We start from the raw sequence: 72,089 nt of genomic DNA, 5'->3' as shown, positions 1-72,089 counted from the left end.
CTGCCTCTCCAAAGCTCAAATGCTCAATGATGTCATGAAGCGGTCGTTTTTAAATTTAACACTTCTTTTTACCTTTTGTTCAATAGAGATTGGAAATTCCTGAGCTGAAATCATCCAAATGATTCTAGGGATGGTGTATGGAGTTTGTAAACACAGTGGAGCATTTCCTGTATTGCCACATGACATCACAAGGTGAACAAAGTGTTTTCTGTTTGAGAGAAGAATATGCAGGGTTTGTGTGTTAAACATGTGTGGGTACATTTGTGATGATTTAATGCACTATACTATGGAATATTCCAGACTAAAATGTTCCATAAGAAGCCTATAAATATATATAAACAGCCTCACTATATTTCATTTATAGCTCTGAATCATGCGGATTAGACATTAGATATTAGAATATGGGCACCGCTCAATTTATGAACCAAACATCACCACAACAGTAAACACAAATCAGTTTATCACAACAGCCGAGCATAAAAAAGCATTTGATTAGGTCTGAATACCTTCCTACGTCTGCTGAATATGAATGCAACGTTTGAGCGACACTGGCCCCAGAGTGACAGTTTCATCAAGGTCCATCATCCCATACAAGCTAATGTTACATTATTTATCTCACATTAATATTTAGATTTACCACAAAACTACGACGGGGCGAGCGACTCTGCATAATAATGAGATGTAAATGAACTACAGATATATGCAACAAAGAGGTTGGATTAGTCATGTGGATGTGGTCTTTCAGGTCTGAGGTCAGGCCGGGCAAACAGAATCCCGCTGTGTGCTATTATGGGGTTCAGAGCCACATCACGTCTGTGGCCCGGCTGCCTGTGTTTGATAAGAGCCAGAACCAGAGGAGGGCAAATATCAAAACCACAGAGAGAAAATACATAGGAAAGAGAGAGGTCAGAGTTTGATTTATGAACCATGGAGAACTATTTGTTTAGAAGACGACATTTTGACTGGGTTAGAATGAGCAGACGTACAAGAACATTATCAACAAGAATGTGCTCATGTGAGGACTGTAAGTCGTGCAGTCAAATGAACAGGGCACTTAACACACACCTGTTGTCTCCAGGGTGATCTCAATGGTTTGCCTGAAATGTTCTATTTTATGCTACTAAACATATCAGTCTTCATAGAGACAGGCCAAGTTACAGGTTAAATCTGTGGAGAGGAGAACTTGCTCATAGTAAACGTGCATGTTTTGAAGGTATTGGCAAGGTACAGCGCCGCCATTTCAGATCCCACAACAACAGTGACACCACTCACTCTGGATCTGGTATCTTCACGTGACTGCCCCACAAAGAGCATCACAGAAACTCAGGTGACTAGTCAGTTTAGAAAAATCTGTACCAGTAAAGTAGCAGAGCCAGATGGAATATCTCCAAGACTCCTGAAGGTTTGTGCTGCTGAGCTGGGGGAGGCTGTGCAGTAAATGTTTAATATGAGACTGTGTTTGGGGAGGTCCCTACTCAATGGAGGACATGCTGTATTATCCCTGTTTAAATAAAGCCTCATCCCAAGAACTGAATGACAACAGGCCTGTCGCCCTGACAACACACGTGATGAAGACAATGGAGTGACCGGTGCTCCACCACCAGCTCAGACCCTCCACCCCTGTGCAGTTTGCAGGAGAAAGCCACTACACTGTCCCTCCATCTTGACAAAGGCAGTTGTGCAGGATGACCATTTTTGATTTCTCCAGCGCATTTAACACCATCCAGCGCTCCTCTCCAGGTGGGTGGAGAGTCCCTGCCTCAAGTGGAGGAGTTCAAGTATCTCAGGGTCTTCTTCATGAGTGAGGGGAGGATGGAGCATGAGATTGACAGGTGCATCGGTGCAGTGACTGCAGTGATGCAGTCGCTGTATGGGACCGTTGTGGTGAAGAGGGTCTTGATTTATTGGTCAGTCTTCATTCCTCCCCTCACCTATGGTCATGAGCTCTGGGTAATGACCAAAAAGATGAGATACAATTGGTCGAAATGAGTTTCCTCTGCAGAGTTACTGGATGCTCCCTTAGAGATAGGGTGAGGAGCTCAGTCACACGGGAGGAGCTCAGAGTAGAGCCGCTGCTACTCCACATCGAGAGGAGCCAGTTGAGGTGGCTCGGGCATCTGTTCTGATGCCTCCTGGGCGCCTCCCTCATGAGATGTTCCGGGCATGTCTCACTGGAAAGAGGCCCCAGCTGTCCTGGGAATGTCTCAGGGTCCCCCCTGAGGAGCTGGAGGTGAATGAAGTCTGGGAGTCCCTGCTTAGACTGCTGCCCCCGCGACCTGGCCCCGGATAAGAGGAAAAACATGGATGAATGGATTTAACACCATCCAACCTCTGCTACTCAAAAACAAACAACAACACACAAAACTGTGTCATGTACAGAAGTACTCTGAGGACACAGCCACTGTGAGGTGTATCAGGAACAGTGACGAAGCAGAGTACAGACACAGCACTGAAGAGTTTGTGGTTTGTTGCAGGACTCACCACTTTCAGCTGAACACTGCAAAGACCAAAAAGATATTGGTGGACTTTAGGAGGAGCAGGCCACAGGTGCAGCCTGTGACCACTGAGGGGACACTGTGGAGACTGTGGACAGTTATAAGTATTTCTGCTTACATCTCTGGACTGGTCAGACCCCAGCACCAGCTGCACACTACTGTCACTGCTCCTCCAATATACTCTGGAAGTCTTTGTACCACACACCGTATGGCTATTCAACATAATTACAATCATTTGATAAACTGATATAAAGTGATGTTATGTAGTATATTATGTATTGTATGATATACACATTTCCTTCTGGATAATAAAGTATTTGTCTGTCTGTTTGTCTCTTCTTCTATTTTTGACCCATTTTTAATGCCATATCTGGAACATATATATATATATATATATATACATATATATAAATAATGCATAATAAATATGGAGAAAATAGTGGACCCCCACCAGAAAAAAATTACATAAAAGTGAAAAGTTTGCATGAAAAAATAAAAATAACAAATGTATTTATAACATGTGTTGTTTTGGTGTTTTCATCGCGACACTAAGTTTGAGGGCAGAAAAACAGAGAAACTGGCAAAAAATAATATTGAATCTGAATCTTGGACAAAAGTTTGAAAAACATTAAACAATTTTTGCCTGTGATTTAATCGATTTTCTCAGAGGTGCAGAAAAATCCTGAATTGCTGCGTTCTTACTCATTCATGGTCAGACCTGAAGAGGCCTCAATAGCAGAGACTCTCTTTGGCTCAAACTAATTCCAGCTGTCTGCCTTTTGTGTCCGGCTGTGGTTCCTCCAAAGAGGATAAACTGGAGAGTTGTAACAGGACTGACACTTCAGAAACGACCATTCAATCTAACACCTAATTGGAGACTCACTCCCACCAAATACTTAGATTTTTAAAGACCATTTTGTGATTCCACTAGTTTAAAATGGAGCCAGAGGACAGGTCATATTAAGCAAAAGATGTTCATTTTGTCTTCTTATATACTTTAACTTCTTGGGTTCTTTTTAAAGACAATGCAGTAAAGTGTGTTTACACCAAACACCAAACACCAAAAGGAATGCGAGAAGGAAACGTCAGGGAGACTCACCAGAACACAAAAAGACAAAGCAGAACAGGAAAACCTAAAATCCGAAATATCAGACACTGTAAAAGGAACAACCACATTATGGATTGGGACGGGGCTCGGTTCATTGGATCAGAAAACAACAAGTTCAAACGCTGGATCAAGGAGGTCACTGAAATCAGGAAACGAGGCACGGACAGCATTACCCGTGACGACGGCGCGTTCCTCCTTTCACACACCTGGGACACCCTCCTCCAGAGAACACCGGGCGACGGGAGGCGTGGTCAGTCTGAGCGACCTGCCAGGTCCATCAGGCTGACCACGCCTACAGGAAGTAACAACAGCTGATATACGACACGTCACCACCAACACCGGTGACAGTTCTGAAGATGGCTTGCAGCTAGCAGCCGAAACATGTCAACAAGGTAAACACACTTTACTGCATTGTCTTTAAAAAGAACCTAAGAAGTTAAAGACAGGTCATATTTCTGTGGTAGAATTTTCTGTTTAACTCAGACTGCAGATTTGGGGAAAGTAGTGTCATTATTTAAACTGCAAAGACTGAATGTTGTAAGTGAAGAGGATGATTTATTATCTCCCACATGCCTTAGCCTCTACCTAAAATCTCCAAATATTAAAGTGGCCTACTCTTACACTGCGGTCATATCATGTAGGGGGTTCTACATATATGTCTATGGAGGAATGTCCATAGAATGAAAACTCACAAAACCTAACTTTTGGACAGCTGTGGTCTCTGGGGCAGTTCATGGTCCTGATTTGCAATAAAAAAGGTGCTGTAGTTCCAACTCAGTCAGCTCTTTCTGGTCAGACTGTGTTAAATAAAGGTCAAGTCTAGAGAGAATCAGAAAGAGCAGAGCCTACAGTCAGCAAACAATAGTTTGTTACAGTAAGAAGGTCACGATATTATCCACGTCTTCCTATAGTGTGATGAGCTGTGAACTCAATAAACCTGGACCCAAACTTGGACTAGATCAGAGGTGCTCACACTTTTTCAGCATGTGAGCTACTTACACAATGAGCTGTGCCCCTTTTTTGGACCCTCACCCACAGTTTGGGAACCTCTTCTTTAAGAGAACTTCCTCTGGCACTTTACACAAAACTATGAAAAAAGTGAAGGAAGTAGGTAAGATTTTTAAACCTGTTTTTTAAAGTTCCAAACTGGAGTTACATTCTTTTCTGGTTTTGCAGTGATATTTACCAGCCTCTGCACATTTATCAAACCAAACGCACATCATGACAAACACAGATGCATTTGTGCACTTTTGTTAGGCAAACTTCAGCCAAATGTGGCAGTAGGTCTGTTCTGTAGATCTGCTCTATGCTGTAGACCTGCTTTGTGCCAACACTGGAACACAAATTTAGACTGGTTTTTACTTCACGTTTGGTCTTGCTCTTCTAATCAGCCGCACTGTGGGAGGGGCTTGTGTTCGCTGTACGCAGGAAGGAGCGAGAGCATGAAAAGGCGAGGGGCGGCGTGCTGACGTGAGGCAGATGGACAGGTAGGATGTTTAGGAAGTTGCTGCCCTGTGATGCACACTGGTACACGAGGGCACATGCTGTCGCAAAAGAGCCGTGCATAGGGAGCGTGTGTGTTTGTGATGTGCCCTAGAGTCTCCGCGGGTTTCAAATGAGCGCACAGGCTGCACTGAGACGCCCCACACGCTGCTGCACCCCGCTCCAAGTTTATTACCAATAGCAGCGGCCGTAATGAAATATGATCACACTTGTTGAGTGTCACACCTTGAGTGAGAGACGAGACACTGCGATCTACCCACACGACCTTAGCGATCGACTGGTAGATCGGGGATCGAAGTATTGGGCACCCCTGCACTAGACCATAGACCTTAAATAGAAATGGACAGAGCTAATGCATTAGCTGCTGCATTCCAAATAGGAAGTTCACATGTGGCTCTTCTGGCTCCTTCTCACTCTGGCTCCCATTGACTTCCATTGGAATATTGTGGCTCCTCTCTCTGTAACTGCTGCTGTGAGCCTCGTCATTTTGGTCTAAAACAGTTCATATTAGTCTGCTCTACATGATCCTGTTTTTTTTATTTTTTTTTTTTTCCCACTATTTTGTCCATAAAAAAAAAAAAAAAAGAAAATCATATTCCTAATTAGTGCTGTCATGCGATTAAAAAAATTGAGAGATTAATTAATTATGATCTGTAATTAATTAATCTAATTAATCTCTTTTTAATCTCATCTAAAAATTGCTGAGAAAAGTCTTCAATTTGAGGTATTTTCATTTAAATTCATTATTACATTATTGTGGCAGATCAAAAACTGATATAGAACAAAAAAAAGTGACTTTATAAAGTCATTTATTGTTTAACAAATCTCTCCAATTTGGCTGTTGAGCCTAAGTCTCCATGAATAAGAAACTGTTTGCTGTAAAGTAGCAAAGACGAGGAAATCTGAACATAATAACTTTTGTCTACTTAAAGACAATAAAAAGTCCAGTCTTTCCTTAACCACATTAAAAATATTATTGATAGAGAAATGCTTTATATATGAGATCACTGGTTTTAGTCCTTGTTTTAGTCCTGGTTTAGACCTGCTTTAGTCCTACTTTAGTCCTAGTTTAGTCCTGGTTTTAGTTCTGGTTTTAGTTCTGGTTTAGACCTGGTTTAGTCCTGGTTTAGTCCTGGACTGGGTTAGTCCTGGTTTTAGTCTTGGTGTTAGTTCTGGTTTAGAGGCGCACAGGAGGAAGTGCGGTTTACACAGCGTATGCGAGAAAACGTACGCGGTGCACGGGAGCACGTCGGTGTCCGCGCAGTAACTACGGAAAGAAACGTGGTCCACGTGTTCTCAGGTTAATGACGATGATGAATGTTGTGTGTTTGTGTTTGTGTGTGTGTGTTTGTGTATGTGTTTGTGTGTTTGTATGTGTTTGTGTGTGTTTGTGTGTGTGTTTGTGTGTGTGTTTGTGTGTGTGTGTGTGTGTTTGTGTGTGTTTGTATGTGTTTGTGTGTGTTTATGTCTGTGTGTGTTTGTGTGTGTTTGTGTGTCTTTGTGTGTGTTTGTTTGTGTTTGTGTGTTTGTGTGTTGTGTGTTTGTGTGTGTTTGTGTGTGTGTTTGTGTGTGTGTGTGTGTGTGTGTGTGTGTGTGTGTGTTTGTGTGTGTTTGTATGTGTTTGTGTGTGTTTGTGTGTGTGCGTGTGTGTGTGTTTGTGTGTGTTTGTATGTGTTTGTGTGTGTTTGTGTGTGTTTGTGTCTGTGTGTGTTTGTGTGTCTTTGTGTGTGTTTGTGTGTTTGTGTGTGTTTGTGTGTGTTTGTGTTTGTGTGTGTTTGTGTGTGTTGTGTTTGTGTGTGTTTGTGTGTGTGTGTGTGTGTTTGTGTATAGGACAGTAGTGCAGACATCCTGAGTCTATGCAGGTTGTTTTCACCAGTGACATTTAAGTTGGAGGTGATTTTATATTTGTTATTTTCTTTTATATTTCACGTCGGGAGAAGAATTTCCAAGACACAGATGTGTTTTTCCCTGTGCACTGCTGCTCTGTTCTACTGGCTCTTCCACCTCGTCCATTGTGTGACTGACGCCGCCAACGTTAACATGACGTTTACATCGCTCTTACTGCGCGCGTTTTGTGTGGGTTTCTGGCAATGAGTGGAATTACTGAAATAAAAAAAATGTATAAATGTATATGTTTTTTTGTGTGTTGTTGTTGTCCCAACAACACATAAGAACAGATTTTATAATAAAGCAACTCGCATACAGAAACAGTAAAGTTAGAGATTAAAAATGAGATTAACGCAATTAAAAAACGTAACGTGCTAAATATGACTGTAATTAATTAATAGCAATTAACGCGATAATGTGACACCCCTATTCCTAATATAGAACCTGGCTCCACATTCACCCCTGTATCCATATTGTGAGCTTCATTTTGAGTGGCGCTGAACACTGCTGGTGACGTCACACTCACTTAAAAAAAAAAAAAGTAAAGTGAGTTCAAAGGGCTAAAGGATTAGACAGGCGGGCCTCACCTAGTGCCTCCGCTTAATTTCATTTCTGTCCAGTGACTAGATCAGAAATCTAAATACACTAGATGCTTTGCACAAACCCTGGAAATGTGAGTTCGGGCATCAGCCAATCAGCGAAGAGCCAGACATTCTGTGTTGGAAATGATTCCAGAGATTGAGGATTTAAAGCCGGAACAAAGAGAATGTTTGATGAATTTTATCAAGGGGAAAGACGTTATTGTACTTCTTCGTACGGGATTTGGGAAAACGTTAATATACCAGTTGACCCTGTTAGTGGTGCTTTACATACGTCACAACCAAACAGCAGCGATTGGTTAAATTAAAAAAGTACCTGCCTACTGTCGAGTGAATGAATTCTAACACAGATAGTTTCTATGAAGTGAAAGCGGCTACTAAAGGTTAGGATAAAGGTTAAACACAAATCAAGATCCTGGTGAGGAGATAATTCACACAAATAAATAAAGCATATTAATACTTTGCAGTTAATGTCATCAACATTTAACACACTGTGCATTGTGTCACCATGGTAACTGCTGAACATTCCTCCATAGACACACATGCCACCCACCCCAGCCTGAAGTCACTGCAAAGTATCAGTGGTAACGGAGGGAAACGGGCAGATTTTTGACATTCAAATGTCTCTTATTCAGAAACTAGAGGGACTATTGAAATAAGTAAAGTATCAGAATGTAGGAAAGAGTTACACTCCAACAGGGTCAAGTTAAACCTGTGATATTCTTTCAAGTTGTTGACAAAAAATTTAAAAACTCATGTTGGTGATGGAGGAAATGAAATATGCAGCACTTTTTGGTCAATAAATCCAAACAGTGATAACTAGTGGTTCTCACTTCCATATCCTTAACAAACTGGTTTGAATATTTGCTTCATATAGTTTTCTACCATATGGTACAAGATTAGGTTGAAAAACCTCTTACTTTTTGAGTAATAAGATTTTTTATTAAGAAAGGTCATGGTAACGGAGGGAAAAGTAACGGAGGGAAAATTGTACAAACAAGTAGAAGGTGCAGGATTTTGCATCATTTGTCGCTTTTTTCTTTCGAATACTTTAATATTACTTCAAAATGAAAGGAAACTATTTCTATAAAATATGTCAGTCCTTCCAAGAACATTTTTATCATTTTAAATACTTTTTTATTTTTTTTTTTATCATGTCCCTTCATCAACAGTTCAAAGATGGAATAACACAAGATATGATGAAATACATCCATTTATTTACATGATTTGCAGGTCTTTGAAATTTGGGAAATAATTTTTGTTCCATGTTTCATACATGGTCTGTTTAAAACATATGGAACTTTAGAACCAAAAATGGTACAGAAAAAAGGTCAACAATTCATAAACTAGAGGACATATGTATCTGTTCAATACATTTTTATATCAGATGTATTAACTTGAATTTATGGCCTTGATGTTTACTTCTGCTTGACTGGGCCCAGTTGTCAAGTGAACAGCCTTGTACCTTTTGTTTAGTAGAGATTGGCTGAACTCATCCAGACCATTCTAGTGAACGAGTTTGGAGTTTAGTGTTACATAATGGAGCACAACAAAACACTGTGGAGCACTTCCTGTATTACCACATGACATCACAAGGTGTAACAGAGTGTTTTGTGTCTGAGAGAAGAATTCAGAGTTTGTCTGAAAAAAAACCAAAAAAACACACAACTCCAGGTTTGTTTGTGATGAGGAAAAAAGACGTGACACTACTAATTACAGCTAAAAATGCTTTTGTGCTGCCGGCTGCAGTGAAAGACCTGTAGGAGACCTTGGAAAAGTGCACTGTGTGTTGGGCCCGTTTCTTGTTTATTTGGTTTATGTGAGAGTCTAATTACGGCCTTATTCCATCAGCGTGGCTATTACTCCCATTATCTCTGCTGCAAACACATCCAGAGCACATTAAGCGCGGCGCTGTGTACAGGATGGAGGAGCCGCTGTGACTGGATGAGGAACAGCTGAAAACACACTGCACTGACCTTTCACAGAGGCAACAGTGGCTCTCCAGAGAATCCAAAGACACATCAGCTGTAAGAATATCCCCGTTTAGTTGTACTGGGCCCGGTCAAGCAGAAGTAAACAGCAAGGCCAAATATTCAAGTGAATGCATCTGATATAAAAATGTATTGAACAGATACATATGTACTCTAGTTTATGAAACTGTTGACCTTTTTTCTGGACCATTTTTGGTTCTAAAGTTCCATATGTTTTAAACAGACCATGTATGAAACATGGAACAAAAATTATTTCCCAAATTTCAAAGACCTGCAAATCATGTCAATAAATGGATGTATTTCATCATATCTTGTATTATTCCATCTTTGAATTGTTGATGAAGGGACATGATTGAAAAAAAAAATTAAAAAAAAAAAATTTAAATGATAAAAATGTTCTTGGAAGGACTGACATATTTTATAGAAATAGTTTCCTTTCATTTTGAAGTAATATTAAAGTATTCAGAAGAAAAAAGCGACAAATGATGCAAAATCTTGCACCTTCTACTTGTTTGTACAATTTTTCCCTCCGTTACTTTTCCCTCCGTTACCATGACCTTTCTTAATAAAAAATCTCATGACTCAAAAAGTAAGAGGTTTTTCAACCTAATCTTGTACCATATGGTAGAAAACTATATGAAGCAAATATTCAAACCAGTTTGTTAAGGATATGGAAGTGAGAACCACTAGTTATCACTGTTTGGATTTATTGACCAAAAAGTGCTGCATATTTCATTCCCTCCGTTACCGACATGAGTTTTTAATTTTTTTGTCAACAACTTGAAAGAATATCACAGGTTTAACTTGACCCTGTTGGAGTGTAACTCTTTCCTACATTCTGATACTTTACTTATTTCAATAGTCCCTCTAGTTTCTGAATAAGAGACATTTGAATGTCAAAAATCTGCCCCTGTTTCCCTCCGTTACATCTTGACCGGACCCAACTACCACTACATGACATCACAAGGTGGAGCATTTGGAGCTTTGGAAATTCCTCAAACATATGTGAATGAAACAAAACAACAGGTGTGTTTTTAAAGTGAGCACATTCTAACATGACTTAAAGCTCACAAGAGTCTACAGTCCCTGACAAAAGTCTTGTCACTTATCCATTTTGTAGAAACAAAAGCTTATAACCTGACTTTAAATTAATCGATTGGTTTTAGAAATGTCTCATATGAAAGATAAAACCCTCCCAAATTATGCTCAATATACTAAAATAAATTTGCTTCACTGAAAAAAGATTGATCATTTAATGAACACAGAAAGGTCAGATTTTGGCAAGACAAAAGTCTTGTCGTCTTGTCATATGATGCACCAATCCTAGATTACAGCCTCACCTGTGATCAGTTACTGATCAATCAATTAGTGGGTGTGTATAAAAAGACCCCCAGCACACCAGACCTTCACATCAACTGCAACTTGACCTCTGACAACATGCCTAAGATCCACCCTGAGACCAAAGCCTTAATTATCAAGAGGCTGAAGACCAGATCCACTGCTGAGGTGGTGACACCTTCAATGTGTCTCAGCGTCAAGTACAAAGAATAAGAAAAAGATCTGAAATGACTGGAGATGTTTTTGACAAGCCCAGGTCCGGCAGACCCCGCAAGACAACTGCTCAGGAGGACCGTTTTGTTGATTCGAAAATCCAAGGCCAGCCCCTTTTCCACTGCAGCAGACTCCACCAGGCCTGGTCACCTCAAGTCCCTGTGTCAACCACAACAGTTTGTAGAATTCTGTCTGGAAATGGCCTCCATGGTCGAATCAGTGCACAGAAACCAGCACTAAACAAAAGGCAATTAAAAAAAAGTGTGGCATTTGCCAAGGCCCACAGCCTGCTAAAAGGATGGACACTGGAAAAGTGGCAGAAGGTGGATTTCTCAGATGAATCCTCGGTTGAATTACATCACAGCCGCCGCAAATATTGCAGGAGACCTACTGGAGCCACATGAATCCAAGATTCACCCAGAAAACAGTTAAGTTTGGTGGCGGAAAAATCATGGTCTGGGGTTCCATCCAGTCTGGGGCTGTGCGAGACATTTGCAGGGTGGAAGGCAAATATCAATAGCCTAAAATATCAAGAAGTATTAGCTCCTCTTACATTCCCAACCATAAAAGGGGTCAAATTTTGCAGCAGGATGGTGCTCCATCACATACTTCTATCTCTACATCAAAGTTTCTCAAGGCGAAGAAGATCAAGGTGCCCAGGACTGGCCAGCCCAGTCACCAGACATGAACATCATTGAGCATGTCTGGGGTAGAATGAAAGAGGAAGCATGGAAGGCAAAACCAAAGAATCTTGATGAACTCTGGGAGGCATGTAAGACGCTTTCTTTGCTATTCCTGATGACTTCTTCAACAAACTGTATGAATCATTGTTGAACCCCGTGGATGCGTCCTTCAAGCTCATGGAGTCATACAAGATATTAAATATGGATCTCACAGCACCACTACTTCATTCACTCATGTTATGCAACATATTTTTGTATTTGAAGTAAATTATTTCTTCAATTTTCTGTAGGCGACAAAACTTTTGTCTTGCCAAAATCTGACCTTTCTGTGTTCATTAAATGATCAATCTTTCTTCAGTGAAGCAAATTTATTTTAGTATATTGAGCATCATTTGGGAGGGTTTTAGCTTCATATGAGACATTTCTAAAACCAATGGATTAATTTAAAGTCAGGTTATAAGCTTTTGTTTCTACAAAATGGATAAGTGACAAGACTTTTGTCAGGGACTGTATTTTGGATAATATAGGATTTTTAAAGAACACAAATAGAGAAACAAATGTACTTTTATAAAGCTTTAAATCATATTAAAATATCCCCCCATTAAAAACCTGCTCACTTTATTCACTCTGGCTTCAGTAATCTTCTGTAAAAACTCCTTTATCTCTGATGGTCCCCAAACACACGAGCTTTCTGAGATCTTGATATTGATCTTGATATTTTCATTTCTGAATATCTGAATGTCACATCAGGGGTAGACTCAGAGGTGGGAGGAGCCAAAAACTCTACTCAAGTAACAGTAAAGTTATTTCTAAATAATATTACTCAAGTGCAATGTAGAGGTCGAAGAAATAAGTAAGAGTGAAAGCAAACAGGAGTAAAATGATGCTGCTAGGAAAGGATTCTGAAAAATCCAAAATTCTTTAAAAGTTACTGAAGTACATGTTAGGGATGGGCATGATTAATCGATTAATCGATAATTGATCATTAAGAATTTCATCGATTACGTTCATTTTAATCGACAAACCGAATGTAGGTTGCTGTGCGTAACGTGACCAAACAGGGGTCTGTACATGTAGCTCTTTGCACTCAGAAGGAGCGAGACACAAACAGTCGGTCAGTCTGCAACGCAAATGCGTATTTAACGATGACTTGTACAAGAAATTCCACGCTTTCCGTTGCGTTCGGGACAAGTGTGAGTCCATGTGCACAGTGTATAAAGCAGCACATATGTTTCGGAGTCCAGTGGGAAAAAGCTTTGCCAGGTGAGAGTCGCGCAATGTTGATGACGTGTCCCCACCTCCCATCCCCCGTACGGTGTCCTGGTTTTGACAAACGCAAATCTGGTCACACTAACCTGTATTCCACTGAATCATGTCTTTTAATCCAACAGAAGTTGACCGCATCAGCGACACAAGAGCTGTAGTTTTATCTTCGCTTAGTTTCTGCAAATTAGCGATGCAGTTTTAAGTTTCGTTTTTGTGAGAGTTGCGCAAAACTGCGTTAAACACATTATAATGTCAAACGGATTGATGTGGCTCTAGAGTCGTTACGGTTTATATGTCGTAAAGTTGAATTTATGTATGCAGGTTAGTAGTGCAGATAGTAATAATAATGATGATCATTTTAATATAAACACGTTAATGATTAATCGATAATCGATTGTTAATTCTTCCGACGATCGATTAAGAAAATTTAATCGAATGCCCATCCCTAGTACATGTAAGTGAGAAGCCACCTCTGATTAGGCTGCATTTCACGATTTAAAGCAGTGGAATTTTACCTTTTTCTTCTTCACACCCCCTCATCTTCCTCCTCTCCTCCTCCTCCAGAGTCCTCGCTGAGATCTGAAACACTATGAGAGTATGAAATTGTAAGTGGGAGTGACGGAGCTGTGCTCACATCAAAAGGCTCTCTTCATGTCACTGATCACGTCCACTCGCCGTGATTCCTCTGCAGAACCTCAAGTCAAAGTGCACATGCCGAGTCCAAAACTCATTTCTCCAAGACAAAGTTAGAGTCATCAGATTTAAGACTTTACTGAAAAAGAGTTCCCTGTCTTTCAGAATGTAGGAAAGAGTTACACTCCAACAGGGTAAAGTTAAACTTGTGATATTCTTTCAAGTTGTTGACAAAAAAAAAAAAAACTCATGTCGGTAACGGAGGGAATGAAATATGCAGCACTTTTTGGGCAAAAAATATAAACAGTGATAACTCTTGGTTCTCACTTCCATATCCTTAACAAACTGGTTTGAATATTTGCTTCATATAGTTTTCTACCATATGGTACAAGATTAGGTTGAAAAACCTCTTACTTTTTGACTCATGAGATTTTTTATGAAGAAAGGTCATGGTAACGGAGGGAAAAGTAACAGAGGGAAAATTGTACAAACATGTAGAAGGTGCAGGATTTTACATTATTTGTCGCTTTTTTCTTCTGAATACTTTAATATTACTTCAAAATGAAAGGAAACTATTTCTATAAAATATGTCAGTCCTTCCAAGAACATTATTATGATTTTAAGTACTTTTTATTTTTATTTTTGAAAAATCATGTCCCTTCATCAACAGTTCAAAGATGGAATAACACAAGATATGATGAAATACATCCATTTATTGACATGATTAACTTGTCCTTAAGAACCAATATTTATATATATGAACTGCTTCTCAGCAGGGGTAAGAGCCATAATCAATATTAAAAATTTGGCTGAAAATTTCTCAACAAAATGTGGCTAACCACACCACCACAGACTGCTAAATGAAACTCACAGAATATCACAAGGCTTTATAGAGCTTGGCAGAGATGACAGGGACGCCCCTGTCTCGGATGCCACAAGAAGGAAAGAGGGAGACGCTTCAACACCTCACACCTGCACATGGGTAGCATGGTTACGAGATGACTAGTGAAGTCCCAATGCTAGTCATGTCCATTCAAACACTGTCAAGGTCATATAATGAATCAAAACAACAAACTGCAAACTTGTAACATAAATTTATTCATGATATTAAACTATACTTTTCATTCATTTCAAAGACTTCACTCATATGTTTTTAATATCTGAGTTTATTCTCAAAATATTGTACATTTTTACAGATAATGCTAAAAAAGAGACCACCTTAACCTAATACAATACCATAATTATGAAAACAATACACTATGTATGGAATCATTCAGGGACAATGCAGTAGAAAGTGCTTACTATATGAACTGTTTTCCCTCTGTTACCGACAAAGGTAACGGAGGGAAAAAATAGGATAATTAATAAAAAAAAAAAATGTAGCAACAGAATTCATTAGATTGCTGCAGGAAATGCTTAGTAGTATCAATATCCTGGCTTTTAGAAAGTTTCATGATGAAATATAAAGTTTAACAGATGTAAAACTTAAAAAAAAAACATAATTTTTTGGTAACGGAGGGAAAATTACCATTTTCAAGGTCTAAGAATTGTACCTGTGACATGGTCTGTTTAAAACATATGTAACTTTAGAACTAAAAATGGTACAGAAAAAAGGTCAACAGTTTCATAAACTAGAGTACATATGTATCTGTTCAATACATTGTTATATCAGTTGCATTAACTTGAATTTTTGGCCTTGCTGTTTACTTCTGCTTGACTGGGCCCATTTCTAACTTGAGATTCGTCTTTGCTTAAATCTCCGACAGCATGATCCTGACGGGGGAAGTGTTTTCAGAGGCAAATTCTTTCTCCCTCTAGAACAGAGCCAATTCCACTCAATTAAAAGTTCCTAAAAGGCAGCCTCCCTCCTCTTCTTATGAGAGAATAATGGACCCGGCACATCCTCTTATTATGAACTAAGAAGGAAAAGCTCAGGAGAAATATTCTAATGAAAGCCTTGATCATTTCAGCGGAGTCCAGCGGTGTGCGGGGCTGATGTGCTTCCAGTGTAGCTCACTTCTGACATGACAAGGCCCCAGAGTAATGAGCAGAGCATTCAGATGACAGAGGTGTCACATGTGCACCCCGATCTGAAGTGACGCGACCGTGTTAAATAAATAAAAGATAAAAGAAGTCAGAGAAGATAAAATGGAGTTTCAATAGATTTTAAAGGTGCACTGTGCAGTATTTATGATGAAGATCCACCACGACTGAGAGATGTTAGAGTGCCTGGAACATTCCACAGTATGGCCTTAAAAAGATGTCAGAAAGTGAGCGTGGTCGCACTTGGACGTTGGAAACCCTGTATTTGGTAAGTGGACCTTTTGTGTTTGTAATTGAATACTCTAGTCTGTTTTATTGCTGTGGTTATAATAAAGTTCATGACACAGCGACTGTCCTTGTTTTGCCACTGTGCATTTTCTCATTTCCTTGCTGCTGGTGCCTCCACATTTAAATCCAATTCAACAAAGTAAAAACAATTACATTACATATAAGCATTGGAGCTCAAAGCCCCGTGTGAACCATTATATTTCTCAATTACCTTCAACTTCCATAAGGGGTGTACAGCAGCAGAACAGCTTTTCCAAATTATAGTTCGAATATTGAAAACAGCATGTGGGGCAAAGTCTATTCTCCAAAATCTCTTTCACTCTCATTTTGTGGAAACAGGGAAACAGTGAACAGTGGGAGAGGAAACAACAGCTTCAGTCGTGATCAGTACGAGCGGAAATCGTCCCATTTCTGTGTTTTATTTTCAACAATCAAGGTGCGAGTGACTAACTGGAAAAATTGTTGGATAATAATAGCAGTAGAATAATTTGAGATGGATTTGTTTAACAGCACCTCTGCTGTAGTTCCAACTAAGTCACTTTTTTCTGGTCAGACTATGTTAAAACAAAGATCAGATTCAAGTCGAAATTAAGTAAAAGAGCTTCTACACAGGGGTAACTCATGAAAATCGTGCACTTCTATATAAGTTTTGGATTTTTGGCAGGATGTTAGGTATGGGCCTAAGGTTTGCAAAAATTCATGGATATAAGTTGGGATGCTCCCTTAGTGGCCGGTGTACATAAAACCCAAAATGACCCCGAAACAAGAAAACGGTATATCTCCACTTTAGTCCGGTTCCTTATAGACTTTAGTGGGAATTTTTGGGGGATTTGCTAACCTATATATTTTTGGAAAGGTTATAGTAAATGGAGTCAGAAAATCAATGTTTGCATTTGCCCACATGTCTTTATGGCGGCCATATTGGATTTTTTTTTTTTAAATGGCCACCAAAAAACCCTTTTTGGCGTATCTCAGCCTCTGAATAAGTTGAAATGTTGATTTTAACTGCTAAACCCACATTTTCAGGGTCAGGGAATCAAATGGTGCTAGTTACAAACCTGTAAGACCTACCCACATTAACCCTTACATGAATAAGTGGGTCAACAATGATTGTTTTCTTGCAATTTCACTGTAATATTCACATGTAATATTCCATGTTCCTCCAAAAACATGTTTTTTTGTTTTTTTTTAATTATCCTGCTGAAATACATCAACAATATGGGTAAAACAAATTATAAACATCACATGCAGCGGGTCAGATAACTCAAAGAGTTTAAAAGTAGCTAACATAAAATTTGGATATTGGATGTAAACACACATTTAGACACAATATGATTGCACAACTTTTTTATGAGACATTTTCTATACATCATCATTATCATCATCGCTTTCATACAACCATAGACTGTATATATGAGTGGACAGATCTAACACTGTAGCTGCCATGTGCCAAATAGAAAGTTCTCCAGGAGGCTCTTCCGGCTCCTTCTGACTCTGGCTCCAATGGACTTACATTAGGATCTTGTGGCTCCTCTCTCTGTACCTGCTGCAGTGAGCCTCGACATTTTGGTGTTAAAATGTTTGTGTTAAACCACGACACATGATCCTATTCATAATATAGAGTCTGGCTCCAGATTGGCTCCTGTAACTGTGAACATCACAAGCCTCATTTGAGTGGTACTGAACTCTGTGGGTCACACTCACTTAGTCCACTTCGTTTATACAGTCTATGCAACAACATGGCTTCGGAATCATCGTCATTCTGGCACTGGCTGCTGCACTGACACATGTCGGTACAGGATAAACCTTTAGTTTCTGGTGTGCAGTTCTGCAGTCGCCTTTGTACTTGGCAGTGGTGAACCGTGGACCTGGACCCTGAGCCTTCATTAGGACCAACTGCTGCTTTCATGACATCATTTATTTAAAGAAAACTAAATGAAGCAAATTGCGCATGCACTTATTGCATATATTTGCTTAATAAACATTAGCTACTGTTCAACAAGATGGATAGATCCACGGCTGTCCGGGCTCCGAGCTCTGGTCTGGCCGTGGGCTCTGAGCTCCAGTTCTTCCGTCGTCCAAATAGGGGTGTCCTGCTTGTTTTTTAACACTGCGGTCTCGCTTATATTTGCTATCACAGGGTATTCACAAGATGTTGTGGTATGTGTGTGTGTGTGTATATATATATATATATATATATATATATATATATATATATATATATTATATATATATATATATATATATATATATAATATATATATTTATATATATATATATGTAGGGAATGCGGCTACGGCCAAATACCTGCAAAGAGTGAGGCAAGTCCTAAGAAGCCAGCTCAATGGCAAGAACAAGGCACAGGCAATAAACAGCTCCGCCCTGCCAGTGATCAGATACCCTGCAGGAATCATGCACTGGCCAAAGGAGGAGATACAGACCACAGATGTTAAGACACGAAAGCTCCTGACCATGCATGGAGGGTTCCATCCCAATGGCTTGAGAGGGTCTGAAGGACACACAGAGGCTCATTCTGGAGGTCAGGAGCAGGCCCTGGGCACTTGAGTAATAGAGGCCCAGATCTACCACACCAAACAAGACCCACGGTGTAGACTGTGCAAAGAGGCTCCTGAGACAGTCCAGCACAGAACTGCAGGGTGTAAGATGCTGCAGGTGTAACCCAGGTCTAAAAACGTGCCTAACTGTGTCAAATAAAATATTTATTTATTATTTCTACCTGTACATAAACCACGTATAGTCACGTGCCGCTACGCACACACGGCATGCGATCTTCCAATCAGGTTTCTCGCAGCGGCCGATACAAGCCTCCTGTGCCTGCTCTCCCTCATTCAGGAGTTGGGGAGAGGAGCCACAGGACTGCTGTACAGAGGTCTCATATCACCGCAGAAGAAGTGTTCTAGCCGCGCAACTATTTCGCAGTGGGATTGGCCAGGTGTGCCCCACTGGGTGCAAACCCCCCTTCGATGGCGAGCTAGAACAGCCCATGAACCTACGTGAACCATATTATCAACCATCACTACCATCATCCCTTCTGCGGTCTGGTAGGAGGCTGTACAGCCAGTCGCTCTGTTTCTATCCACTACTCGCTCCCACTACTGTTTCGCGCTTAAGGACAATTCAAACCCTCGGTTAAAAAATCTGGACTTCCATTCTCACTACTACCCTGTGGAAAGCGAGATAGTGACTGTGTTCTGCTATTGCAGTCAATGTGTTGGAGTAAAAGTCACTGGACTGTACTGTTAACTCTTCTATATGGTTACACATTCGTTATAAGGAAACTTGTAAATGTACCGCAACATTACTGGTATCAAGCTTGATTCCCTAATCTGCAGAATTGTAAATATTGTTTTTTGTTGTTCACTATAAGCACTGTTAATACATGGCACCTGCCACTAAATCATAATTTCTGACTCCGTATTATTCTGTCACGCACCTCCCAGAGCCGATACCTTCTTCTTCTGATCTAGCCTACAATAATCCTAATTTCCTTTTGGCAAGTATCAGCATATATGCTACACAGGGAAAGCATACATGGAGCGACATAACCAAGTGGCGGGCATAGTGTACAGAAACATCTTTGCAGAGTACGGGCTGGAGACCCCAGGATCAAGGTGGGAAACACCTCCAAAGGTTGTGGAGAACGACCGAGCCAAGATCCTGTGGGACTTCAGATACAGACTGACAGGATGGTGATGGACCAACCAGACATAGTGGTGGTGGATAAGAAACAGAGCAGAGCCGTGGAGGTGGACATCACAATACCAAGAGATGGTAATATCAGGAAAAAGGAACCGCCTGTCAATCTCACGTTCCGTCCTCCCCTCACTCATGAACAAGACCCCGAGATACTTGAACTCCTCCACTTGAGGCAGGGACTCTCCACCCACTCGGAGAGGGCAAGCCACCTTTTTGCAGTCGAGAACCATGGCCTCGGATTTGGAGGAGATGATCTTCATACCAGCCGCTTCACACACGGGTCAAACTGCCCCAGTGCTGCAGGTCCTGGTTTGATGAAGACAACAGGACAACATCGTCTGTGAACAGCAGAGATGATCCTGTGGTCCCCAAACCAGACCCTCCGGCCCCTGACTGCACCGAGAAATTCTGTCCATAAATACAATGAACAGAACCGGTGACAGTTGCGGCCCTGGTGGAGTCCAACATGCACCGGGAACAGGTCTGACTTACTGCCGGCAATGAACACAGCTCCTGCTCCGGCCGTACAGGGACCAGACAGCCCTTAGCAAAGGGCCCCGGACCCCATACTCCCAGAGCACCCCCCACAGGACACCACGAGGGACACAGTCGAATGCCTTCTCCAGATCCACAAAACACATCTGGACTGGTTGGGCAAACTCCCAAGAACCCTGGAGCGCCTGATGGAGAGTGTAGAGCTGGTCCAGTGTTCCACGACCGGGACGAAAACCACGGTCGGATTCTCCTCTCCAGTCTCTGGCACAGACCGGGGAGGCTGAGAAGTGTGACTCCCCTGTAGTTGGAACACACCCTCCGGTCCCCCTTCTTATACAGAGGGACCAACACCCCGGTCTGCCAGTCCAGAGGTACTGTCCCCGACCGCCACACGATGTTGAAGAGGCGTGTCAGCCAAGACCCACAACATCCAGAGACTTAAGGTACTCAGGATGGATCTCATCCAGCCACGGGCTTTATATTATGAATAGGATTTTTTTGAAGGACAAAATAGCAAAAAAAATAAATAAATAAATAAATCAGGATCATGTTGAGCGGGTTCATACAAACATTTTAAGACCAAAATGTCAAGGCTCACTGCAGCAGGTACAGAGAGAGGAGCCACAAGATCCTAATGTAAGTCCATTGGAGCCAGAATCAGAAGGAGCCGGAAGAGCCTCCTGGAGAACTTCCTATTTGGCACACAGTGGCTCCAGCGTTAGATCTGTCCACTCATATATACAGTCTATGGTTGTATGAAAGTGATGATGATAATGATGATGTATAGAAAATGTCTAATAAAAAGTTGTGTAATCATATTGTGCCTAAATGTGTGTGTTTACATCCAACATCCAAATTTTATGTTAGCTACTTTTAAACTCTTTGAGTTATCTGACCAGCTGCATGTGATGTTTATAATTTGTTTTACCCATATTGTTGATGTATTTCAGCAGGATAATGAAAAAAAAAAAAAAAAAAAAGAAAAACATGGAGTATTACATGTGAATATTACAGTGAAATTGCAAGAAAACAACCAAACCGGGTCATTTTTGACCCACTTATTCATGTAAGGGTTAATGTGGGTAGGTCTTACAGCTTTGTAACTAGCACCATTTGATTCCCTGACCCTGAAAATGTGGGTTTAGCAGTTAAAATCAACAATTCAACTTATTCAGAGGCTGAGAAATTCCAAAAAGGTTTTTTTGGCGGCCATTTAAAAAAAATCCAATATGGCCGCCATAAAGACATGTGGGCAAATGCAAACATTGATTTTCTGACTCCATATACTATAACCTTTCCAAAACTATATAGGTTAGCAAATCCCCAAAAACTTCCCACTAAGGTCAAAAAATGACAATAAGGAACCGGACTACTTCCTTTAGTCTTTCATTGTTATTTAATGCAATTTTTCTATTTTGTTTGATACAAGCAATCCAATAGTGATATATTCTTCTTATCTGCAGTCCATTTTTATGTTAAATCTATTATCATAATCATATTTAATTAAAATAAACTCTCAATATCTCTGAAAAAGTCACATTTCAATATTACTCAGTGCCCTAGATCCATATTTTTCCCTGCAGCATTTGCTTTTCTTTGTTGTTTGGACAGGTCTGGGTGGGCGTGTTGGACCAGTCATTTGCATCAGTCTCTCTGCTGAGTCCAATTCACTTTGGATAAAAACGTCTGCTAAAGACCTGTGTTTAACTTTAACTATAGTGTCAAAGATCAAGGTTGTGCTATGTATATATATATTATATATATATATATATATATATATATAATATATATATATATATATATATATAAAAATAAAATGTGTTTTCTCACCTTCCACGGTGGTAGGTCTCTCTCACCCTCATTGAGCTCGGGTCCTCTACCAGAGGCCTGGGAGCTTGAGAGTTCTGCGCAGTATCTTTGCTGTTCCCAGTACTGCACTTTTCTGGACTGAGATGTCCGTTGTTTTTCCCGGTATCTGTTGTAGCCACTCTTCCAGTTTGGGGGTTACAGCCCCGAGTGTCCGATCACCACAGGCACCACTGATGCCTTTACTTTCCAGGCTCTCTCCAGCTCTTCCTTGAGCCCCTGGTATTTCTCTAGCTTCTCGTGTTCCTTTTTCCTGATATTACCATCGCTTGGTATTGCGATGTCAACCACCACGGCTCTGCTCTGTTTCTTATCCACCACCACTATGTCTGGTTGGTTCGCCATCACCATTCTGTCAGTCTGTATCTGGAAGTCCCACAGGATCTTGGCTCGGTCATTCTCCACAACCTTTGGAGGTGTTTCCCACCTTGATCCTGGGGTTTCCAGCCCGTACTCTGCACAGATGTTTCTGTACACTATGCCCGCCACTTGGTTATGTCGCTCCATGTATGCTTTCCCTGCCAGCATCTTACACCCTGCAGTTATGTGCTGGACTGTCTCAGGAGCCTCTTTGCACAGTCTACACCGTGGGTCTTGTCTGGTGTGGTAGATCTGGGCCTCTATTGCTCGAGTGCCCAGGGCCTGCTCCTGAGCAGCCAGGATCAGTGCCTCTGTGCTGTCCTTCAGACCAGCCCTCTCAAGCCATTGGTAGGATTTCTTGATATCAGCCACTTCAGTTATGTTCCGGTGGTACGCCCCATGTAGGGGTTTGTCCTGCCATGATGGTCCCTCCAGCCCCTCTTCCTCTGGACCCCACTGTCTGAGACATTCTCTGAGCACCTCATCTGCCGGGGCCTTGTCCTTGATGTACTCAAGGAGCTTGGATGTTTCATCCTGGACAGTGGTTCCCACACTCACTAGTCCTCGGCCCCCTTCCTTCCGGCCTGCATACAGTCTCAGGGTGCTGGATTTGGGATGGAACCCTCCATGCATGGTCAGGAGCTTTCGTGTCTTAACATCTGTGGTCTGTATCTCCTCCTTTGGCCAGCTTACAATCCCTGCAGGGTATCTGATCACTGGCAGGGCGTAGCTGTTTATTGCCTGCACCTTGTTCTTGCCATTGAGCTGGCTTCTAAGGACTTGCCTCACTCTTTGCAGGTATTTGGCCGTAGCCGCTTTCCTTGTTGCCTCTTCGAGGTTGCCACTTGCTTGTGGGATACCAAGGTACTTGTAACTGTTCTCAACGTCTGCTATTGTTCCCTCTGGGAGTGACACCCCCTCTGTGTGGACTACCTTCCCTCTCTTTGTCACCATCCTGCTACATTTCTCAAGCCCGAATGACATCCCAATGTCTGTACTGTAGATCCTTGTGGTGTGGATCAGTGAGTCAATGTCTCGCTCACTCTTAGCGTACAGCTTGATGTCATCCATGTAGAGGAGGTGACTGATGGTGGCCCCGTTTCTGAGTCGGTATCCATAGCCAGTGCGGTCGATTATTTGGCTGAGAGGGTTCAGGCCTATGCAGAACAGTAGTGGGGACAGTGAGTCTCCTTGGTATATGCCACATTTGATGGACACATGTGCAAGTGGCTTCCCCTTGGCTTCAAGGGTGGTTTTCCACAACCGCATCGAGTTCGCAATGAACGCCCTTAGAGAGTCCTGTTGATATTGTACAGCTTCAAGCACTCATTGATTCCATGTGTGTGGCATTGAGTCATAGGCTTTCTTGTAATCAATCCAGGCAGTGCACAGGTTGGTCTTACGGGTTCTGCAGTCGCGGGCGACTGTTCGGTCAACCAGGAGTTGGTGTTTGGCTCCCCTGGTGTTTTTTGCCGATACCCTTCTGTGCTGCACTCATGTATTGATTCATGTGCCCACTTATCTTAGCCGCAATGATGCCTGACATGAGCTTCCATGTTGTGGAGAGACAGGTTATTGGCCGATAGTTGGATGGGACTGCACCCTTTGAGGGATCCTTTAGGATCAGGATCGTACGCCCTTGGGTTAACCATTCAGGGTGAGTCCCATCCCTTAGCAGCTGGTTCATTTGTGCTGCCAGGCGCTCGTGGAGGGCAGTGAGCTTCTTTAGCCAGTACGCATGGATTATGTCAGGGCCCGGTGCGGTCCAGTTTTTCATACCTGAGACTCTTCCCTGGATGTCTGCCACTGTGATGGTGACTGGATTCTGTTCAGGGAGGTTGCTGTGGTCTTCTCTCAGATCCACCAGCCACTGTGCATCGGTGTTATGTGATGCCTCCCTCTCCCATATGCCTTTCCAGTACCTCTCAGTCTCCAGCCTTGGTGGGTATGCTCTGGTGTTATTACCCTGCCACTGAGCGTACACTTTCGCCGGTTGTGTTGCGAACAGCCGGTTTATTCGTCTGGCCTCGTTATCTCGTGTGTACCTCTTTAGGCGGCTGGCCAAGGCTTGGAGCCTTTGTTTGGCAGTTTCGAGTGCTTCAGGTATGGGCAACTGGTTGTACCTCTTGGGCACTTGCTTTTTCATTGCACCTTTCTGGGCCTCTGACAGTTGGCTCACTTCTCTCCGCACCTCTTTGATTTTAGTCTCTAACCGTCGTTGCCATGGTGGGTATTGTATCGCATGGCTCCCATGGTTGCTCTTATAGCCCAACACATCTAGGATCACTGCTGCTGAAGTGTATATCAGCTCATTGGTTTCAGTGATTGTTGTGGTAGGGATCACTGTCAGTGCTGCATATATCTATCTCACATCTCGAAATGGGCGAGATGCGAGATATATATATATATATATATATATATATATATATATATATATATATATATATATATACACACACACACACACACACACACACACACACACACACACACACATATATATATATTATATATATATATATATATATATATATATATATATATATATATATAAACAATCAATTCAATCATTGTGTCCTTAGGCATGGTGGTGGTCAGAGGGACCGATGGTGCTGAGTGGCATGGCAGCCACGCTTCTGTCAGTTGCCCCAGGGCAGCTGTGGCTACAATAGTAGTTTACCATCACCAGGGTATAGAGTGAATGAATAATGCTGAATAATGCTCTGTAAAGTGTCTTTGGGGACAAAAAATGTTTGTGAAAAGCTAAAAAGAGAAACCTGTAAAAATCCACAATGTATGATTTCCTAGTGTTATGTCAATGTGACCAATAAATATGCAGTTATAATGGAAGTCAATGGGGCTTTAGGGGAAAACAGTATTTTGTGCAAAAACAAACAAACAAAAAAGAGTCAAAATCAGTGTTGACACTATTTTATGACATCCCCAGCCTCATCCCAGGCCAATGGCATTTAAGGGGTTAAAACTTCAAAATATGACTTGGTGTGTATGATTTGGGCAGAAGAAATGAAATGAAAGTTGAACATAAATCTGTACTGCATAAAATAATATGTTATTCTTATGTGGTGTACATTTTTGTATCAAAGGGCCACCGTTGTGATTATTTTAGAGGTGTGCACGAGGGACATGTACCCTTTAAATCACTGTTTCCCAAAGACTGGGTCGCAACCCTCAGGTGGGTCACAAGAGATATTTTGGGTCGCCTTGTCACGATCTGCATGTAGCTCTGCAATATACATTTGTGACGCATGAGAGAGCGAGAAAGAAGGTGATAAATCAGCAAAGGTCAGTGCACTTCAGGCGACTTCTGGATCCTTTTATTTTTAGTTCAGTGACTTTTCAGTGTTTAAAACTTGAGTAATAGTAATTGTTCAGAGACACAATCACTCAGTCAACAATAAAATATCCTCATTAACAGTGTTGGGAAGGTCACTTTTAAATATATATTCCCCTACAGATTACAGATTACACACCCCAAAATGTAGTTTGTAACGTAATCCATTAAATTACTTAAAGTGAGTAACGTAATCTGAATACTTTGGATTACTTGATATGGTAACATAAGATGTTTTGTCTCCTAAAAAAAAAAAAAAAAGCCCAAACTTTACTGAACTGTATTAAAAATATAGTTGATACAAGAGGAGGAGACACGTCCATGCAGCATGGTTTAGTCCTGTTAAATCCTGTCTTAACCTGGTTTTAGACCTGTTTTAGATCTAGTTTAGACCTGGTTTTAGTCCCATTTTAGTCCTGTTTTAGTCCCGTTTTAGTCCTGTTTTAGACCTGGTTTAGACCTGGTTTAGACCTGGTTTAGATCTAGTTTTGACCTGGTTTAGTTTCCAGCAATGAGTGGAATTACCGGAAAAAAAAAAAAAAAAAAAGGGGGGGTGGCCAAAAATGGGAAAACAGGAAAATATCGCCGTGTAATCCATTTATTTCAACAAAGTAATTGTAATCCAATTACCACTCACTGAAACAGTAACTGTAACTAAATACAGTCAGTCATAATTTGTACTCTGATTATGTAACTCCGGCACATGTAATCTGTTACTCCCCGACACTGCTCATTAATGTTAAATAATGCTCACATATTTATTTTGTGATTTACAAATAATGTTTATTGACTTGGGTCACAAAGTTCTATTCCTATCTTTTAAAATATGAGAAAAAACAAACAAAAAACTGCTTTAAATGCCGTACAGTGGTACATACATCCCAGACAAAGCAGAGACATGTCCATGGACACAAAACGGTGCTTACCCTCCACCTGAACAGTTATTGCACTTCTGTTAGTGTTCTGTGCTTTTGAGTGTTTACAGTCCATACAACACTTACACACATTGTTATTTCCGCCTCAAAAGTTCTATTGATGGCGAATGGCGTAAGACAGTGTCTGCGCCACCACCTGCCAACTTTTATCATCGTTCCTTCCCGTTGCCCTTCAGAGCTTCCTACAGGTCTGTATTGAACCACAGGCACCTTTAGAGATTTTGAACCGCTCGTCAAAGCCCTGTGCATAATGGGCCTCCACATGCATTCAGCTGTTGTCTGTCGAAGTGTTTGTACCACTTTGTCAGAGTCTATATGGGTCCCTATGGAGGAGGTGTGGACAGAATGACACACCGACTGCACGCTCAGATGGGGGAGCGGGAACAGCGGGGAGCAGGCTTCTATAAGAGTTATCAGACGCTAAAACTTCAGTGATCTTGCCGAGAAGCCCACAGGCAAAGTAAACAAAACATATGGGGCGATATCGATTCTGTTTATTTATCTAAATATATGACAAAAAAATAACACGTTCTTTCCCTCATATTGATTCATCCAGACTTGACTTTATTTATTTATTGATTGATTTTTTTATTATTATTAAAAACAATGTAGCTTTCAATATCAATTACTGGAAATTAACATACAGACCACGTGCACAATTGATTTATTCCGTGTTTGAAGTGTGGTTGAAAATACATGCAGATAAAGTCCTGATTTAGTCCTGGTTTATAGTCCTGATGTAGGCCTGGTTTAGTCCTGCTTTAGTCTTGGTTTAGTCTTGGTTTAGACCTAGTTTAGTCCTGGTTTAGTCCTGCTTTAGTCCTGGTTTAGTCCTAGTTTAGTCCTGCTTTAGTCCTGGTTTAGTCCTGGTTCAGTCCTGCTTTAGTCCTGGTTTAGTCCTAGTTTAGTCCTGCTTTAGTCCTGGTTTAGTCCTGCTTTAGTCCTGGTTTAGTCCTGGTTTAGTCCTGGTTTAGTCCTGGTTTAGTTCTGGTTTAGTCCTGGTTTAGTCCTGGTTTAGTCCTTTTAGTCCTGGTTTAGTCCTGGTTTAGTCCTAGTTTAGTCCTGGTTTAGACCTAGTTTAGTCCTGGTTTAGTCCTAGTCCTGCTTTAGTCCTGGTTTAGTCCTAGTTTAGTCCTGGTTTAGTCCTGCTTTAGTCCTGGTTTAGTCCTAGTTTAGTCCTGGTTTAGTCCTGGTTTAGTTCTGGTTAGTCCTGTTTAGTCCTGGTTTAGTCTGCTTTAGTCCTAGTCTTTTAGTCCTGTTTTAGTCCTGGTTTAGTCCTGATCCTTCTTTAGTCCTGGTTTAGTCCTAGTCCTCCTTTAGTCCTGGTTTAGTCCTAGTTTAGTCCTGATTTAGTCCTGGTTTAGTTCTGGTTTAGTCCTGGTTTAGTCCTGCTTTAGTCCTGGTTTAGTCCTGGTTTAGTCCTGCTTTAGTCCTGGTTTAGTCCTAGTTTAGTCCTGCTTTAGTCCTGGTTTAGACCTGGTTTTGTCCTGTTTTAGTCCTGGTTTAGTCCTAGTTTAGTCCTAGTTCTGTCCTGGTTTAGTCCTGCTTTAGTCCTGGTTTAGACCTGGTTTAGTCCTGTTTTAGTCCTGGTTTAGTCCTAGTTTAGTCCTGGTTTAGTCCTGGTTTAGTCCTGGTTTAATCCTGGTTTAGTCCTGCTTTAATCCTGGTTTAGTCCTGGTTTAATCCTGGTTTAGTCCTGCTTTAATCCTGGTTTAGTCCTGGTTTAATCCTGGTTTAGTCCTGGTTTAATCCTGGTTTAGTCCTGCTTTAATCCTGGTTTAGTCCTGGTTTAATCCTGGTTTAGTCCTGCTTTAATCCTGGTTTAGTCCTGGTTTAATCCTGGTTTAGTCCTGGTTTAATCCTGGTTTAGTCCTGGTTTAATCCTGGTTTAGTCCTGCTTTAGGTCTGATTATTTGTGGTGTCTTTTAAACAGTGAAAAGCACCAGGGCCAAGTCTCCAAAAGTCTGAGCTGAGCTGCTGGGGGACAGACTTGAGTTAGTTTGACATTTGTGCAGAAGAGGGCGCTGTCACATCTGTCACCAGCTTCAAACAGCACACTTACACACACCCTCACACTCTCACGCACACACACACACACACACGCACACCCACACACGCACACACACTCACACTCTCACGCACACACACTCACACACCCACACACACACACACACACACACACAGGAGTTTGGAGAGTTTTACTTTTTACTTAAACATGTGAAAAACAAATCTAGTTCATTTTAAACTCTTTGCAGTGGCCCTGAGCTGCAGCGGCTGCACTTGCTCTGATTCACGCCTGGCTGCAGGAGCTGGGGTTCAGGTGGTGACTGTTCATTCAGAGCGACTGCTTTTATCTTTAAACCAACTGGAACTGAGCACTGAAACTGGAAACTTAAATGAGACTCACATGAAGCACCAATTTATAACATACTGTATTTATAGGACAATAAGTTGGTCCAGAGTATAAGTCACACCAAACAAAAAATGCATAATGAAGAAGAAAAAAACATAAATAAGTCGCACTTTTGGGGGGAAATTTATTTTATAAAATCAGAGACCAGGAACCGACATTTCATGTTGAAAACAACAGACTGAACAAGCGTCTGGTCTGTTAATGTCACATATGAACAGTTCTTCAGATAAACTATAACATAAACAACAGAACAGAACTTTACTAAACTCTCCATCTCACTCCAAATCACTAAATCCACTGAATCCATTGAATTCCTCATCCTCTGTGCCTTCTGAGCAACTCCACACAACTTCGGTTGTCACCAGTGTTGGGAAGGTTACTTTTAAAATGTATTCCCTTACAGATTACAGATTACATACACCAAAATGTAGTTTGTAACATAATCCATAAAATTACTTAAAGTGAGTAACTTAATCTGAATACTTTGGATTACTTGATATTGTCATGTTTTTTAAAACTACATGAATGTACCAACCACATCCTGAACATTCATGTTTGTTCTCTTCAAATTGTCTGTTGAGCCCAAGTCTCCATGAACAGACTTTTGTTTTACTGTAGAGAAGCAAAGACGAGGAAATCTGAACATGAGATGTTTTATCTGACATAATTAAAAAGTCCAGTCTTTCCTTAAGCAGATTAAACATATTATTGATCGAGAAATGATTTCTATATGAGATCACTGCTGCCTTCAATTATGTCTACCTACTGTTAGTGTCATATTGTTTAGCCCTGGTTTAGTCCTGGTTTAGCCCAAAATGTGAAAACAGGAAAATACCGCCATTTCAACAAACTGTAATCCAATTACCACTCACTGAAACAGTAACTGTAACTGAATACAGTTACTCATAATTTGTACTCTGATTACATAATGCTGGTACATGTAATCTGTTCCTCCCCAACACTGTTGTCACTGAAGTCCAGGCATGCTGCACTCTCCCGGTTGTCGTGAAGCTGTGTTCTCCAGCCCCGCTTTGTGTCAGTCCCTCACAAGTTTCTCGCTCACTCCAAACTTTCTTTCTGTTACTCGATTACCATTTTCTGCTGCATATTTCATGACTTGCAGCAGGACAGTGGCTTTTTCTGCAGGAGACAAGCGCAGAAAACTGACACACAAGCCTAGAGCGCCCTCTTGTGGCTGTCAGTCTGAACATTTGAATATACAAGTCGCACTGGAGTATAAATCACAGGAAACACCCAAACCATGAAAAAAAGTGAAAAATACGGTAAAGAACTTGGCCATCACATCCAAAGTTTCTATAATTACATCATTGTCATACATAAAAGCTGTATTTGATTTGAACATCTTACAAGTTCTTATAAGGCACTGGCAACACAGGTTCAGTTGTGATGATCTTTTTTAACCCAGTAAGAGCGCACACTACTACAGTTCTTTTTTTTTTTTTCTTTTCTTTTTTTTTTTAAGAAAAGGGAGTTATTTTATTTCTATGGGGATTTAACTGTAACACATTCCATTCCATTTTCTTCTGCTTTATCCGAGGCCGGGTCAGAGGCAGCATTCCAACCAGGGACTGCTAGACGTTCCTTTCCCTGCACATGTCCTCCTGCTCCTCTGGGGGGTCCTGAGGTGTTCCCAGGCCAGTCCAGAGACACAGTCCCTCCAGCGAGTAACTGTAACACATACACTATTTAAATCATCATACTATCTTTTACTGTTTTGAAAATACTATATTCCTTGAAAACAATTATTTTATATGTTTTACTTTTGTTTTTGTCTTCCCTCCCTGTACATACATGGATTAAAAAAAATAAAAAAATTATATATATATAATATATATATATATATAATATATATATATATATATATATATATATATATATATATAATTTATTTTTATATATATTATATTTTACATATATATTTTATTTATTTATTTATAGAGCCCGACTGATATATCAGTTGACCGATATGTTTGCTGATATGGGCCGATATTTCACGTGGGCATGTTATACATCATTATAAATCTTAGACTCTACATTATGTTCATTTAATCCAATTTACAGACAGATAAATGTCCTAATATGTGGCTCCACATGAGTATTTATCTACGGAGTCATTTGTCTGTGTCTGTGTCCGTACTGTCCCTGAACACACCCCCAGAGTCATGTGTGTTTGTTTACACCCGCAGACATAGAGCCACGTGCAGCACTGTGATTATTTTCTTTTTACAGACAATCAGTTTGAGTCTGGATTAAAAGGACATTTATTAGTGCAGACTTGTGATGTGAGGAGGAAGGCTAGCGAACGACGGGAGCCAGCTCCTTATTGGGAGCCGTGTTTTCTCTTTCTCTCACTTTTTTTCTCTTCACGTTGAGTGCAGACTCGTGGGAGTTTGACAGCAGCAGTGGCTGAAAACAAAACTTTCAGAAATCTATCTGTGCATAGGAGAGAAAAAATTTGCATGTTTGGCTATAGTTTAGCATAAAATAAATAAACCAGGACTAATCTTGGGCTCAAGAGATGGCGAGTCCCGACACTCAGTCCTGGTTCAGTTTTGGTTTAGTCTTGTTTTACACATGGTTTAGATCTGTTTTAGTCCTGGTTTAGTCCTTTTTCAGTTCTGGTTTAGACCTACTTTAGTCCTGCTTTAGTCCTGTTTGCAACAAAACAATATGAAGAGCCACTTGGGAGCCGAAAGAGCTGACTGCTTTTAGTGAGCTGAGCCAAAAGAGCCGATTCTCTAAAAAGAACTGGAATATCCATCACTAGTGTCTAGAATGTGATGCAAAAATGCCATTAGTCTGACCTACTGTCTGTAAATATGACATAAAGAGTCAGAATAATAATAAATGTTGCTTAAATAAACCCCATTTAAAATCCACTAGAGCCAAAACTAAGTTTTTTTTAAACAATTCAAGATTTACATTGAATTTTTACGTCACTAAATATATCGGTGTTTATATATCGGCTATTGGCAGCGCCAACTTCCATTATATCGGTTCCATATCAGCCACAAGAAAATCCATATCGGTCGGGCCCTATTCATTTATTTATTTATTTATGTTTGATGAGAGCACAACACTATAATGTGGTAGAAAGCTTAAAAAAAACAGCCCCTGTGTAAGAAATATAAGAAAACCTGAACGTTACAAGCACTTTAAACAAAATCAAAGCAAAATTGACTGGCACTAGGGGTGTGCAAAAATATCAAAATATCAATATATCGTATCGTTTAATGTGATGATACAGTATCGATATCGTGGGCTGCTGTATCGATATATCACTAAGAGTATTTTTTGGTTTATTTTTCTAAATTATTTTGTTACAGCTACAGATTTGTTGTTTGTTCAGAGGAAGGAAACTTTTTCATGCAACACATCTGACATTTTCATTGTTTTGATGAGTAACTTTGCACAACAAGTGGTTTAATAAAGACAGACATGAGTTAGGCTTTAGTTTTTATTGAACCGTATCAAACCAATTGAAGCTCACTTTATCTAGATATGTATCGTATCGTGGCCTATGTATCATATCGACAACTTCTCAGTGATCCCCAGCCCTAATATCTGGGTTTCACGTGACGTCACAGGGCTACGTTTGTCAGCACGCAAAATCACATGGAGGGCAGGAAGTGAACTGACTCGAGGAAAATGCCCATGTGTTGTGTAGTTTACGGCTGTGCCAATTGAGAGAAGGAAAAGCGACCGAATATAGTCGTCCACAAAGGTCAGAAATGGGAAAAGCCGACAGAACAACGCCGTAAAAAGTGGATTACAAACCTTTTTGCGGTCGGAAGGAGCAGAATTCGCTAATGCTCATGTCTGCAGTGACCACTTCGTCAAAGATTTGTTACAAAATTAAAAATAAATAAATTGTTTTTTGTGAAAAAAAGTTATAAGCCTCCAAACTTTTGTACACCTTCATCTGTTGTCTGGTGTAGAACGATGTCTGAAGAGCTAAATAGTTCGTGATCTCCTCTGTCCTCGATTGTCGGCAAATCTTTTACTTCAGTTGAAAATTCTCTCATTTTCAATAAGATCACGTCCAATATATTTGTCGACTAACTGCTCGTACTTTTGCCTTGTTACTGGCTCTAAATCCTGACAATAAGAACTCTTCTCCATGTCTGTGTTCTCCAGAGCCGTGTTTGTCGTGTTTGTCTTCACTTCCTGCCCTCCACCTGAAATTCACACATCATCCTGATCACGTGACTGAAACCCTCCTATTGGCACAACATACAACTGTCAGGTCCTTTTTTTAAACTTTCACTCTTTCTGTAACTTTTTTCAGCATTGTGTGACAAGTATGACCCAAAACAAAGCAAAAGAACCAGCTTTAGTCAAATCCATTCATTTATAAATGGCAAAATAATCAGAGACTAATGATGGAGAATACTGACTTCCCATGGAACAAACTGAGACCAAAACTAATCAATCGATCTTAATGATCTTAATTGAACTAATTGGACCAAGGATTATAACATCAGTTTGTCTGTGCTAATGGACATCCTGTCAGTAAACAAACAATAATTCATTCAGTCTGATTTCTGCTCCTGGATCCTGCTTCTGCGAGAGGTCAGACTGGCTCAGGACGTCTCCATATGAAACTGGACAGTGGTGTTCAGAAATTGCCCCAAATGACTGAACATCGACTGAGATCAAATTTGGATACACTGCACAGCCCCAGTGTATTTATAATGCACCTTTGTGATCAAAGTCCTGGTTTAGTCCTGGTTTAGTTCAGATTCAGTGCTATTTAGTTGTGGTTTAGATTTAATCCTGGTTTAGTTCTGCTTCAATATTGGTTTAGTTCTGGTTTAGTCCTGGTTTAGTTCTGGTTTAGTTCTGATTTAGTTCTGGATTAATCCTGGTTTAGTTCTGCTTTAGTCCTGATTTAGTCCTGGTTTAGTTCTGTTTTAGTCCTGGTTTAGTTCTGATTTAGTCCTGGTTTAGTTCTGTTTTAGTCCTGGTTTAGTTCTGATTTAGTCCTAGTTTAGTTCTATTTTAGTTCTGGTTTAGTCTTGGTTTAGTCCTGGTTTAGTCCTGATTTAGTTCTGATTTAATCCTTGTTTAGTTCTGGTTTAGCTCTGATTTGATCCTAGTTTATCCTGGTTTTGTTCTATTTTAATCCTGGTTTAGTTCTGATTTAGTCCTGGTTTAGTTCTGGTTTAGTTCTGGTTTAGTCCTGGTTTAGTTCTATTTTAGTCCTGGTTTAGTTCTGCTTTAGTTCTGTTTTAATCCTTGTTTAGTCCTGGTTTAGTCTTTGTTTAATCCAGATGTTGGCCTCATTTAGGGCTGAATCATTCCACGTTTAGTCTGAGTCTTGTTTTTGAAGTAAACGTCCTCAGAGAGAGTGTGGCTTTAAACACAAATGAACAGATGCAGGTTCTTGTCTCCTAAAGTCTGAGCTGAGCTTCTTCGGGGACTAAGTTGACTAGCTTTAGACATTACTAGCCTAGACATTACTTTATATTTGGTACTATAATGAGAGACTAATGATGGAGAATAATGATGAGCTCATTTTCCATATAACGCAGTGAGACTTTCAGAGCTCAGAGTGCTCCTAAAAGTGCAGCTGAGGTTGTGGGGGCTGAATACCAAACGTTGGATTTGCATAGAGACTCATGGAGGAGCTGCTGTTTCATATTCACGGTTTATTTACTGCAGTCACGATGGCACAGCAGGTTTGTCACATTGTGGAGCTAAAGGACACTTTCACACATTGGCTGCACTTGGTTCCGGCCTGTTCCGTCCTTCTCTGCTCACCCCCAGACATCAGACGACATCAGCTGACCATCAAATTTATTTCCACGACAACGGAGAATACACGCCCACTTTCTAACTTCCCTGGTTCTTTGGGTTAGTCTTTTATTTAACTTGTGATTGACGGGCACAGAACAGACAGACCACACCTGAACAAACAGACCACACCTGAACAGACAGACCACACCTGAACAGACAGACCACACCTGAACAGACAGACCACACCTGAACAGACAGACCACACCTGCGCAGACAGACCACACCTGAACAGACAGACCACACCTGCGCAGACAGACCACACCTGACAGACACACTGACAGACACACCTGACAGACAGACCTGCGCAGACAGACCACACCTGAACAGACAGACCACACCTGCGCAGACAGATCACACCTGAACAGACAGACCACACCTGCGCAGACAGAGGCAGGAGAAGTGATTTAAATATGATCCAGTGTGCCTAGTGAGATGGAGGCTGCAAAGAGACGACTCTGCAGAGACAACTGATGAATTATAGCCTCTGTAGATAATGTATACATCAATCTGAGACCTCCTGTCTGAGAGAGAGTGTTTACTCTGCTCCAGAATGTGACTGTTGAGTTCACATAAGCACAGCGCTCTTCGCATGGACCTAATGAAGATCCTTATTCTGTATTTTTCTCAATAGATTACTCCAGGATGACTGAATAAATCATTCAAACTCTCGTTAATAATGAAACATGAGCATAATATGAGCACTGATGTATGACTGTCCAAAACCAAAGACTGTACCTTAAAAATCTAAATTTTCAAAGTTGTTCCCAGCATGTGCACATGTGCAGAGGGGCCAGAGCTCAGTCCGTGGGCTGCATGACTCCAGGCAGCAGTAACTCACAGTGGTTCAATGTTAAAAATACATTCACTCTGTGTCTCACAGTTTAAAATACATTCAGTCAAAGTCTCTCTGTTAAAAATGTCCAAACCAATGCTTTTTTATTTATTTACACCCTTCTCCTGCAGCACAAATCCTGTTTGTGAATGTTGTTCACAAATAATGGAAAAGATGTGTTTCTGACTCTGAATAAATGTATTTTCAATGAAAATCACTCGTTTGTACAGAGCGTACAAATGATCGATTCTATTTTGTGAATGTTCTCGATGCTCCGCTCCCTCCTCATCAAAAACATGAAGCTGTGATTTGTGTTGAGCCAAGTCCAGTGTCCAGGTCTATTCATGGTTTTCAGAAAGATGGAAAAGTAGAACTGCCATGGTGATAAACAAGGTTTGAATTTAAATGTATTCTGCATAAAAACTGCTAACCTGTAGTTTAAATCTGCATAAACATAGTCTTAGTTGAAACTTAGTTGAAAAAGTTGATTGTCAGTGTGGTTTGTGCCTGAATAAGGCTCCCAGCGCCCCCTTGTGCTTGGCTCTGGTAGTGTAGCGTGTACAATGTTAGCTCCTCTAGATAAGGCCGTGTGCACCAGTGCTGCTGTGCAAACTGTAAAATATTCTCTTTTATTTTAAACTCTGCTTAATGTAACTTAAAGGAACTGTCTGAAAGAAAAAAAAAAGTACTACAAGAGACTCGTGAGGCTCATTCTGCTTTCTGATTGTCACAACATAAATAAATGTGACATCATATACAATGTTTTTTTAGTAACATTTTTACGTTATATGTTTGTCATCAGTAAAAGTGTTCTGAACACTTAGAACATGCTTACCTTGTAACTGTGGACACAGTTTGTTTATGTTGATGGAATTTTAAAATTTGCTTTCATGCACTTTCTTGCACATCTGATGGATTAAAGCACCTGCTTGTCTTTGTTGAAATGTCATTGTTTTGCCTGAAATGTCCCAGAGTAGAGCAATCAACTTATCCATCCCCATGTTGACAACCAGGCCAGGTTGCCGGTCAGATCTCGGGGGACGACCATGCGCCACAGTGGCTCTAGTGGAAACTGTCATTGTGTCCTTAGGCAAGACACTTCACCCACTTTGCAGATGGCTCAGATTAGCAGCCTCAACTCTGTCAGTCTGTTACAGGGCAGCTGTGACTACAGAAGAGTCTTGACTGACTGATGCACAAAGCTGTGAAGAGTCCCCCAGCACCTGCCCCAGCACCTGCCCCAGCACCTGCCCCAGCACCTGCCCCAGCACCTGCCCCAGCACCTGCCCCAGTATCTGCTGGTTTGGCAGGTGCTTAGCAACTCAGTCAAACAAATGTGTTGCTAGCAGGAGAGGCTCTGGGAAAAGGAGGCACCTAATTGGTTTGTTATTGATGTTCATATCTTCATTTAGAGAAAAAAAAAGTGAACTAAAAAAACAGGATCATGTGGAGCAGGTTCACACCAACATTAGATAGTCAGAAGGTGGAGTGTGACAGCTGCAGTTACACAGAGAGGGGCCACATTTTTCAATATAAAGTGAATTGGAGCCAGAGTCAATGGAGTCCAATAGCGCCCATGCATACTTCCTGTTTGAACGCGATGGCTAGTGGGTTAGATATGTCCACTTGCATACACAGTCTAAAGGACTTATATTAAACCTGGTTCTTGTGCATTTGTTGTGTCATGTAACTGTGTGTCGTGCTCTCTGCTGTTTGTCTGAGTGACCGTTTGGTTCACAGCTGCGGGCTTCTGAGTGGTCCATGGCTCCTCCCACCATGACAGACCCACCCCACTTCACCCCCATCCCCGTCCTGCACCGTAAAGATGTATATATAAGACATACATGTGTACATCCTGCTCACTCCCGGAGCTGCTGTGACATGTGTGAGGCGTCAGCTCCTCTTCTGTCTCCTGTGTCTCTTGGCTTGGGTCCCATCACGCTGATAAACAGATCAGAGAGTAAAGTCATAACTGTCAAATATTTGTTCTTCATCTTTGTTATTTCAGTCTCTTTTATTCTTATTGTTTCACCATCTTCCAGCCTGTACCTTTCACTGTTCAAATATATTTTCATTTCATTGTGTTATTTTAATTCAAGATAAACTGAGTCAAATCTTAACATTCTTTTCACTTTCTTAAAAAAAAAAAAAAAAGAAGAAAAAAAAAAAAAGGTTTGTAGTGGTCCAAAGTTATTCCTCACTGCCTTCAGAGCGTCCCCCTTTTTCACCTAGAAGGTGCTGGTTCAGTTCTGCTCCTGGAGCTGAGAGCTGTGCAGACCAGAGCTGGGCCAAACAAGGAGCTATTCTAGTAAAATAATTTTAGATTTAGCAGTAATAACAACAACAACATCAGCTAGTATGAGGTGCAGAACATGATCCAGGCTCAGATCTGGAGCTGCTTTTGCTTAACTCTAAGATCCTGTGACGTGTGCAAGGTGTCGGATCCTCTTGACTTTGGTCCCATCAGATGGAAAGACAGATTAAAAACATCGCCCTGAGTAAAGTCATAACTTTATTGTTTTAAGGATTATCATTTTATTTATTTAGGCCTTTATTGTTTTAAGGCCTGGGTGTTTGGAGTCATCTCAGTTCAACAGATGTCAAGCTACATATATGTTTTATCTCACAGTAACTTGAGTAACATTTGACATCTTTGTTATTTTAGACGCTTTTGTCCTGTCACCATCTTCCAGCCTGTACCTTTGGGGTTAGGCACTGTTCAAATATATTTTCATTTCATTTTAAAAATTTAAATTCTGTTTAAGTAAATAAAGTAAAACCTTAAACCTAAACATTCTCCAGAGAGGTTATTCTAGATATATTATATATATATATATATATATATATATATATATATATATATATATATATATATATATATATATATATATATATACTATACTGTCACTATCACTCACTATTACTGGCATATGTGATGAAAATGACCTCAGGCACACAGTTCCCAGGGTTTGAGCGTGTGATTTCAATAACTGAAATAGGATCCTCTTGAAAGAGAAAGTACAATCACCAAATACCAAATATCAAACAATAGATCTCATTTATCAAAGTCTCTGAGCACAAAGATCGTCATTACTTTCTGTCCATTGTATTTGTACAGCGATTGTGCTGAGTTATTGTCTTTAAATTCTAAATCAGATGTTGTTAGGATCTGATGTTTTTCATGTTCTCCCTCCCCTTGTGTTTTCTTTTGGTGCGTGACGGGGGCGTGGCTGGAGCTCTGCAGCAGAGTGAATGGAATCAGCTTGAGTATAAACTAAAGACCGCACACTGACTTCTCTTTGCTGACAAATAATTTCGTCTCATGCGGTAGTACTCTGCTCTCCCTGTTCCAGTGCCAAGTCTTACCTGTAAATCCAGGACCCTCCAGGCTGCCTCTGCCACCACAGCCTGCGACTGTCCTGTAAGATAAGATAAGATAAGATATGCCTTTATTAGTCCCACAGTGGGGAAATTCCAGTGTTGCAACGCGCAATTTCAGAACAGCAGGAAAAGGTAACACAGATAATAAATAATAGCTTAAAAATAATTTAAAAATAGACTTAAAATAATTTCACAGGGATATAATTGACTGGCACATGTTCAGTGTGAACAGTGTTTGTTGTAAAGTCTGACAGCAGCAGGAAGGAAAGACCTGTGAAACCTCTCCTTCACACAGCGAGGGGGAATCAGTCTGTCACTGAAGCTGCTCTCCAGAGCAGACAGAGCGTCCTGCAGGGGGTCAGACTCATGGCCCAGCATAGAGGTGATCTTAGTCAGGACCCTCCTGTCCCCCACCTCCTGCACTGAGTCCCGACGACAGCCCAGGACAGAGCTGGACTTCTTGATGACCTTGTAAATAAAACTGTTAAAACTTTCCAGTCTTTGCCAATACTTTGGGGTCCTCACTGCAAAAAAACATAACAGATATTACGTTACTCTTACTTGAGTAGTACTTTTCCCGAATAGTTTTTTATTCTTACTTTAATTTCTTACACCGCTACTTTGCACTTCTACTTGTGTAATATTACTTTGAAGTAACATTTTTCTTACTTGAGTACATTTTTGACTGTTGTACTCTCTGTATTTGTACTAACTAAAAGCAATCAACCCGTGTGGACGGGTGGACCTGAACAGGTGAACTTACTGGTTTTATTTTTTCTAATCTCCTCAGACTGTTTGTAGATTCCACCTTAACTACAACCATATTATTATTTCTTTGGTACTGGCAGATCTGTCTTTTGTCATTAACAATGTCTGTCATTAACTAATAACATTAACAATCACCTCTTTGGAAAAATGCTTCTATATTTTATTGTGTGTTGTTCAGTCCATTTAGATTTAAACCAACTGGATTTCAGCTTTGAAACTGTCAACCCAAATGACAGACTCATGTGTGTCTCATTCTGCTTTCTGATTGGATAATGGTCTTGAACCAAAATACAGGGCAGGCATTAAAGGCGTAACTGAAAAACAGAACTAGTCCATTTGAAACGGTTTGCAGTGGTTCAAAGTTCTTCCTCACTTATGCATCATTCAGAGCATCCTAATTATTCACCATGATGACATTATAAGAACTTTTCAGAGAGTTTTACTGTCATGATGAAGCTAACAACAACAAGCACAACAGAGCACTTCCTGATTCTCAGACAATAAAACACTCTGTACTGGGCTCTTTTCTAATGTCGTTTCCTCATCACAAACAGACCTAGAGTTGTGTTTTGTTTCATCCACACAAACCCTATATTACCCCATATTTAGGCATATTTAGTTCTTCTCTCAAACAGAAAACACTCTCTTCCACCTTGTGATGTCATGTGGTACAGAAAGTGCTCCACTGTGTTTTTAAATTCCATACATCTTCACTAGAATTGTCAGGATCATTTCAGCCCTGGAATTTCTAGTCTCTACTGAACAAATGGAAAAAGGAACTGTTAACTTGAAAACTACAGCTTGATGACATCACAAGGTGGAGCAGAGCATTTTCATGTAGACAGACTAATAATAAAGAGTTACTCAAACACGTGTGACTGACAAAAACATAACTCCAGGTCTGTTTCTGAGGAGGAAACAACATTAGAACATGTCTTGAAGAGTTATCTTGTGTAATATAAGACCTTTAAATCAGGTATTAGAACACACTTGAATGTGTACAGGGCTAGAATGGACCTCACATTTGCACAGTCTGCACATGCCTCTGTCTCTGGTCCCAGGGGTGTTCTGTAGTCATGGCCCTTATATTTACTTCATGCTACTTTGAACTGCACACTCACATGGGGTGGGGGTTACCACGGTGATGCTCTTCACGCTCACGTGTGGCTGTTATGTAGTGTTGGGGAGTAACAGATTACATGTACCGGAGTTACGTAATCAGAGTACAAATTATGAGTAACTGTATTCAGTTACAGTTATTGTTTCACTGAGTGGTAATTGGATTACAGTTACTTTGTTGAAATAAATTGATTACAGGGAGGTATTTTCTTGTTTTCACATTTTGGGCTATATCCCATTTTTTCTTTTCGGTAATTCCACTCATTGCCGGAAACTAAACCAGGTCTAAACTAGATCTAAAGTAGATCTAAACCAGGTCTAACCAGGACTAAACCAGGTCTAAACTAGGACTAAAACAGGATTTAACAGGACTAAACCAGGAAGTGTCTCCTCCTCTATCAATAATAGACTTTACAGTTCAGTAAAGTCTGGGCTTTTTATTTTCTTTTAGCAGATAAAACATCTTATGTGAAGATATCCTAGTCTTTGCTTCTCTACAGTAAATCAAGTAATCCAAAGTATTCAGATTACATTACTCACTTTAAGTAATTTAATGGATTATGTTACAAACTATATTTTGGTGTGTGTAATCTAGAATCTGTAGGGGAATATGTTTTAAAAGTAACTCTCCCAACACTGCTGTTATGCAATGGTGCTGTAAGAACATGTTTACCTGCTTTAGATGTTTCTTTACTTCCTGTATCTTCTTCAGACGCATCACATGACTGTGTAGTGACGGTGTAGTGACATTAGAGACTGTGTCCATGTGTGTGATAAGGTGTATGTGCTTTCGTCTTGGTTCATGCATCTTTGACCTGGTTTGGACCTGCTTTGGACCCGGTTTGGACTTGGTTTGGATCTCAAGGCCCGTCTGATCCTGCGTTGGAGTTTGTTGTTCCAGTCCATGATGACAATTTTGTCTCTTGGTCATTTTCTTGTTCACATTTGGGGGGATTTGCTAAACTATATATTTTTGGAAAGGTTATAGTATATGGAGTCAGAAAATCAATGTATGTAGACATACATAAATGTAAAAATTCTAGTATCTTGACTTCTGAACAAACTGAAATGTTGATTTTTACTGCTAAACCCACATCATAAGGGTCAAAGAATCCAGTGGTGCTAGTTACACATTACTAGATTAATCCTTCAGTGCATGAGTAGATAATAATAACCCAGTGCAGTTGTTTTCTTGCAATATGTTTGTAATGAAAAGTTTATATTTCATGCTCCAGCTTTTTTTTTTTTTTTTTAAATACCGATTTTTCATACCACTCACTAAAACATTAAATATATAATTGTGTGAATGATTACAAAGACACACATTGCAGGCTTTCTAGAATGGGTGCTGAGAGTGATCCACACATAAAGTAGTTCCTGCTGAAAGATTGTATTTACAGTGATGGTTTGAGCCAATAGCTCTTCTTCAGACAGAAAACTGTGATCTCTTAAGAGCATTTACAGAGCACCTAACACATGCACAGTAAGTATTAGCTGTATTTTAGCTCAGAAGGTATGTAATATATTTTAAGAACATATTTGACTACAGCTCCCCAGCTAATATTACCGTATAGTGTGTGTCATATATCACTTTGGCTCCTCAGACTTCTGATTTATTCAGTGAGTATAAAACACTACAATATTTTTTGGGAAACAAAGGGTTAATATAATGGAATGAAAATGGACCAATCATAATTTTTCTTCCAATGGTATCTGGGTTAATCAGTGAGTTCCCCTGCAGGCAGTGAACTAAACAAACAGGCATTTTTTTAAATTCTAAATGGCAGCTATATAGACATCTGGGCAAAGGCAAACACTGATAACTATAACCTTTCTGAAATAAATAAATTAAAAAAAAAAAATATATATATATATATATATATATATATATATATATATATATTATATATATATATATATATATATATATATATATATATATATATATATGTACATTCTGCTAAATAGCCCTTATCACAACATACATTTTAAGTACAGTTTTATGTTAGATTGGAGTAAATCAAATTGTCTTTTGTGTGTCTGACAGAGTTTAAAATAAGTGAGTTGTATTGAGAAATAATTCATTTTTTAGGAACGCTGTTTTTATGCAGAACTTGTTCCGTTGCAGTTCTGTACAGCTCAGACGTCTCTCTACAAACATGTACAACTGCCATGAATGTAAAAAGTCATTTTCAAAACCTGTTTTTCCCAACTCAAAAATCACAGATATACAGTTTGTGTCTCTCAGGGCACAGGTGAGGGCACAGGTGAGGGCACAGGTGAGGGCACAGGTGAGGGCACAGGTGAGGGCACAGGTGAGGGCACAGGTGAGGGCACAGGTGCAGTGGTCCAGAGTTCTTCCTCCTCACTTCCCTTATGCATTCAGCCTGTTCAGTCATAACCTCTTAAATAACCATGTAACATTAAAGCCACTCTATTTACTTTTACTGTCTTAAAATCTGTTCATTTGAAAGAGCTGGCAGTGGGTCAGGGTTCTCCCTCGCTTTCTTCTGCATTCACAGCATGTTTAATGTGGTTTATCAGACTGTCCTTTAAAACAGTGTCACAACCCACACTGACTCCTACATCGCCGTGAAAAACTGGTCTTCGTGCACACTCCTCCCTCCTCCTCTTGTGCACACTCACCTGTTGTTTGTTGTAGCACCTTAACCTCACCTCTCCTCACCTGTTGTCACTCGTCCTCCTGGGTGCTGTGTCAGGCTCGGAGCAGCAGAGTCTCTGAAGGCAGAGGGCCATGGCCAAGCTTTCTGTTTATTTTGTTCCTCTGCTTATCTCCGTTAGTACCATTACCATCTTCTACATCTCCTGGCTCAATGTGACCGGATGCAGGTAATTTGAATTCAATTTTTATTTTATTTTTTTTTTTAGAAAATTGTTTGAGTTTCATTTAATTTGAACTACGTCTTAATTGGCCTCACTGAAGAAAGAAGAATCAGGGCAGAGGAACTACTGTTCATTACAACTGAATTGAATTTAACTTCATTTAAAGGTTCATTGTTTAACTTTTCCGGTGCAGCTTTTCTATCTCCATGGAGATCAAACCAGAGCAAGTTACAGGTCAGATCTGTGGAGAGGTGACCCCGCTCACAGTCACAGTGTCTGTTTTTTCTAGGTATTTTTCAGCTCTAAAACCACCTGTAATTGAATAAATGTAAAATAGAGCTGTTTAATGTCACACTGTGGAACATTCCAGGTAAAGCAGTGACATCTCCATAGAAACAAGCAGACCCCACACAAAATTCAGTGTTATTAAAGTTATCAGAGTTGAAATTATCCAAATGTAGATGTTGAATTGAATTTCAGTCACAAATTGTTTCATTGTTTTCAGATATTTCTGCACATATGATTCTGAAACCTGAGAGTCACAAACTCACCCACAATTCAGAAAAGAGAACACAGACGCACAGGTCCAGGTCAATCTGAGCTGAGCGGGGTTATTCTGGGTACCATTTTATAATAATTATATAGTCCTTCTATTCCCTACAAAGAAAGTACACAAGGGCATGGGGTTAACTATAATATACTATAATATATACTATAATAATATATAATAATAATAATAATAATAATAATTATTATTATTATTATTATTATTATTATTATTATTATTATTATTATTATTATTAATAATAATATGCATTATTATTATAAATATTAATACTTCAGATTTATATAGGGCTTTTCTAAACACTCAAAGATGCTGTACTAAGAATAGAAAGAATAGAATTAAGAAAGAATTAAGAACTAAGCCTGGATCTTTTTTTTTTTTTTTTTTTTTTTTTTTGAGTCTATGTTAGGACATGTACACACTTGAAGAAATTGTGTATTTTGTGTAATTGTAATGACAACAAAGAATGAAGTGAGGTTATGGGATTAAGAGATTAATTAAACACTAAGACTATAAAAATAGACTCTAAAGAATGGTGTTATAGTATTACTGATTTTTCTTTTTAAAAGTAAAGTAAAGTAAAGTAAGTAGATATTTGTGATTCTTTCAAATCTGTGAACACCGCTCAAAATGCTGTAGTTAATTCTAATTTAGCATACAAATATATGTGTATATATACCAATAAGCAGACCTTTTAGTTTAATCCCCGCTCTATTTTAGTTTTAGGCTCACACAAACCTTTTGCTAAAGACTGTAGGGTGGAAATAATACATTAGTTTGTGCCGCTTTAGACATTTCTGGCACCTTTTGTTACTTATTGAGCACAAAACCCAAGCGGCTATGGTGTTTTGAATTGACCAGAGCTCTACCTGTATATTTCAGTATTTATTAAACTGCAGCTACATTAATGACTTTGATTTACATATTTAAAGGTATAAAGGTGTGTGTGTGTGTGTGTATAAAGAAACACAGCCAATACATTTTCAATTAAAACCATATTTAAGAAGAGAGGGGCTGAGCTGTCAACTGATCACCACCTGGTTGTGAGTGGGGTTTGCTGGTGGAGGAGGAAGCCGGAAAGACCTGGCAGGCCCAAGCGTGTAGTGAGGGTCTGTTGGGAACGTCTGGCGGAGCCTCTGTCAGAGGGACTTTCAACTCGCACCTCCGGGAGGACTTCTCCCAGATTCCGGGGGAGGCTGGAGATATGGAGTCCGAGTGGGCTTCATTCTCGGCCTCTATTGTCGATGCGGCTGCTCGGAGCTGTGGGCGTAAGGTCTGTGGTGCCTGTCGCGGCGGCAACCCCAGAACCCGGTGGTGGACACTGGAAGTAAGGGATGCTGTCAAGCTGAAGAAGGAGTCCTATCGGGCCTTGCTGGCTCGGGGGACTCCTGAAGCAGCTGACGGGTACCGGCAGGCCAAGCGTGCTGCAGCCCGTGTGGTCGCAAGGCAAAAACTCGGAACTGGGAGGAGTTCGGGGAGGCCATGGTGAAGGACTATCGGACGGCCTCAAAGAGATTCTGGCAAACCGTCCGGCGCCTCAGGAGGGGGAAGAAGTTCTTCGCCAACACTGTTTACAGTGCGGGGGGAGAGCTGCTGACCTCGACTGGGGACGTTGTCCGGCGGTGGAAGGAATACTTTGAGGATCTCCTCAATCCCACCGTCACGTCTTCCGAGGAGGAGGCCGAGGCTGGGGACTCGGAGGCGGACTCATCCATCACCCTGGCCAAAGTCACTGAGGTGGTTGGCAAGCTCCTTGGTGGCAAGGCTCCGGGATTGGATGAGATCCGTCCTGAGTACCTTAAGTCTCTGGATGTTGTGGGGCTGTCTTGGCTGACACGCCTCTTCAACATCGCGTGGCGGTCGGGGACAGTACCTCTGGACTGGCAAACCGGGGTGGTGGTCCCTCTGTATAAGAAGGGGGACCGGAGGGTGTGTTCCAACTATAGGGGGATCACACTCCTCAGCCTTCCCGATAAGGTCTATGCCAGGGTACTGGAGAGGAGAATCCGGCCGATAGTCGAACCTCAGATCCAGGAAGAGCAGTGTGGTTTTCGTCCTGGCCGTGGAACACTGGACCAGCTCTACACTCTCCATAGGGTGCTCGAGGGTTCATGGGAGTTTGCCCAACCAGTCCACATGTGCTTTGTGGACTTGGAGAAGGCATTCGACCGTGTCCCTCGTGGTGTCCTGTGGGGGGTGCTCTGGGAGTATGGGGTCCGGGGCCCTTTGCTAAGGGCTGTCCGGTCCCTGTATGACCGGAGCAGGAGCTGTGTTCGCATTGCCGGCAGTAAGTCAGACCTGTTCCCGGTGCATGTTGGACTCCGCCAGGGCTGCCCTTTGTCACCGGTTCTGTTCATTGTGTTTATGGACAGAATTTCTAGGCGCAGTCAGGGGCCGGAGGGGGACCGGTTTGGGGACCACAGGATCTCATCTCTGCTGTTTGCGGATGATGTTGTCCTGTTGGCTTCATCGAACCAGGACCTGCAATGTGCACTGGGGCGGTTTGCAGCCGAGTGTGAAGTGGCTGGGATGGAGATCAGCTCTTCTAAGTCTGAGGCCATGGTTCTCCACCGGAAAAAGGTGGCTTGCCCTCTCCGGGTGAGTGGAGAGTCTTTGCCTCAAGTGGAGGAGTTCAAGTATCTCGGGGTCTTGTTCACGAGTGAGGGAAGGACGGAACGGGAGATTGACAGGCGGATCGGTGCAGCTTCGGCAGTGATGCGGTCGCTGTATCGGACCGTTGTGGTGAAGAGGGAGCTGAGCTGAAAGGCGAAGCTCTCGATTTACCGGTCAGTCTTCGTTCCTACTCTCACCTATGGTCATGAGCTCTGGGTAGTGACCGAAAGGACGAGATCGCGGATACAAGCGCTCGAAATGAGTTTCCTCCGCAGGGTGGCTGGGCGCTCCCTTAGAGATAGGGTGAGGAGCTCAGTAACACAGGAGGAGCTCGGAGTAGAGCCGCTGCTCCTCCACATCGAGAGGAGCCAGTTGAGGTGGCTCGGGCATCTGTTCCGGATGCCTCCTGGGCGCCTCCCTTGGGAGGTGTTCTGGGAATGTCCCACCGGGAGGAGGCCCCGGGGAAGACCCAGGACACGCTGGAGGGACTATGTCTCTCGGCTGGCCTGGGAACGCCTCGGGGTCCCCCCGGAGGAGCTGGAGGACGTGTCTGGGGTGAAGGAAGTCTGGGAGTCCCTGCTTAGGCTGCTGCCCCCGCGACCCGGCCCCGGATAAGCGGACGAAAATGGATGGATGGATGGACCATATTTATCTTAATACTGAGATGAAGCTGCATACATTATTATTATTACTAATCTGCATAAATAAACTCAACTTTACAACATATAAACCATAACCACTCAGAGCCACATCAGCTCATTTGACATTAGAATGTGTTTAATGCAGCTTTGACACATTTGTTTATGTTTTACACAAACTAAACTTAAAAGCACATGGCAAGCAATGAGTATCCCTGGTAAAAAGTGACTTGGTTGGACTGTGCTAGTAAAGATTCACATAGGTCACAGTCAGGCCTGTCACCATAATCACTATATGAACTTGGCTTCAATATATGGAAGCTGGAACACTACACTTGTAGGCTCAGTAATTATTGTCTCTACAATTTCTCTGCAATATTTTAGCTATTTTAATTGTAATATCATAAGATCTGAGCTGTAGAGTAACTTCTGTGGCTAATTGTTGCTTCCTTCTTCGATTTATGTGGTTCACTATGATCACCCTGCTTTATTTTTTTTATTGTGTCAGTGACATAAAGTAGCTTCTTCTTGGTGAGCTAACAAAAATATATATGGACATCTGTGAAATATCTGACCCTCTCTCTATCAGCAGACTTCCGAACTTTTCTAGAGGTATCTCATCGTTATGGGATTCTGAGTGGTCCACGTCGGCTCCTCCCACCACGACAGACCCGCCCGGCCTCACCCCCATCCCTGTCCTGCACCGCAAAGAATACAATAAACTGCCCCAGTGGGACTTTGATGACCAGTACAGGACCGACTGGCAGCGCCACAAGACCACACAGGTCTGAACATATATTTGTACATCTGTACATCTGTACATCTGTACCTCTACACATCTGTACATCTGTACATCTGTACATTTACACATCTGTACATCTGTACATTTACACATCTGTACATCTGTACATCTGTACATCTACACGTCTGTACATCTGTACATTTACACGTCTGTACATCTGTACATCTGTACATCTACACGTCTGTACATCTGTACATTTACACGTCTGTACATCTGTACATTTACACATCTGTACATCTGTACCTCTACACATCTGTACGTCTGTACATCTGTACATCTACACATCTGTACATCTGTACATCTGTACATCTGTACATCTACACATCTGTACATCTGTACCTCTACACATCTGTACATCTGTACATCTGTACATCTACACATCTGTACATCTGTACATCTGTACATCTACACATCTGTACATCTGTACATCTGTACATCTGCACCTCTACACATCTGTACATCTACACGTCTGTACATCTGTACATCTGTACATCTCTGCAACTGTATCCATCTATCTCCATCTATCTGCAGCAGGGCTATTCAACTAGATGTTCTGGATTTTGTGGCAACAAAAGGCTCTGTGCGCAACAGCGCCCAGCAGCTTCACTGTCAGTGTCACTACTTCCTGTCCCCAGTCTTATCTTTATGGGGTGTTTGTTCAGTCGTGCTAAAATGAGTACATATTTAAAGATGCAGCGCTGCACAGGGAGCTGTGGGTGGATGTCACTGACCACATGTTAAAAAGTAAACACATAAAATGAAGACTTGAGCGGCGGACACTCCTGTGTTTAGAAAGAGACATGTTTGTGTCTCAACACTAATGCTAATGTTGAAGCATAATAAACATTACAACAATGCCACAAACTCAAGTCATCTTCATGACAGGGCTTGGCATTAAGCGTTTACAAATACTTTCCTACTGGGCAAGTGGCCACCATTTTTTACTTGCCCGACAGCCAGATGTACTTGCCTGGTAAAACAAAGTAGTGCTCAATTTATTTACAGCCCTATAAAAACTTTGTTTCCATATGGATCCCAATATTACATGAGCACAGCGGCGAAATGAGTTGAGAGTGTGGGACATGTAGTCATACTTTTTCCTTTCTATAGGATGATTATTTTGAAGAATCTCAAATATCTAATTTCATACAACACTCCACAGTGTAAATATGGAAAAAAAGAAGTCAGACCCATATGGGCAGGTGTCACAATCTTTATCATCATTTTAGAAACTAGAACTAATGTGATCTAATGTGATTAATTATGATGACAGTCTTAAACAACAACAACAACTATATATATATATATATATATATATATAATTGATGAAAATGTGACAGAGCATCTATAATATAATATATAACATCTAGTCCTGGCTGCTGTTATCCTGTAGAAGGGCCATTGTGACATTGTGCTGTTAAGACTTTTTCACTGCTCACAGAAAATTAGGTTTTAGAGTTTTTGAGAATTTACACCAGGAGCATCGGCGACAGCGTATAGTAACATAGGCACAGCTGCATACGTGCATACTTTTAAAAGCGTCCATTTACGTTACCTTTTAAATCACAAAACAAACACTGACAACAAGAGAGACAATTTGTGACTCACTATAGAACTATAATAAAATCTGGCCATCTTCATTGTTTTTGTAACTCTGAATAAATCTGCATTACAGTTGTTGAGTAAAAGCTGTATTTGACAATGTTTACCTCATCTCCAGGGAGCCAGTTAGATCATGTTCATGGAACTGACATTTCACTAGGTGTGTTTACACAGAATAAGACAATTAATGATCAGAAAGAACTGAAAGCTGTTGAACAAGTCTCTCACGCATACAATTACAGTCACAAGCTAGAAGTTTTTCAGTTAGTTGCTCAACTCATATTACACTTTATCACACTTTGTTCTCTGTTCTAATGTTGTTTCCTCATCACAAACATTTCTGGGATTGGGATGATTGGGTTCATTCACACAAAGGTCAGTTATAATAGTTTTTGCTGGATGATTATCATTATAATGAACAATTACACTGCAGGCCTGCCACCTCACGCATTTGGCTGTCTACACACGCTCTTGTGTCATATTTCCGATTTCACACACTGAAAATCTATTTTAACTATCTGGAGCCTCATTTATAAAGAACTACATAGGAGTTGTCCTAAGCTAGTTCGTGCTCCTAGTGGCCACCAGACGTATGCGCCACGCAAACTCCAAATTTAGAAAATGTTCTTTAAAGGTTCTTCCTTTTGATAATTAGTAAATGTGAATAAGTAATAGAATGTCTATTTGCACTTCAGTTATGGTGAGTAGATACATTGTAAAGCTGTTTTTTGTTGTTGTTGTTGTTGTTGTTGTTGTTTTTTGTCTTTGGTTCAGGTTTTGTGTTCTTGATGATACAGGCCTGTAACCTTCTTGGAGGCCTTGATGATTGTGGGTGAGGGCTCCCATCTGAAGCAGGGCTCCCAGTATTCATTTTGTCTGTGTCCTCTGTGGCATCTTCTTCCCCTTCTTCTTCTCAAATTGGTGCATTGAATCTCACCTCTGCTGCTAGAGTGCGCCACCTACCATACAGGAATGGGAACTGCCTGTTCAGCCGTGTATCACAAGTGTTTGAGCTGATGCAAAGACCAGGGCCCTCATTTGTAAAGCTCATTTACGTACATATCCTTGCGTAGTCACTCTTTACGGCAACCACAGGATTTATGAAACTCATCCTACTTATCTCTACTTCTGCACGGGACCTGCTATAAGCTTTGCGTAAAGTCTGGAGACACAGGGAAAAAGCAACATTCGTGGAGAGGAGCAGAAGTGAAGAGAGTTTGAGGAAGTGTTTGATCAGGAAATCCACATGGGCTGTTGATTCCACTCATTATTCTCTCCAATATTATACATTTGAAACTTGTGCATGTGCACTTTCCCGGTGCAGCACAGGGTGTCCCCGCAGTCTACACTGTAAATGGCAAACCCAAAGGAACCTATAGCGTTCCTGTGAGAGTAAGGACTAGACAAAGAATCTTGTGGCTTTTAATACTTCTTACTTGGACATCGGAAAGACCAACACCCAATACTTAAATTTCCACCACACAGTAGAATTCTATAGGTAGGGTGACCAAACGTCTGTTTTTCCCCGGACATTTTTTAATAAAGTGATGCAAATGTCCAGGTTTTCATTATCTTTCATTGGGCCATTAAACTGAGTGTCTCTCGTAGCTCTCTGTGACTCAGAAGGAGCGAGCAGACACAAACAGTCGGTCAGTCTGCAACATGCCGCAAATGCACATTTAATGATGACTTGTACAAGAAATTCCCCACTTTCCGTCCTGGTCGGAACAAGTGAGAGGCCATGTGCACAGTGTGTATAGCAGCACATATGTTTCAGTGTGGGGAGCCCTTGCAAATGACAGCTGCTCTCGACAGTATGAAGAAAACAATAATATGCCTGTGAGGCCCGACCCAGGCCTGAGCACTCACAGAGGTGAGCAGTTTGGATGTTTCGTGTGGACTTTTATTGGCAGAATAACAGCACCTGATCTGTGACATGACGTGGGTTTGTGTGCGCTGATTCTAGCAGCAGGTGGGATCTATGAAGCACAGATTGTGTGATTTAGTGTGTGCGGTGGGTTTTCTAAATGTGGAGTTTGCGTGGCGCACGCCTCTCGTGGCTACTAGGAGTACACACTAACTTACGACAACTCCTACGCAGTTTTTTTTTCATAAATGAGGCCCTAGATAGATAAGATTTAAACAATATTTCAGCATGTGGAATCAGAAGTATGGCTTGAGAGCGTGTGAAGACTGTTTTTAGTGGCAGAATAACTATGACCATTGACATGCACTAGTCTAACACCAGTGACCTCTGCAAATACAAGGACTGGATGGAATATTTTAAAAAAGTGTCTCCACACGTCTCCAACAGTCAGGAAATTAGGTCCTATGTCCAAAATTTCAGACTGTCCCTTTTAAAATGCTTGTATTAACCCGTTCTACAGGATCCGATTTCACAATTTTGTCCATGAAAAAAAAAAAAAATTGATTCATATTATGGAGCCTAGCTCCAGATTCGCTCCTGTAAATGTTTGCATCACGAGCTTCATGTGAGTGGAGCTGAACACTGTGGGTGACATCACTTAGTCCAATTTTTATACACTCTATGCTGGCAAGCAGCCTAATGGACACGTTTGTTCAAGCATCATTACGCAAAGGAAGCAAGAGAGTGATAGAAGCTTTTTTGATATTCAGTCTCTTTGGTTGAGAGAGCGAGAGACAAGGAAAACAAACAAGCATGCAAAGAGCCAGAAAAGTTATCGAGCTTGTTAAAAGTTATCATGTGTTTCATTGATTTATTGGTTATTGTTACAGGCCTGTTCACACATGCTTAACACACACACACACACACACACACTGTATATGTAGGCTGAGCTCTTCTTTCTAACAGAAAACACTCTGCTCCACCTGACCTTGTGATGTCATGTGGTAATACAGGAAATGCACCACTGCTTTAATAACACCTGGAATATTGCAGTTTTATTGACCTAAAGGTAAAAGGAGCTGTTAACTTGAAAATAATAAAGTGTCACTCAAACAAGTGTAAATGAAACACAACACAAGTCCACGACGGAACAACATTCTAACATGACTTGAAGCTCATAAGTGTCAAATTTGTGTAATATACCTTAAAAAAAACAAAAAAACAGATCAGAGTAAATGGGGTGTGTCCTGTGTCCTACAGAAGTGTGAGAGCAGTCTGTGGACCAGGATTCAGGAGGAGCCGGAGCTCAAACACAAGTTCATCCCAAACATCCGAATGTACGTGTACAACGGGAGCATCAGCATGAGCGAGTGGAACAGACTCTCTCACTTCAACAACCCCTTCGGCTTCATGGACTACGTACACCAAGGTCAGAGTCCACACCAGTCTAGTCCTGCTTTAGTCCTGGTCTAGTCCTGGCCTAGTCTTAATTTAATCCTAATTTAGTCCAGGTTTAGTCCTGGTCTAGTCCTGTTTTAGGCCTGGTCTAGTCCAAGTCTAGTCTTAATTTAGTCTTAATTTAGTCCAGGTTTAGTCCTGGACTAGTCCTGGTCTAGTCTCTTGGTGTGTGTAAATCTACATGAACTACACACACTCAGTCCAGAGAGTCTAGGCCGGGTCCACCACCACTACTTTCTAAAGAATATATGCAGGACCAGGCAGCGTATTCTGAGTGTGTGGGAGTTGGCGCCCCCTGTAGGCACAGGTCACATGCAGAGAGCGGAGGGCAGCTGACAGTCACAGAGTCTCACAGCTGTGTTGGACAGTGCTGTGGTAATGGACAGGAGGATCTTGGGGATGTTCAGGTCCTTTACAGCACTGGTCTTCTGCTTCTGTTCCAGATGAGTCGTGGTCACTTCACCAAAGAACTGCTTTACTCCTAAGTCTAATTTAGATTTAGTCCCAGTTTTGGTATGGTGTGTGGAAGCAGACACACCCTGATTATCCTAAAAGGGAATCAGAAAATGATCTAAAAGTATATTATGACATGTCTCCCATTGGATGAAACCAGTTGTTTGTTTTTCTCTCTCAGATGTGATGGCCGCTCTTAACCTGGTGCAGAAGCCCAAGGAGCCGCTGCTGATGCCTAAACCAGGCAGGGACTGCATCAGCTGTGCTGTGGTGGCCAATGGAGGAGTGCTCTGGAGGTCCAAGAAAGGAGCAGAGATCGACTCACACGACTATGTCTTCAGGTCAGACATCTGTGGCACAAGGGGGAGCCTGTGTCCCCTCGGTGAGGAGGTTGTGGGTTAGACTCCTGATCTCTGTGTGTTAATGTGGCAGAGTGATTATTAAAAATGGTGAAAAATATTCTCATGGTGACAGTTTGGAAAGTTGTGGTTACCACGGTAACTGTCAACAACAGTCACAAATGTGCTTAAATTAAAAACAACACTGTTTTTGTTAAAATGGCCAAACAGACTTTAAAGCATGATCAATATGGACCTGTGTCTAAAGTATATTTTTCAATCTGAGATTTGTATACTTCAGAGTCTACGTGTATGACACCGCTGAAACTCACTTAAGTTTGTTTACTAAAATATAAAGCTTAGATATGGAATGTTTCAAAGATACCACTTTGTCACATTTTGAGCTCTGGCTCGTGGACTGTCTCCTGCCTGAGTCAAACATGTTATTTCACTTTGAATGATACATTAAGATCTTAATCCTCCTCTTCTGTAAGGTGTTTTGTCCAAACAGAGCTGATCTTAAGGGATTTTCCTTATGACAACTGACTAAACAAACTGGATTAAAGCTGATTCATTCATGACATTGAGTGTGTTCCTCTTTTATTTCATGCCATGCATTTTTCTGAGAATTATAGACATCAAACTAGTGCCAAGTCATGATTGCCAAAGTCAAATAAGTTTTGGGTGTGGTGTACCCATAACTGGTTTAGTCCAGTTTCAGTCCTGGTTTAGTGCAGGAAGTTCAGATCTAGGCCTGATTCTGGCTCTGCTCCTATCTGCTCCTGTCTTCTCCTGCCTTCTCCTGTCTGCACCTGTCTGATCTGTTCTCTTTTGTCCTCAGGGTAAATGGAGCAGCGATAAAGGGTTTTGAGGAGGATGTCGGGAATCGCACCGATGTTTACGTGCACACGGCTCACTCCATCGTGTCGTCTGAACTAATGTTTAGAAAATACAACTACACGAGCCCCTCACGACCCGGTACGTGCACAGCATCTATTGATACTTTGCAGTGACATCATGCTGATGGACATTTACGTGTAAGTCTATGGCAGAATGTTTAGTAGTTACCAACGTGACACAATGCACACACATTAGCAAACAATGACAAAAAAAATAAAAATAAATAAATTAATAAAATTAAAGTTTTAGATGGTCTGAAAACTCAAGAAAAAATACAAAGCACATTTTCAGGAGCCTGTGATCAGTCCGTACGGTCATGCTTCTGTTTAAGAGTTTGATTTTCAACAAAAAGGTGAAAGTGACTCACTGAAAAACTGTTGGCTGATACTAGCTAGTGCAGCGGACCCAGTGGGTGAGGAGGAGGGACAGCCAGCACCGTGACCCGTTTATTATACAGTGAATAGTCTGACCCAGAGCAGGAACGAGCTTTAATATATATGCACCAGGTTCAGGGTGCAAAGCATGTGCCTTACACTATCTTGTGACTGTCATGTTTTTTGAGTCTGGACTTGTTTAACAGCACAGATCAGCTCTCCTGTTGGAGTTCCAGCTAAGTTTATTCTCTGGTCAATCTGACAGAACAAAACTCAGATTAAAGTTTAACATGAGTAACAGAGCTTCAGACAGACCACTGCCTCCAGTTAACTTCACCACACACATTCATTGACCTGAAATTCTCCCAGTTAAGTCAGTTTGAATATTCCATCACATACAATGAATAAAGCCAGTCCCCCATGTTAAACTATGTTACACTGGGGTCACCAACACGGGGCCCGCGGGCACCAGGTCGCCCACAAGCAACTTATTAGTGAGCTGCATCTAAAATTTTATTTTATTCTGTTGCTATTCTTTTTTAATCACATTGCATTTATATAGATTTAAAAATGACAATATCTTAAAAATATGTTCATTATACATGAAGTTTAGATAAGCCATGTAGAAGATCGAGTTGTTTTTTTTAGAGCTTACAGTTTATGCAAATTAGTCACGAGGTTTTAAGTTTTGTATCTGTAAAACATAAACAAAAACTTTATAATGTCAAACGGGCTGATGTGGTTCTGGTTCATATGTTGTAAAGTTGAGTTTATAAAGTTGAGTTGCAGAAGATTTGAATGAATAATCTGCTGCAGTCTAGAATTTGTACAATAATGTTTGGAAACCAATGATGTTCATTTTGTCTTCTTACGTATGTACATTAACTTTTTGACAATGCATTGTCTTTAAAAAGAACCCAAGAAGTTATGTTTGGAAATGTTGGGTTTGTGAGTTGGGTCAGTGCAGTGGATTGTGGGATATCTCATAGCTCTTTACAGCTGGTGAGGAACCTCCAGAACTTCCTCTGGTAAAGGAGCTCATGGTTATTTGTATTTTTCCTGATTTATTAAATATATAATTTTTGCACTTGTACATTTGTAAGATCATGTGAAGAAAGTGGGATAGTGCATTTATAAGTGATGTGTGTGTAAACACACTCACAGAAACAATGAGAATTATAACACTGTACTTAAAATGTCACAGTTACTGAGACTAATAAAGTTAAAGCTGAATATTGATCTGTTTCCACCTCACTGTCATTGTTGATAATTATTGTGAGAAATCATGAACGTGATCAGTGTCTTCACACAGATGATTATCATTAATCATGATTAATAATGTGTAACTAAAGACAAACTGAGCACATGTGTTATTTGAGAAGAGAGAATCAAACTGTAGCCCTTCGTACGACTCAGTGCCCATGAAGTAACTGTCAGTTTCACAAAGGTTGGTGACCCCTGGTATAGAACATGTATATTTCATATTTGGGTCATTTCTGCTTACGGTCTCATGTAAACAGAGGAGCTTTAGTGTGACTAGATGTTCACCAGAACCACTCAAGTTCACAAATCTCAACTGAAAGGGTGTTAGCTGTTAGCTCAGAAGCTACTTTTACACTAATTATGATGCCACTAAAACACCAAATGGCTTAAACATTCAATACTGGCTTTAAAAAAGACTCTGGGTTGGTGCTGTCTGACACCTTCTGAATTATTCATGCTAATGCTAATGCTAACGGCTGTGGTTGTACATTAGCATTGAACGCCTCATCTAATGATTATGTCTCTGAGCTTCTGGTTCAGTCCTGGTTCCATCACGGTTCCATCCTGGTTCTTTCTTGGTTCTGTCCTGGTTTAGTCCTGGTTTAGTCCTGGTCTAGTCGTGGTTCTATAATCTCTTGTTGTTTCCAGGGTATAAAGTACGTGCTGATCCCTGAGGGCATGAGGGACTTTGAGTGGCTGACTGGACTTTACAAACAAGTGAGACTCACCGCAGGATCATATAAAGGATGGCGGTAAGACTACAATCCTGCATAGATTTGACCTGGTTTAGAGCTGGTTTAGAGCTGGTTTAGAGCTGGCTTTAGTCTTGGTTTAGTTTTGGTTCAGTCCTGTTTCAGTCCTGACTCTGCTCTGGTCTTCAGTCCCTGGACTCAATACTCTGGTCAGTTCAACGAGACGCGCTTCTACGTTCTGCACATGGACTTCCTGAGATACGTCCGAAACAGGTCATTGTCACTTTAAATGTGATTATTTCTGTACATCATAGCTGTATATATAAATCGACATAGCTAACCCGCTAGCCGCCATGTTCCAAATAGGAAGTGAGCATGGGTGTGCTCTAGTTCACTTTGTATTGAAAAAAACATCGCCCCTTTCTCTGTAACTGTTGCTGTCAGTCTCTCATTTTGTTCTTCAATAGTTTGTTTTAACCCTCTCGACGTGATCCTGTGTTTTTGTTTCACTATTTTGTCCCACTATGTTAGCAACAGATTTGATTGACAGTATTGCCAAGAGCCCACTCCCTGCAAAAACAGTGATGCGAGCTGTTGCCTTCAACAGCCTCACTCTGGATTGGCTCTTTGGTTGCTATTATAGAGGCTTTGCACCGTCACGTGACCCCTATAGCAACGGTACCTATGCCGCCATGACACCGGGCACACTATGTCATTGACTTCAGCAGCATCGGAGAAACATGGGCAGGTTTTGTTGTGTATTTGTTTGTTCTAGACGCTCTTAATGGGATAAAACTAATCGTTTCTTCACTGTTCCTCTGGAAATGACTCATCAAGAGCTCAAACAAGGGAATTATCGGAAAAAAATGGGAATTATGGGTAGTGAACATAAACCGCGAAGAGATTTCCTATGGTACCATCAAGACACCTGAAGTTTCATCAAGGTATTTGCTATTTAAATTGTTTCATAGTTTATTTAATGAGAGAAGCACATTTACTGAACTAAAATGTGAAAAGAAAACATTTGCAGTGTGAGTGGCAGTAGAAACTGTATCTTTCAGCGCACATATAAACATGTCACTTGTTGTAGGACCCATGTTTTCTTTATTGTCTTTATTGTCGGATCTTTCTAACGTTCGCGAGGATCTTTTCATGGCCGATTCTTTCGAGGTTCAGCTCACAGACTCTTCGACTCGTGCGTCATGTTGATCATAGGAGCCCAATGTGGGTTCATTGAATCGTAAACTAGTGCAGGTTTTCCTGGATAAATTAATGACATTTTAGTTCAGTAAATGTGCTTCTTTCATTAAATAAACTATGAAACAATTTAAATAGCAAATACCTTGATGAAACTTTGGGTGTCTTGATGGTACAATACGAAATCTCTTCGTGGTTTATGTTCTCTGGCCATAATCCGCGTCTTTTTTTCGATAATTCCCTTGTTTGAGCTCCTGATGAGTCATTTCCAGAGGAACAGTGAAGAAACAATTCGTTTTATCCGTTTCAGAGCATCTAGAACAACCAAATACAAAACAAAACCTGCCCATGTTTCTCCGATGCTGCTAAAGTCAATGGCATATCATGCCCGGTGTCATGGCGGCATAGGTACCGTTGCTATAGGGGTCACGTGACGGTGCAAAGCCTCTATTCTCGCGACTGGAATTCTAAATATGGACCTTCCCTCCAAATTCGTCCATATAACTGCCAGCCTCGATGAGCTTCTTTGACTGGAGATGAACACAGTGGGTGATGTCTTACTCACCGACTCCTCTTCTTTATACAGTTTGTGGTGATGAGTTGTACATACAGACTGTATAAAGAAGTGGACTAAGTGATGTCACCCACAGTGTTTGACTCCAGTCAAATGAAGCTCATTGAGACTTGAAGGGGTGAATTTGGAGCCAAGTTCTATATTTTGAATTTTTACTGTGATGGTCCATATTAGGAATAGGATAAGATAGTGAAATAAAAACACCATGATGAGGCTCACAGCAGCGTTTACAGCGAAACGGACCACAATATTCCGCTGCAAGTATATGCAAGTCAGAATAAGCCGGTAGCACTTACATGCTCACTTCACATGCTCATAAGTTTGAGAGTAAGAGTTTGACCTGTAACCTCTGACCCTTAGGTTTCTGAAGTCTCCCACTCTGAACCATGGATACTGGGCCATCGTCCGACCGACAAACGGAGCCTTCATGATGTTCCTGGCTCTGCAGCTCTGTGACCATGTGAGACACACCAGCAGCCAAACTTTACCCAGTAACACCACAGACTCTATGGCTTAGTCCTGGTTTAGTTTTGGTTTAGTCCTGAATGAGGATCCATGATCGACAGTGTCAAAAGCAGCACTGAGATCAACAGGATCAACAGGATCAACACTGAGACTTTGCCTGCATCAGTGTTCAGGCGGATGTCATTTGTCACCTTGATAAGAGCAGTCTAATTGCTGTGGTGGCTCTAAAACCTGACTGGAAAACAGTTAAGGAGTTGTTCATTTTCGTTTTTTCAAGGACTTTGCCAAAAAATGGCAGATTTGAGATGGGTCGGAAATTGTTCAGTACTGTTGCATCAAGACTGCTCTTCTTTAGGAGAGGCTTAATGAGCGCAGTTTTCAAAGCTCTTGGGAATGTTCCAGATTGAAGTGATGTGTTGACTATGTGAGCAAGTGGTGAAAGCAAATTGTTGAGGACGGACTTTGGAAATCTAGTGGGTAACACGCCGAGGCAACATGTAGATGAATGCAGACTCTAAGACAGTTTTGTCAGTTACAGGTGCAAAGTGACTCAGCTCTAAGTGTCTCTGTGCAGTTTGTTATTTCTGTTGTGGAATTGATGGCATTTTTGATGCCCTGAACCTTGTCATTAAAGAAAACTGCAAACTCATTACACTTAGATGTGGAAATGAGTTCTAACGGCAGTGGAGCTAGAGGGTTTGTTAATCTGTTCACTGTTGCTAACAGGACACAAGAGTTGTTACTGCAATTTCCAATAATCTCCCAAAAGTACCTCTCTTGTTCGACCCAAACTGTGGTTGTACATTTGCATCTTTTCTCTGTAAATCTCATAATGAACCTGGAGGTTTGCCATTTCTGCTTGACCCTCTGGCACTTCCTTTTCTGACACATTGGCTGGTTCTCTGTTTGGCGCAGCAGGGATGCTTCTCCCATTCCTCTTTCCTCTCGCTGCACAGGACCCCTGTCCAGGCCGATGCCTCAAAGCGTGGAAGAGGTTTTCCGTTAACACTCTCACTCCATCTCTGCTTAGGTGTGGGCCATTTACCTCAAACAGGTCCTCTCATTTCCAGAAAAGATCAAAGTTCTCAGTGTCACTCTTCCTTAGGTCTATGTTGGGAAGAGGTCCACTGATAAATGTCTTAACCTCCACTTTATCAAGCTCCTCGAATAATTTATATGTATAGTCCTCTGTGGTTCACACTGATAGCCCCGTCTCCGAGCAGCAGTGTAACTCTGACCTTGACGTTTGGCACAGATTCGATAATCAAGTTGGCAAAACAGCACAATCTGCCTGTGCTGTTTTGCCAACTTCATTGTTCTTGTTTTGTGACGACAATTCATTTTCTGTTTGTGGTAAAAATCAGTTTGTTAGCTTTACTGTGGGTGATATAATGATATTAACATTGTCTTTTATCACTTGCTGTATCACTTAGGTTTAAGGTGAAAGTTTTTTCACCCTCTTCTCTGGAAGTAACTCTGGGCTGCTCACCTCTTGAAGTCACTGGTAGTGTCTTATGAAGTCCTTGTTCAGTTTCTAAAGCAAATATCCTTGCTTGTAGCTCATTAATTTCTTGTTGATAGTTCCGACAGTGCTCACAGATAGAATTAACTTGTTTGTTTGTTTTTCCCTCAACATGTTGCTGTTTCATCAGATGATTTGTTAAAAAAATGTAAAAATGGTTTAAAAGTCTTGGTTTACTTGAACTGTCACCTTATCGTGGTGGAGGGGTTTGAGTGCCCGAATGATCCCGGGAGCTATGTTGTCGGGGGCTTCATGCCCCTGGTAGGGTCACCTAAGGCAAACAGGTCCGGGGGGATGGGTCAGACGAAGAACGGTTCAGAAGCCCCTATGATGAGTGTACCAGCAAGGCCAGTTACGTCGCCTGGATTGGCGTCACCGGGGCCTCATCCTGGAGCCAGGCCTGGGGTGGGTGCTCGCCAGCGAGCACCTGGTGGCCGAGCCTCCTCCCACGGGGCTCGGCCGGGCTCAGCCCGAAGGAGCGACGTGGGGCCGTCCTCACATGGGCCCACCACCCGCGGGAGGAGCCATATGGGGCCGGTGCAGAGAGATCTGGGCAGCAGTCGACGGCGGGGGCCTCGGCGACCGGATCTCCGGACATGGAGACTAGCTCTGGGACATGGAATGTCACCTCGCTGGGGGGGAAGGAGCCTGAGCTTGTGCGGGAGGTTGAGTGTTACCGACTAGATATAGTCGGCCTCACCTCCACGCACAGTTTGGGCTCTGGAACCCAACTCCTTGAGAGGGGCTGGACTCTCCATTTCTCTGTCGTTGGCCGCGGGGAGCGGCGGCGGGCTGGTGTGGGCCTGCTCATTGCCCCACAGCTCAGTCGCTGTGTGTTGGAGTTCACCCCGGTGAACGAGAGGGTCGCGTCCCTGCGCCTTCGGGTCGGGGACAGGTCTCTCACTGTGGTGTCGGCCTACGGGCCGAACAGCAGTGTAGAGTACCCGGCCTTCTTGGAGTCCTTGGAGGGGGTACTAGACAGTGCACCGACCGGGGACTCCGTTGTTCTCCTGGGGGACTTCAACGCCCACGTGGGCAACGACAGTGACACTTGGAGAGGGGTGATTGGGAGGAACGGCCTCCCTGATCTGAATCCGAGCGGTGTTTTGTTATTGGACTTCTGTGCTAGTCACAGTTTGTCCATAACGAACACCATGTTCGAGCACAAGGGTGCCCATAAGTGCACGTGGCACCAGGACACCCTAGGCCGGAGGTCGATGATCGACTTTGTAGTCGTGTCATCTGATCTCCGGCCGCGTGTCTTGGACACTCGGGTGAAGAGAGGGGCTGAGCTGTCAACTGATCACCACCTGGTTGTGAGTTGGGTTCGCTGGCGGAGGAGGAAGCCGGAAAGACCTGGCAGGCCCAAGCGTGTAGTGAGGGTCTGTTGGGAACGTCTGGCGGAACCCTCTGTCAGAGGGACCTTCAACTCGCACCTCCGGGAGGACTTCTCCCGGATTCCGGGGGAGGCCGGAGATATGGAGTCCGAGAGGGCTTCATTCTCGGCCTCTATTGTCAATGCAGCTGCTCGGAGCTGTGGGTGTAAGGTCTGTGGTGCCTGTCGCGGCGGCAATCCCCGAACCCGGTGGTGGACACTGGAAGTAAGGGATGCTGTCAAGCTGAAGAAGGAGTCCTATCGGGCCTTGCTGGCTCGGGGGACTCCTGAGGCAGCTGACGGGTACCGGCGGGCCAAGCGTGCTGCAGCCCGTGTGGTCGCGGAGGCAAAAACTCGGAGCTGGGAGGAGTTCGGGGAGGCCATGGAGAAGGACTATCGGACGGCCTCAAAGAGATTCTGGCAAACCGTCCGGCGCCTCAGGAGGGGAAAGCAGTTCTTCACCAACACTGTTTACAGCGCGGGGGGAGAGCTGCTGACCTCGACTGGGGACGTTGTCCGGCGGTGGAAGGAGTACTTTGAGGATCTCCTCAATCCCACCGTCACGTCCTCCTCCGAGGAGGAGGCCGAGGCTGGGGACTCGGAGGCGGACTCATCCATCACCCTGGCCGAAGTCACTGAGGTGGTTGGCAAGCTCCTTGGTGGCAAGGCTCCGGGGTTGGATGAGATCTGCCCTGAGTACCTGAAGTCTCTGGATGTTGTGGGGCTGTCTTGGCTGACACGCCTCTTCAACATCGCGTGGCGGTCGGGGACAGTACCTCTGGACTGGCAAACCGGGGTGGTGGTCCCTCTGTATAAGAAGGGGGACCGGAGGGTGTGTCCCAACTATAGGGGGATCACACTCCTCAGCCTTCCCGGTAAGGTCTATGCCAGGGTACTGGAGAGGAGAATTCGGCCGATAGTCGAACCTCGGATTCAGGAGGAGCAGTGTGGTTTTTGTCCTGGCCGTGGAACACTGGACCAGCTCTACACTCTCCATCGGGTGCTCGAGGGTTCATGGGAGTTTGCCCAACCAGTCCACATGTGTTTTGTGGATCTGGAGAAGGCATTCGACCGTGTCCCTCGTGGTGTCCTGTGGGGGGTGCTCTGGGAGTATGGGGTCCGGGGCCCTTTGCTAAGGGCTGTCCGGTCCCTGTATGTCCGGAGCAGGAGCTGTGTTCGCATTGCCGGCAGCAAGTCAGACCTGTTCCTGGTGCATGTTGGACTCCGCCAGGGCTGCCCTTTGTCACCGGTTCTGTTCATTGTGTTTATGGACAGAATTTCTAGGCGCAGTCAGGGGCCGGAGGGGGTCCGGTTTGGGGACCACAGGATTTCATCTCTGCTGTTTGCAGATGATGTTGTTCTGTTGGCTTCATCGAACCAGGACCTGCAGTGTGCACTGGGGCGGTTTGCAGCGGAGTGTGAAGCGGCTGGGATGAAGATCAGCTCTTCCAAGTCCGAGGCCATGGTTCTCGACCGGAAAAAGGTGGCTTGCCCTCTCCGGGTGGGTGGAGAGTCTTTGCCTCAAGTGGAGGAGTTCAAGTATCTTGGGGTCTTGTTCACGAGTGAGGGAAGGACGGAACGTGAGATTGACAGGCGGATCGGTGCAGCTTCGGCAGCGATGCGGTCGCTGTATCGGACCGTTGTGGTGAAGAGGGAGCTGAGCCGAAAGGCGAAGCTCTCGATTTACCGGTCAGTCTTCGTTCCTACTCTCACCTATGGTCATGAGCTCTGGGTAGTGACCGAAAGGCCGAGATCGCGGATACAAGCGCTCGAAATGAGTTTCCTCCGCAGGGTGGCTGGGCGCTCCCTTAGAGATAAGGTGAGGAGCTCAGTCACACGGGAGGAGCTCGGAGTAGAGCCGCTGCTCCTCCACGTCGAGAGGAGCCAGTTGAGGTGGCTCGGGCATCTGTTCCGGATGCCTCCTGGGCGCCTCCCTCGGGAGGTGCTCCGGGCATGTCCCACCGGGAGGAGGCCACAGGGAAGACCCAGGACACGCTGGAGGGACTATGTCTCTCGACTGGCCTGGGAATGCCTCGGGGTCCCCCCGGAGGAGCTGGAGGACGTGTCTGGGGTGAAGGAAGTCTGGGAGTCCCTGCTTAGGCTGCTGCCCCCGCGACCCGGCCCCGGATAAGCGGACGAAAATGGATGGATGGATGGATGGTTTACTTGAAAGAAAATAAAAAAATAGACTCATTATCCAGTGTTGGAGGAGGTAAACTGATTAAAAAGCAAAGTAAAGAAAGAGATGGAGCAAGCAAGGATAGCGTCCGCACTCTTCCGAAACAGGAAGTAAGAAAAAAGTAGTGGTAGTTTTCAACTTAACAGCTTCTTTTACCTTTTGTTTGGTGAAGCTTGGTAATTGCAGACATGACATTACTGAAATGATTCTAGTGAACTATGGAGTTTAAAAAAACATAGGAACACTTCCTGTATTACTACATGACATCACAAAAAAAAATTGTTTTCTGTTTGAGAGAAAAACTCAGCCTAAATGTGCAGGGTTAATAATGAAACAAAACACAACTCCAGGTGTGTTTGTGATGAGAAAACTATGTAATAACATAGATCAGTAGATAAAATAGTGTAATAGGGCATTTGAAGTTATGTAATTTCTGTGTTTCAGGTGGATGCGTATGGATTTATAACAGAAGACCACAAGAAATACTCCAACTATTACTTTGAGCGTGGAGCCGATACTCACATTATCTTCTACTCAAACCACAACTACGACTTAGAGAAGGATGTGTGGAAGAGGCTTCACGACCTGGGCATCATTAACCTGTACCAGGGAGAACCGCAAAAGCCAGTGCCAACACAGGGCCCCCCACAGGCCCCCCCGAAGGAAGCACAGGCCCCCCCGAAGGAAGCACAGGCCCCCCTGAAGGAAGCACAGGCCCCCCCGAAGGAAGCACAGGCCCCCCGAAGAAGCACAGGCCCCCTGAAGGAAGCACAGGCCCCCCCGAAGGAAGCACAGGCTCCCCCAAAAGAAGCACAGGCCCCCCCAAAGGAAGCACAGGCCCCCCCGAAGGAAGCACAGGCCCCCCTGAAGGAAGCACAGGCCCCCCCAAAAGAAGCACAGGCTCCCCCAAAAGAAGCACAGGCCCCGCCAAAAGAAGAACAGGCCCCCCCGAAGTAAGCACAGGCTCCCCCAAAAGAAGCACAGTAAACAAACACAACCTGATGGTTTTGGTTAATGGGCCAGTGCTCACCACAGGTACTGACTGGACCGTGTCTTGTAGGAGCTCTAGAGTGATGAGGACTTCAAAGCTACAGACTCAGGTGTGGTCCACACCTGAGTCTGTAGCTTTGACTACAGCCTACACACCTAGGCTGATGTATCAGGCTGATATTTGCACTTTTTAGCGTATCAGATATCATCTTAAACTCTCCAGCAGAGGTCGATATTTTATTTGGCCAACCAGCTGCCTCTATCTGTATAAAGCTTTGTTTGAACATCTTAGTCCAGAGGTACAGTGAAAATGTGACTGCATGCCTGTCTTATCCTGTTCATAAGTAAAACAAAGATGTGATAAGTTTGTATTGAAGTCAATTTAGACCATTTGTTATCAGGGGTGGACTGGCAATCTGTATTTTGTTTTCTCTGGATCCTAAGCCATCGTTATCGGCATCGGAAAAGGTCATGTGTGAACCTTTACTGACCAAAAGTGTTTAATCTTGTAGCAGTATTTTACTTTTGGGACCACAGACATGGACACAGCTAGTCTGTTAGCCACCACGTGAACATGGGTTTGGCTCCATTGACATTTTAACCCACTCTACATGATCCTCGTGTTTCTATTTCTCTATTTTGTCTGTAAATCAGTATTATACATTAATAACAGACCAATCAGGGGCTTAGTTATCCATAAGTCGCTCTCAGTAGAGTTAGCAACAGGTTTGATTGACAGCTATCATGAGGCGTGGAAAGAGGCAGGTACTGTCAACAACCTGATTGGCTCTTTGGTTGCTATGATACTTGTGGGATTAGCTACTATAATAGCCAGCCTTGATGAGCTTCATTTGACTGGAGCTGAACACTGTGAATGTGTGGGTGCTGTGGGTATGTGGATGTTATGTGGGTGTGTGGGTGCTCTGGGTGCTGTGTGTGTGTGGGTGCTGTGTGTGTGGGTGTGTGTGTGTGTGTGTGTGTGTGTGTGGGTGCTGTGTGTGTGTGGGTGCTGTGTGTGTGTGGGTGCTGTGTGTGTGGGTGCTGTGTGTGTGGGTGCTGTGTGTGTGGGTGCTATGGGTGCTGTGTGTGTGTGGGTGCTGTGTGTGTGTGTGTGGTGCTGTGTGTGTGTGTGTGTGTGTGTGTGTGTGTGGGTGCTGTGTGTGTGGGTGCTGTGTGTGTGTGGGTGCTGTGGGTGTGTCTCTTTGTACAGCAGGGGTGTCAAACTCATTTTGGTCCGGGGGCCGTATCCAACCGACTTTGATCCCAAAGGGGCCGGATCAGAAAACTCATGTCATATAAACCCCAAAAATAACAATAAGTTCAAATATTTGTGCAGAGAAACACAAATCTATTACAGAAATATTTTTTTAATTGATGAACTCTTTCACAACCTGAAACTTTAAGAAAATACAATTTCAACACAATGTTTTAACATGAACTTGTTTGCAAATAGGAATAAGTCAGTTTTTCTTGGAAAATTCTGCACTCGGCTCCACTTTTCTCATTTTGGACATTTTTCTGATGAGGGTGTCACAGTCAACAGTCAAAGCATTTGGAAAGAGACAAGTCTTCATTTGTGCTGCTCTGGTGGGAGGGGCCACGTACAGAGACGCTGCTGTGATAAACATCACAGAAAATTAACAAGATTTTAATAGAAAATATAATTCAAATATTTTAGTAGAAAATCACCCAAGGGCCAGATTAAAGGTCTTGGAGGGCCGGATCTGGCCCCCGGGCCTTATGTTTGACACCTGTGTTGTACAGTGTGTGGGATCAGTGCTGTTTGTCATTCTAACAATGACACTGTGAATTCATGTGTAAATGTGGAGGCTGATCAAAGGTTTAACCACTACACCACTACCAAACATGGACAAATCACACCATCGCCTAGGGACTACAGATGGAAATGAGCAGTCTTGCTATAATCTGTCATATTTACACTGCAATGTTGTAGATGTTCATTAATATGCACTGTCCCTATTAAATAAATAAATAAATAAAAAATGACCACTGTCAGAATGTCAAAATGTATAATGCATATAAATATATATAATGCGTATAATGCAGATGTATAATCTATGAAAAGTTTCACATGAACCATTTCCAACGCGATAGAAGCAAAGAACAGTCTCACCATCAGCAGCACATCGTCTGTCAGAGAGAACACACCTAATCCACTGAATTGTGTCCTTTAGTTTGACAGAAGCTGAACCGCATCACGACATAAGGAGTGAATAGGTTTGTTTTTTTTCCGCGCTTATAGTTTATGTAAATGAGCCATGTGGTTTTAAGTTTTGTTTCTGCAAAACATAAACAAATGTGAACAAAGCTGCATGAAGCACATTGATGTATATTTGAGTCGTCCTCGCAGGAAATAAAAAAACTAACTTAAATGATTCACCCACATTTACATTTATAATCCACACTGACTAAGACAGAGAGACAACACCAGGCAAATTACACCACGATCTGCCGATGGATCATGGACGCCTGGACTAAGGATCAGTCTCAAGTGTCGTCCTTCTGTTTTGCTTAATGCGCCTTATAATCCAGTGCAACTTATTTATGAAAATAGACAAGAGAATTCAACATTATTGATATTGAGCCTTATAATCTGGTGTGCCTTATAGTCCGAAAAATACAGTAAATGAATTTTTAAATGTAAGTCATGTCCTAATGTTGTTACCTCTTCAAAAACATACCTGGAGTTGTGGTTTGCTTCTTTTTGGGAAATATTTCCATCAGTGATCTTTTATTGGGTCTGGGCTGTTCATAAATCAGATGTCTACTGTTATTACAACCTCTTGATTCTTACATCTTGGTTTTTAGTAGAGCCCAACCGATATATCGGCTGGCCGATATTATCGGCCAATATGGGCACCTGGAGACATATCGGCTATTGGCCGATATACTTGCTGATATGGGCCGATATTTCACGTGGGCATGTTATACCTCGTTATAAAGCTTAGACTCTCTACATTCTATTCATTTAATCCAATTTACAGACAGATAAATGTCCTAATATGTGGCTCCGCATCAGTATTTATCTACGGTGTAATTTTTCTGTGTCTGTGTCCGTACTGTCCCTGAACACACCACCAGAGTGACGTCACTTCACTCACGTGTGTTTGTTTACACCCGCAGCGGTGCGCAACACTGAGATTATATTCTTTTTCAGACAATCGGTTTGAGTCTGGATTAAAAGGACATTTATTAGTGCAGACTGGTAATGTGAGGAGGAGCCTGTGTGAGCGCTGAGTGTTGGAAATACATCGACTTTGAAGCTAATTTAGGTTTTGTTAGCGATTTGCTGCTGTAGCTCCCGCACATAAACAGGCTGTTTTCTATTGGTCTATTGTAAAGTGACTGTATTGACCGTATATTTGTTACTGGACCAGCACTGATATGTAAATGAGCTGTGAATAGACGTGTGAACAGTGTTGGGAAGGTTACTTTTAAAATGTATTCCCCTACAGATTACAGATTACACACCCCAAAATGTAGTTTGTAACGTAATCCATTAAATTACTTAAAGTGAGTAACGTAATCTGATTACTTTGGATTACTTGATATTGTCATGTTTTTTTAAGCCACATGAATGTAGCAACCACATCCTGAAAATTCTTGTTTGTTGTCTTCAAATTGTCTGAGTCCAAGTCTCCATGAATAAACAACTGTTTGCTGTAGAGAAACAAAGACCACGATATCTTAATATAAGAGGTTTTGTCTGTTAAAAGACAGTAACAAGATCAGTCTTTCCTTCACCATATTAAAAAAAATATTATTGATAGAGAAATTATTTTTTATATGAGATCACCTTAAATTATGTCAACCTACTGTTAAGTGTCATGTTGTTTAGTCCTGGTTTAGTCCTGATTTTTAGACCTGGTTTACTCCTGATTTTAGACCTGGTCTAGACCAGGTCTTTATTAGTTCTGGTTTAGTCGTGGTTTAGTCCTAGTTTAAACCTGGTTCAGTCCTGCTTTAGTCCTGGTTTAGTCCTGGGTTAGTCCTGGTTTAGTCCTGGTGTAAGTTCTGGTTTAGAGGCGCACAGGAGGAAGTGCGGTTTACGCGAGAAAACACGGTCCACACGCGGCGCACGAGACGGCGGTGTCCGCGCTGTAACTACGGAAGGAGACGTGGTCCACGGGTTCTCAGGTTGATGACGATGATGAAGGTGTGTTTGTGTGTGTTTGTGTGTGTTTGTGTGTGTGTGTGTGTGTTTGTGTGTGTGTGTGTGTCCCCTCACATGGCAGGTCACTATAGGACAGTAGTGCAGATATTATGAGTCTATGCAGGTTGTTTTCACCAGTGCCAGTAGCTCCTGTTTCACATTTAAGTTGTAGGTGATTTTATATTTGTTTTTTATATATATATATATATATATATATATATATATATATATATATATATATATATCTCACATCAGGAGAAGAATTTCCAAGACACAAATGCGTTTTTACCAATGCACTGCTGCTTCCACTGTGTGACTGACACCGCCAACTTTAACATGACGTTTACGTCGCTCTTACTGCCGCGTTCTGTTTGGGTTTCCGGCAATGAGTGGAATTACCGAAATAAAAAAATTAATGGAATGTAGCACAAAATGTGAAAACATAAAAATACCGCCTTGTAATCCACTTATTTCAGCAAAGTAACTGTAATCCAATTACCACTCCACTCCAATTGAAACAGTAACTGTAACGGAATACAGTTACTCATAATTTGTACTCTGATTACGTAACGGCGGTACATGTAATCCGTTACTCCCCAACACTGCGTGTGAATGATCCACATTTATGCATATAATTAACTACCGCGGTGCACACGTTTTTACGGCTAAAGGCTAATAGCGATAGTTTACTAGCTAGGAGTTATGGGTCGGTCGCGATCGAAGCGGCTCTTAGAGCCGGCTCTTTGAAGCGAACAACAGGAGCCTGCTTCTTATTGGGAGCCGTGTTTTCTCTTTTTCTCACTTTTTCTCTTCAAGCCGCTTGTAGACCCGTAGTTTGACAGCAGCAGCGGCTGAAAATGAAACTTTCAGAAATCTGCGTGTGCATAGGATAAAAAAAAGTGCATATTTGGCTGCAGTTCAGCATAAAATCAATAAACCAGGACTAATCTTGGGCTCGAGTGCAGGAGAGAGATAGAAACCGAGTCCCGACACTCAGTCCTGGTTCAGTTCTGGTTTAGTCCTGCTTGCAACAAAACAATCTCAAGAGTCGCTTGGGAGCCGAAAGAGCCAGCTGCTTTAGTGAGCCGAGCCGGTTCTCAAAAAAAAACAAAAAACTGGAATACCCATCACTAGCAGTGACAGTAACAGTAGCTAGAATGTGATGCAAAAATGCCATTAGGCCAATCTACTGTATGGGAATATCATGTAAAGAGTAAAAATAACAATAAATGTTGCCTAAATAAACCCAATTTAGAATCCACTCGAGCCAAACCTAAGTTTTTTAATCAATTCAAGATTTACAGTGCATTTTTACATCACTAAATATATCGGTGATTATATCGGTTATCGGCAGCTCCAACTCCCATTATATCGGTTTCATATCGGTCACAACAAAATCCATATTGGTCGGGCTCTAGTTTTTAGATCTAGTTTGTTGATGTCTCGTTGTTATTGTAACTGTTATCCTCTGTACAACACTCCTTGTGCTCCTTATATCACTCTATTTTTAAATTTAGATAAAGCTGAGCTGGTTCTCCTGCCTGTTGACCCAGCCTTGTGTTGTGACAGCACTTCATTCACACCTTTATTATGAGTCTGTCCACATCTCCAAAGCTCAAAATGCTCTGTTCCACCTTGTGATGTCATGTGGTAATACAGGAAGTGCTCCACTGGGTTTAGGGTTAGGGTTAGTTATTAGCCTGAATTAAATGTATTTACTCTACAATACACTAGACAATAAATTCTTGCTTCTTCAAAATAAAATTTAGTTTTACCATTGACCAGTTGAGAATAGATGGAGTTTAAAAACCCAGTGGAGCACTTCCTGTATTACCACATGACATCACAAGGTGGAACAGAGTATTTTCTGTTTGAGAGAAGAACTCATGCTAAATGTGCAGTTTGTGTGTTAAACATGTGAATGAAACAAAACACAACTGCAGGTGTGTGTGTGATGAGGAAACCATCAGGGCAGAGATCAAAACTGAGACTTTGTGGGCCCTTAAAGAGCCTGGTGTTTTTAGATCAAAATGAATATGTATAATCATTCAGATTGTCTCATGATTTATGTTTTCTGAATAAAATGAGTCTGAAAACAC

The 72,089-nt window shown here is 42.0% G+C and overlaps 1 pseudogene; it reads left to right on the top strand.

Moving 5' to 3' along the window:
- Positions 1-43,820: 43,820 nt before the first annotated feature.
- LOC110166304 (alpha-N-acetylgalactosaminide alpha-2,6-sialyltransferase 1-like) lies at positions 43,821-65,783 on the top strand (annotated as a pseudogene).
- Positions 65,784-72,089: the final 6,306 nt, after the last annotated feature.

The sequence above is a fragment of the Boleophthalmus pectinirostris genome, unplaced genomic scaffold (genome assembly GCF_026225935.1).
Source record: "Boleophthalmus pectinirostris isolate CB_2022bp ecotype Guang Dong unplaced genomic scaffold, ASM2622593v1 HiC_scaffold_2, whole genome shotgun sequence".
Classification (NCBI taxonomy): Eukaryota; Metazoa; Chordata; class Actinopteri; order Gobiiformes; family Gobiidae; genus Boleophthalmus; species Boleophthalmus pectinirostris.
This window is presented reverse-complemented; position numbering and strand designations above follow the sequence as displayed.